At 43.5% G+C, this 60948-nt stretch overlaps 2 protein-coding genes across 2 annotated transcripts; both read left to right on the forward strand.

Moving 5' to 3' along the window:
* The first annotated feature begins 1380 nt into the window (after positions 1-1380).
* MEDAG (mesenteric estrogen dependent adipogenesis) lies at positions 1381-17114 on the forward strand. The gene is made up of 5 exons (XM_028103386.2): positions 1381-1658; positions 11475-11584; positions 14393-14505; positions 14932-15217; positions 16990-17114. Exons 1-5 carry the CDS (start codon positions 1381-1383, stop codon positions 17112-17114), a joined length of 912 nt encoding a protein of 303 aa, XP_027959187.1.
* Positions 17115-23844: 6730 nt separating this feature from the next.
* Positions 23845-53484, forward strand: TEX26 (testis expressed 26). Its single transcript, XM_088021974.1, has 8 exons — positions 23845-23995; positions 24611-24613; positions 29242-29323; positions 34088-34253; positions 38582-38735; positions 46136-46312; positions 48032-48193; positions 53393-53484. The coding sequence occupies exons 1-8, from the start codon at positions 23845-23847 to the stop codon at positions 53482-53484; spliced, it is 987 nt and encodes a 328-aa protein (XP_087878100.1).
* Positions 53485-60948: the final 7464 nt, after the last annotated feature.

The following is a 60948-nucleotide window of genomic DNA, read 5'->3' on the forward strand; positions in this document are numbered from 1 at the left end:
CCCATGTCTGGAGAAGGGAGTGGGAATGGAGTTCATTTATATTCTGGGATTGCAGGAAGATCTGACAGAAAGGCTCTTCACTCAACTCGATTAAACCTATGCGGGGGGTCCATGCTGGGTGCACGTGAAGACAAATTAAAAATATCCTCTACGTTCTAGTCAACTTTTAGGATCCAGTTCTGTGTCCTAATTACTGTACTTCAGGAAGCCTCCCCAGCTCCTCAAAACTGGGCTGAATTGTCCCCCCATAAATCCAGGTTTATCCTCAGCAGAGCTTTATATTCACTGCATGGCAGCTGCTGAAATGTTGTCTACCCTCTATAACCACACTGTAAGTTAGGCAAGGACAGGGCCTGTGCTTAATCATCCTAGTCTGCTCAGAATTTACCTATTGTCGGCTCCTAGTAGGTATTTCAGAAACAGCTGTTTAACTAAATTGAATGAAATAGCCCTTTCACACCTCAGGAGACCAAGCACATTCAGTATGATCACAGAATGAGTACATAGCCAGCACTCCAGCATCTATTGACTGACTCAACAAACAAACATATTCGGGGCACTGGGGAGCTCAGCCTAAGCGGTGGAGGGTGGAGGCGGGCGAGAGGCAGGAATGCCGGGTCCCTTCCGTGGTCCCCACTACTCTGTGCACTGAGGCCGGTGGTCCACGTGCAGGAGAAGCAAGCCGAGGCAAAGAGATGAAATCCACGGTGGATTCACCAGGGCTTTATTCAGTGGAATTTCCACATGGAAACGGATCCAGGGAGAGGAGCAAAAATGCAGGGTATGGTGTGGAGAAAAAAAAGAAAAGAAAGGAAAAGTTAAAACAAGCTGGGAGGCCGTGGTGGGTAACTGACTCCACATCGGGGTACAGAAGTCCGCACCACCCGCAGACCCCTGGGCCCCAGGCGGGGAGAGCGGGGGAGAGGGACGCGCCTCGCTCCCATCGGTCCGCAGAGGTGTGGGGTCTCGCGCGCGGGTGTTTGCTCCCCTCTCCCCCGAGGCCAGGCGCAGCAGTCCCCCCCCCCCCCGGCCGACCGTCCCCACCCCGGCCCCGGCGGTGTCGGCCAGGCGGGGGCGGGCCCGGGCGCGGGTGTGGAGCCGCGGACCCGAGGGGGATGAGTAACCCTCGGCGGCGAGCAGGCGCGGCCGGCCCGGAGCGTGCCAAGTTCCAGCCCGACGCGAGCTCGGCCCGGAGCGTCCCGGGTCGTGCCCGAGGCCCGGGTGGGGCGGGCGGCCGCACCCAGGGCGGATAAAAGGGCTGCGCGGCGCGGCGCGGCGCGGGACCCGCTTTCTCCACGCCGGGCCTGCGGCGCGGCTCGCGGGCGGGCACCTGACGCCGGAGGCAGGCGCGCGAGGCCCTGGGCAACCGCGGGCAGGGGCATGGCAGAGGTGGCGCGCGCGCCGGCCGCCCGGCCGAGCCTGACCTCCATCTCGTCGGGGGAGCTGCGCAGCCTGTGGACGTGCGACTGCGAGCTGGCCCTGCTGCCGCTGGCCCAGCTGCTGCGCCTGCAGCCCGGCGCCTTCCAGCTGCGCGGCGACCAGCTCGTGGTGTCCGGCCCCGGGGGACCCGCGGCGGCGCGCGGCGGCTTCAACGTCTTCGGCGACGGCCGCGTGCGCCTCGACGGGCAGCTCTACCGCCTCAGCAGCTACATCAAGAGGTGGGTGGCCTCGCCGGATCCCCTCAGAGGCCTCCACCCCGCTGTCGTCCCCGGGACCCCCGGGTGGCCCAGGCTTCCCGCCACCCCCTCACCTCCTCCTCATCCCCTTCCCGCCGGGATCCCCCCCCCCTTTCATGACACTTGTAGGTTTGCCTCATTGCTAACGTCACCTGGAGGTGCACAGCTCCCCCAGCCCTGGCCTTTTCTACCCTTTGCGCTGACATCTTGCGGCTGCCGCTTGAAGCCGCCCAGGAGGGCATCAGGGCAGACGCGTGGCGTAGGGCTGGGTGGGGAGCTCGTAACTGGCGGGTGATTTTCCCTTTCTGGCTCCTTAACTGGGTCAGATGAGCTCAAATGGAGACACACCCTTCAGGGGGTGTTTGCAGAGGAGAGACTCACGCCCTGGCTTTGGATTTGTGGGGAGGGGAGAGGCTGCTTAATTCTGTATATTACTGGCTTGATCCAGTGACGAGACCCAGTGGAAAAGCGTGCAAAAGTTCAAAGTTTCCCGTCTTTGGCGTGCCTTCGTTTTCAAAAAGTAATGAAATAAACCATGTCTGAGAAAGGAACAAAGCCTGGTATGAAGTCCAATCCAGGGCCATGTGGGCTGTGATGTGGGCAGGCGAGTTCTGGGAAAATAGGTGCAATGAGGGTGGCTTCCAGGATCCTGGCGCAGAGCTGGGCCCAAACTTAATTTGATGGCAGGTGCCCAGGAGGCTTAGCTGTTGTGGCCAAAGTGTCAGAAGCATTTCTTAGCAAACTTGCAGTCAGCAGGCTGTAGTCCATCTGAAGCAGGCTCTGATCATCATGGGATAAAGGAAGAGGGAGCTTCATGCCTGATTCTACATGGCCCCATGCCTTGCAGAGGTCATCCTGTACTTGTGTGTGTGTGTGTGGGTGTGTGAGGGGGGTGTCTTATACTTGTGCTGTGGAACTAACTGAGCTTCAGGAAGCGGGCAGCGCAGTCTAGAGTTTGAATCTGAGCTGCGTAAGCTGGCCAGCTGTGAAGATAACAAAGCCTTCGCTACTGGGAACGACAGCAGTGCCGTGGTACCCTGTAGGTGGGATGGAACCAAAAAGGGCAAGCAAACAAAATGAGGTATTTAAAATGCCTTCTTCAAGGCTGCTGGGAAAAACATTGCTTTTCCACACAAAGATAGTGAGGGCTTTGAATGCCTGAAAAACCATTCTGCAGCAAGAATTTCTCTCCCCTTTCTTAGTCAAGAAAGTGCCCCCCCATAAGCAGGGGACGATGGGAGGAACTCAGTTAGAAATCATATTTGCAAAGATTAAAAAAAAGTTAACCATTGTATTTGAAAACAGAGTATGAAAAATTAAAATGTCCAAAATTAATTGAAGCCATAGGTTAGGCTTTTGACAGAGCCAGCTCCCTCAATCTTAGCAAGCAGTGCGGCAAAATTGAAAATGATGTCGAAGTCTGGTTATTAAATTCTCACTTTGAACACCTCCTACACAAAAGACTATTAAACAGCAATGGTCCCCTGGCAGTTTAGAGTCCAAATAAACAATGACCAGACCAGAATGCAGTGAGGATGCAACAATAAGCTTCTCATTGTCGAAGCAGTTGAGTGAGGGCCTTTGGACCTTGGGACATAGCAAGGAGCATCTGAGATTAATCTGGGTGATAGAAGGAATGATCTTTCTCTCAGGGGACAATGCTGCAGCAGGGGAGGTAGGCTTTATAGGTGGGTGTACAGTCCTGAAGGGTGAACCTGATCTGGATGGAGAGAGCCTTCTAGAAGGGAGGAAGGACTAGGTTGAGGACAGCAGTGAGAGGGATCTGATCCTTCATGGATCAGAAAGTGGGCGCACAGTCAGAATGCAGACATCGAAGTTGCCTCCTTAGATCTGCCAAATTTACCCAGTTGTCTTTGGCTTTGGGGATAGCATACAGCTTCCTCTCTCAGAACATTGCTCCAAAGCAGTGATTCATTCCCTCCCTCTCTTCCTTCCTTCCTTCCTTCCTTCCTTCCTTCCTTCCTTCCTTCCTTCCTTCCTTCTTTCCTTCCTTCTTTCCTTCTGTAAGCTTTGGCCAGTTTTACTAAAGAAAAACTGCATAGTTTTCTTTTTACTAGTCTGTTCTGGCACAGTTCTAAAGATGACAGAATCACCTGGATCAATGATAGCCTAGCGTGCATTATTTATTTTCAGCATGCTATGCCCCATTCAACATTATTACCACTGCCATGCTGGACAGCGGTTTTGGCCAACAGGGCACAGTCCTATCTTTCAGACTTCCTCGAGGTTGGGCCATTGTTGTTGAGGATGACCAGTTTCGCTTTGCCTTGTCAGTCATCATAGCCGGCTTGTACCCCAGCACGCACTTCCCACTTTTCATGTCCGGTTAGGACCTAGAGTTGATGGACTCCAGCAACTTTTTCATCTTTTCTGCGGCTACCTTAGGTGTGGGATGGCCTCCAACCAGGAACAGCTGCCAAGATAGCCAGGGAATGAGAAAGGCAAGCAATGATTCTTAATCATTTCAGACTAATAGAGCTTTTGAGAATTTCTGTAGACCATCTCCCCAGATATATATATATATATCCAGGTTAAGGATCCTTGCTCTATTCATTAATTTAGTTCTTTTTTTTTTTTTTTTTGGTTCAACAACCATTTTTGGTGTGGGTAAGTTTACAGTGTAGGCAGGATTTCCTTTTTGAGGCCTCAGAAATGTGCGCTGTGACTTTTGTGAGGCCCTTTCCTCAGGAAGAGGCTTTGGGCTACTGACCCTGACATTCATGTGATTCACTCATTCAGACAATAAGAGGATGACAACAAGAGGATGGCTCAACTTACTCAGCTGTGTCGTCTGATACTTGACCGTTTTCGAAATTCGTGGTAAACCTGAGGGAACCTGGGATGGGGAGGGGAGGTTTAGGGATGGCCACCACGGCTCTAGAGCTCCTGAGAGCCTTCTCAAAAAATCTGTTCTAAATTTGGGGGAGTGAATGGTAAGATCTTCCTTGTTATTTTTTTCTTTCAAGCTCAGAATTTCCATCCGTGTTACGAACAAAACCTGCTCGGGATACCGGGGGTAAATAACCATTAACGCACACACGTTTTTTCCCTGTGACATGATGCAGCCTCTTAGGGAGCTGTAGTGGCACGTGTTGGGCACATGGGAACGCCATGCTTCTTTTCAGAGGTCTCCGAGCATGAAGGAGGCTGTTCGGGTGATAAACAGAAGTGCGTCATAATCATGGCAGCTGCTTAAGTTCACTCAAGTGGCAGGAATGGCACAAAGTAGTTCACAACTCTTACCTCACAAAAGCTTACAAAGTTGGCACGATTGGTGTTTCCCTTCTTTTTCCAGGTGAGGAAATTAGGACTCAGATTAAACAAGCTACCTTAGCGAGGAGCTGGTGAGTCGTAGAACGGGCCAGGCCTTCCGTGTCACCTTGGCTTATGGTAAGCCTCTGCTCTCAGCCTCAGAGCTGCAAGGATCGTGACTTCCTGTAGACAGTAGCCGCTTTCTCACAAGTCTCCTAAGCCGACAAATGACTGGGATTACAGCAGACATTACGCATCTCATATAATCAGGCCCACAGAGCAAGGAAATCCGGTGTCCGTGAGGAAGCCACTAAAAGCAGAGATGCGAGCTGCTCCTGCCCATAGGCGACCAGCTGTTAGATGATGACGGGGACACCTGCCTGGAGGTCAGCCACCTGGGGCAGGGGCTGCAGGGGGCTGTGGGGGGGACACGGGGCCCAGCTGAGGCGGAGTCAGGGCTGCAACCTGGGGAGATCTCGCCCGCACCTGCCCCAGCGAGTGTTGGGCTGTGTCTGCGGGCCCAGGCTCCCCTCCCTGAGGCAACCCGACTGGAGGCGGGAGGTGGGTGACTGGTCCTCTGCCTTGATCCCAGTGTCTGAGTCTCGGATTTGGTGACCTGCCCAGGACAGCAGCCCCTCGCTAGGACGTGTGATGCTAGTGATGAAGTAACCATCCTTTATGCGTTGAGCTATGATCCGCATGGGATGCAGTCTAGAATCAGTGCGGACAAGCATGGGGGCCAGGACCAGACTGCCTTGGTTTGAATCCTGGCTCTGCAGCTTAGTAGCTGAAGGACTTGGAAGATGTCTTAATCTCTGTGACTCAGTCTCCTCTGTGTATAATGGAAATAATAGTACCAACAGCCTTATAGGGTTGTTGTTCAGAATTTAAATTTATAAGGTCCTTAAAGCAGTTACTGGTACATATTGATCGCTGGACAAATGTTAGCCTATAATATCATTAAGCAGCCCCATAAGCGAAGTGCCCCACACACATTATCCTGTCTGTTAGCCACCTGATGGAGTACCGTTTGTTAGCCAGATTTTACAGGGGAGGAAATTAATCTCAGCAAAGCTAAAAAAAAAACTTGCTGAAGTCGCAGAGACAGAAATTGAACCCAGATCTGATGATTCAAAAGCCACGTGCCATTACTGCTTTCTTTCCTCAGGAGCCTTGCCCTGGACCTCCAGCCACACTCTGGTCCCCTTCTTACTCTCAGCTCACCTGGTGCCTGTCAGATGCCCGCCTGCAGGCCCCAGTGCAGCCACCCCACACTCCCCGAGGCTCGGCTAACCCGTGACTCCTGCTGGGGACGTCTCCCTCCTGCATTGGCCCACCCAATGGTGGGACCTTTGGCTGGACAGAACAATCCCCCTTGTCTAGCTCAGCTCAGGAAATGGTTCTAACTCCAGACCCCTCCTGCTTTGCTCTTTCTTATTTAAATAACCAGAACATAACACCTGAATGCAGAGAGCTCTGCATTTCTCTGGCATTTGTATGTTTGATCATTAACTCCTTTGTAAGCCTCTTAATGGCAGGGACCATGTCTTCGATCAAACTTGAAATAAGCATGCAGTTCTCCCGGGGATCTTATTAAATCACAATTTTTGGGTTGAATGAGACCGGGGAGGAGCCCAGGACTCTGCAGTTTTACCAGCTCCTCGGTGATGCCAGTGCTGATGGTCGAGTGATCATGCTTTCAGCAACAAGGTTTTACCAGTCTATCATTTTATATTGAAATGGTACATTTTCTTATGTCTTTCTAATAGACTAGATGCTCCTCGAAAGCAAGACTATTTCCTTTTGCTTTTTGTGTCCTCAGTGCCCGGCACACATGCTTCGTGTTTATTGCATGAAAAAGTGGATGCATGAATGCACCATTTCTGCCCCATGATGGGGGCGGGGGGCGGGTGCGTGCGGGGCAGGGGCATGTGCTGAGCATCAATAACGAATGAATGAATGAGTAGATGAACATGTGTGTCCTTGATTCGAATCACCAGACTGTAAAGTGATAAATCAAAAAATTTTGCTTAACTTCCCTAGAGTTGGGGCAGAAGGAGGGGAGGAAGTGAGAGAAAAGGAGCTATCTGACAGCTCAGGCTGAGGCCCCACATAAAGCTGTCACCTTAACACTGGAAACACAGCAGGGCCCTCCTGCTTGCCCCCAAGGGCAGAGTGCTTTTGCTTAGTGTCACAGCAAAGGATTATGAAAGCCTAAGCCATTTCTGGGCCTTCTACACAAGGACTGTTCCATATGTGTTCCTCTTTTTCTGGGCTCCCCGCTCCATATTTTTTTAAATGAACACACACATGCGCACACACCCCCTCAGATGGAAGCCATAGGTTTGAATTCTTATTGGCCTCTGAGCATTAAAGCACCAGAGCCAAGGGAAATTTAGGGCAGCTTTGCAGATCGTGCCAGAAATGATGTGAAACCTGAAGGAACCTCCAGAGAAAGGTAGGCATCTCATAGGGGAATGATCTCTCAGCCACTCCAGATTTGCTAGAAGCAAAAATACAGTGTTTTTGTCTTGGTCTCATCTTCCAGGCATTGCCTTCACTAAGCTTTGCATTAGCCTTCCGAACTGAAAAGCGGAGGAAAGAAATTGGAGCAAGGAAGGAGAAACTCTTGCTCATGTATTTTTCAGATGCTCCTGTTGTCCTTTTTCCTGGTCACTCAGATGAACACAGCCCTGGTTGTGTGTCACGAGTCTGTAGAACTTCACCCTACGGCAAGTACCGTTGCCCAGGATTAAAGATACTAACCATGTTTGTTAAGCAGCCACTATGGGGCCCCAGTACATATGTGTCTATTACTTGGGCTGCCTTGAATCCTCGCACAGAAGGAGATCCTGTTATATCACTTCTACAGATGAGGGCGTGGGTTCAGACAGGTGAAGTAACTCACTCAAGGTCACAGTGAGTTGTGGCTCTGCAGCTGAGTTCACACAGCCAGTCAATTAGGGCATGAATTAGATCTTCTTATTTCGAATCACTAAGCATTGCATCACATTGGTCGGCCTTTCAAACTTTGGACTGAAGCCAGGCATAGAAAGTTTCAGCCTAGAAGCATTTTGGGGCCAAGGTAAAAGCAATGAAGACATGAGAATTTAAAGGAGCTATCTTAAACCCTTTGCTCTTTATCCTTAATAACTTCGGCAAATATAATAAACATCCAGCACAGAAGAAACAGTATTTGCATTAGTAATTCAGAAATACGCATGATTAGAGATGAAATAACTAGTCCCTAAAGTAGTCTGGTAAGGCTCCTCTTAAAACCAGTGATCGAATGTCAGATACTTAAATACCTGTGAGACTTCACAACCAGGTCCTCAGTCTTTTTGTATTTTAGTGACTTACATATCCAAATTTTGTAAGAGTGAATTCCAAAGAAATGCTTGCATTTATTAATTTCACTGGAATTTGAAGGTGTTTAACAATTGTTCCATCACTGGTAGGCTGGGAATAATGAATTAAGAAGGCATTTCTTATTTGTGACCTGGTTTAAACAGAGAGTTCATTAAGTAGGGATCTTGCTACAATCTCTTGTCTGTAAATTCTGTTACAGAGCTCTCATATAAATAGCAGCATTTTCACACATCTGTGGCATCGTGATAACTGACATGCTCTGTGGTGATGTAGACAGCCCCGTTAAGATCCTAAAAGTGCCTCTAAATCATCAAAGGAAGATTAAATTATGTTGAGCATAGTTTTATTATCCAGGGCATCTTATTAAATTCGGACTCCAGAAAGGGTGACTCATGTATAGGTTATGCATTAAACTCAGTGTGTGGCTATCCAGAAGGCCCCCCCCATCTCCCCTGGCCCGGCCCCCCTTCTCTGATCATGAGAAACAACAACTCTTGGAGCCCCAAAGCATTCCACAAAACCTTCCACAGTATTTTGGGGAAAACTGATTACTTTCCCAACCAGTGGTCATTTCTAAATTGAGATTTTCATCCTTTTCCTATAAGCTGTGGATTCATGAGAATAAAGTCGATGGTCACTCAGACTGGATGTTGACTGGTCTCAAAGGCAGAGGCAGGTACTGTGCTGTCATTTGCAACATCAGAATAGTAATCGGGATGGCAGATTTTCCAGACGCGCTGTACATCAGTGCCGTGCGCATGCCCATGTGAATGACGTTCAGACCGTGGATACTGAGAGCAGGGGAGTCACCCTGAGGAAAATATGAAATGTTTAAGTGACTATAAATTAACTCCATGGCAAACAAGGCAGGAGAATATGAAAATCTGCCTTGGATGGGTCACACGTGGCCCCTGACTCTGCCCCAGCATCTCGCATCTATCTTGTTGATGTTTACTCCAATCGGACTTGTCCTTTTCTTCTTCCGTGGCTGCAAGGGTTTGCTTCCATTTCCCGTCCTCGGCACCTCTCCACACACCCCCTGTAGCCACAGACCTCACTGGCTCTCCGAAGCCTCTGCCAGGCCACTCTTGTCTGCCCGTGCCAGGTCCTGGATGGCAGAGGGGCTGGGAGGACACAGGGAGCCCCTGTATTGCCCCCCGCTACCCCAGCCCCACCTCGCAGGCCCTGAGCCCCTCCGGTGCGATAAAACACGTGCGATGCCTATCCGGTGCCCAGCGCATAACCGGTGCCCGATTATGAGTGAACGAATGAATGGGAGCAAATGAACTCCGCAAATGGCAATTCCCTTTCTCCCTCCTTCTCTTTTGTTTCCTTTCTTTAGTGCCTTTTGGCTGTTGGCCAACTGAGACGAAAAGGAACGGGAACACTCTCTCCCTGCTGGTGTGGAACACGGGGGCCACTCGCCTCTGGGTGCCCCACCTCTCCCCCCTTCTCACTGGGCACTGTGCCGCTCAGGTGAGGATGAGGGCTGGACCGGGGCGATGGAGGAGCCGTATAAAACTTCCTGGTCTGCCTCATCTTCCTCAGTCCATTCCCTTGTTATTCCCGCTGGTGTCCCACCCCTTCTCCCCGACTCCTGCCCTCCTCACCCCGCTCCTGAGGGTCAGCACCTGTACCCCCTTCCCTCCCCTGGAACACACCCGCCCTGTATCCCCTTCCCCACCCCAGGACAAGCCCCCCGACCACCCCCAGTGCCCCTGGCATGGGAAGCCGAGACTACGTTAAAAGCCTGGTGAAATACAAGGCAGGAAGCCTTTTAGAGGCTCCATCAGGGGTCAGGTTTTAAAAGCTCTCAAAATCAGGTCTGACAATCACAGGAAAAAGATAATGATACAGATTTCTAAGAAACCAAGCTGGGAGACAGACAAGCCGAAGCTGTGTTTTTCTGCCTTGGGGGTAGATATTCTCCCACGTGCTCACAAACCGTGCCTCGGTCCCGGTCTTGTGTGCCGGCCCCTCTGAGCAGGTGGTGGGAAGTGGGATGGGGCGGGAGGCCGAGAGGACTGTGTGGTCGCAGCTCCCTGCCGCGGAGATCCCTCCAAGGCTGTGATTTTCATGTCAGGCACTGGACAGACAACAAGCCAGAGAGAAACACCCATGCTGTCTCTGCCCGTGACTAGATGTAAGAAGCAAACACACCTCAGCACAGCAAAAGTAGCCCGTGCTGTCAGCCAGGGCAGCCATTCACTCCATGCAGATGCGCACAGCGGCGCCTGCCAATGGGGACCCAGGTCTGTGTTGGCGAGGGATTGTGGCAGGTGCCTCCTCCAGCCTGCTGGACGCCATTCTGCCTGTCTGCGTCCACGTGGTCTCTGAGCTTGGGGGTGGATAGGAAATTAGCCATCTTCTTGAGGGAAGCCGATTTGCACTTCGATCTGTCTTTTTCTCACGAATGCAGGTAGAAAGACTACTTGGAAAATTCATAGACTAGGGGGAGAAAGCTGGCATGCTGGATGACAGAGTCAAAATGCAAAAAAGAACTCCCCAGGCTGGAATAATGCATGAAAACCAAGGAGGCTAAGTTGAATAGGGTCATGGGCAAAAGTCCAACATTAGTGTGGTCTTTTTTTTTTTTTTTTCATTGCACAAAGCTCAGGAGCAGGGAGATATGAATTAGTTCATATGACTATTGGTTGATTGTGTTATCTATGGAGGGGCTGGGATCTCATCTTGGGATTAGAGAAGGGAGGAGGGGAGGAGAAGAAAAGGAAAATTTCAGACCCGCCAGTTTGGCAGGATGACTGGAGAAGACCCAGCTTATATCCCACTCGTTGAGTGTTAATTCCTTCTCAATCTGGACAGACACAGAGCTCTTATTGCTCCAAATTAACTCTTACAGCCCAAAAGATAGATGGTACTGGCTATCATCCTCTGAGGGCTGCCCCTGAGAGCCAAGCATTGGTGCCAGGCCACCCCAAAGACCACAGCCACCTTAGGGTTGTGTCCCGATCTCTCATCTGACTAGGGAGGGGACTTATTTATATGTTATAAAATATGACTCCCTCCATAGGACACATTTTAGGGGACTTCCCTCACGAGATCTGTGGATGTGGCAGGCACCTATCCAGGACATCCTCCTCCTGACCTAGATAGGTGAGTATATTACATTTACAATTATCTCTGCTTTTTCCATAGATATGTGGAACTGACCAACTACTGCGATTATAAAGACTACAGGGAAACTATACTGAGCAAACCAATGCTGTTCTTTGTTAATGTACAGACCAAAAAAGACACCTCCAAAGGTAGGTATCTAAATATTTTTGGTTGGATCCTGCCTCCTGAGGCTGTGGGCTGTGGCACTCTAATGAGGTAGAAATTGTGCATGGGGTAAGCAGGGTGGGTGTCAGCTGTGACGAGGCCAGGAGCAAGGAGGAGCCTGGAGTGTTAGACCACCTGAAGCACAGCACAAGCCTGCAGAACCTCTCAGTGATCTGAGGGCAGAAGCCCTCTGTTTCAGGGTTTTGTCTTAACTTCCTGTCTAGGCAGGAAGTGCTATTGTGTTCCGGGTTGGCGGGGCTTGAAAAAATGGCTGGAATGATGGTGATGATCTGTAATACTGTCTACCACATACCAATTGCTTACATATGTGAGGCATACTCCTGTGTCATTAATTGACACAGCAGCCCTGTAGGGCTTTCATCCGAATGGGAAGATTTTTGAGTATGAAAGTAGGGACTATTAATAATTATGCTGGGACTGAGGTATAAATGGGCACTGACCCAGGGGAAATAGGATACAGAGTCATGCTACCTATGAGGTGCTTATACCCATTTTATAGATAAGGAAACTAAGGTAAAGAAATACTAACAGTGGTAGATGCTTTTATGTTTCATGCTATGGCCTTCAAATCTCAATTTTAGGGGTATCTCTTTATTGCTTCTTCCAAGAAATCAGATTAACTGCTAACAACTCTATTAACTCCAGTTCTGATATGAAAATATCTCCATTTTCCCTTCTTCCTGCTCCATGTTATGTGGGGAAAGTCACGGGCATCATGCTCTGTGATAGAGGCAGAATTTCTTAATTCTCCTTCTAAATAGCATTCTTAAAATGAGTCCAAGGTAATAAGAAACGACCTACAAATTCCAAATAGACTTTCTCAAACATTCATTCTCATTCAGATTCGTGGAGCTGATTCTCTGTTCATTTCATTCAGAATCATTCAGATTCTCTGCTCACTTGATAATTCAGTCAACAGTGCTCTCTCGGCAGGAAGGGCTGGGAACAGAATACAAGGCAACAAGCCGTGCTTGTTAGAGCATCTGAGCCCCTGATGTTATTTGGCTTGATGATGACCGGAAAGCCGGAGAGTTCTCCAGCAATGTAATTCACAGACATATCAAGTACACCTCCTGCGTCGATCCCTCAGGAGGAAATCTTAACAAAGAATAAGAGACCTCTCCATTTTAGCATTTTAATGAAGGTGCAGGGAATGGTACAGGAGGTATTTGTGGATTTGCAGGTGGCCTACAGAAGGTACACAGTTGTATGACAGCTATCATGGAAGGAGGTACAGAAACCCAGTGCTGTGTAATTGTGAGGAAAACCAGGAACTAAAGAGCTTCTATGATACAGAAGCTTAAGATGGTCAAGTTTAAATTATGAAAATTATAAGTAAGGTAACACCTTACTTATAAGTAAGGTCCAACCTTGCTGCCAAACGGCACTTTTGTGCAAATTAGAAAATAGCCACCAGTGACTCAACACAATTTACTAATCCTTTGCTGAAGTTTGTTGTAACAACTGTACAAATAGACGATGTCTATGAATGTCAATGGCATCCTCTAGAGTTGTGCAGTGCATAACCCGCCCAACCAGCACAACTGTAGAGTGTGGTAGCCCTTAGTATCTAATGAACCTAAAGATCTTAGTTTTGTTTGTGTGAAAGTTAATTCAAGGTATCAAATAGCTTGCTTGCTTTACCTCTTACCTCAAAGAGCATATAAGGTAATTTATATTTAAAGTGCCCCCCAAAAATGGTAATTTGGGAGAAAGGAAACAGGGGTAGAAAAAATAAGATGAATAAGGTTAGTGCAAAAGTTAGCTCAATATTTATTCCTCAGGGATGTAAGACTCATTACTGGTAGACCACAGGTTTGTCTCTCAAAGCCAATGCAAAATGCTCAGTTCTCAAAATCACATAATGGCTGGTCCATGGCCTTTAAACAGAGAGTGACCATCTATGTTACGTGTCTGTCTAGAAAAAAATGCTTGACTAATTAAGGCTATGGAGCTTGATTCTGGGGCCTGGAAAAGTTAAGAAACTCTTGGTTTATAATATTTCAAATTTCCTAATGAACAAACAACCTTCTCTTTGCTTAGATTGTATAGAATCAGACAGAATTGGACATAAGGAATTAAAAGAAACAAAGAAAGAAAAAAAAAAAACCAAATCAAACCACCACCACCGTCAACAGAACAACTCTCTGCCAGGGCAGAGACGTGGTATTATTTAAACAATGGGAAGGACTTCTCCTGCTGGGGACAGTGATGGGGTGCGGTGTGGAGGAGACTCAGTCTCAAATTGTCTTGATCCTTAGAATCCTGGACTAGCCCTTTGGTAGAATGCATGCCAGGTCTTTGGGGAAGGATGAGAAGATATGGGTGATGGGGGGAGAGGGATGGGGCAGGCTCCCTCCCTGGACTTGGCTGATGTCCTGCTTTGCAAATGAGGAAATGTTGGTGAGAGCCAAGTCGCTGTTTAACTATCCAGCAAGGTTGTTTCGACTTTAGCTCCCCCATGCTGGATGCATGCCCTGGGACTCAGTTCTCATCTGTGATGATTAGGGTGACAGAGTGCACTTAGGGGAGCTGATTTTCTAACCGGCTGTTACAGTATCCCAGAGCTTCCTTCATGTCTACAAAATTCTCAGGAACATTTCTAGAAATCTGGTTAGGCTTTGCAGTGAGGGTCTGAGGGAGCCTTGAGGGACATTACAAATGAATAAAATCTCCCAGTACGGTGGGAATCACTGCTTTGTCAAATGCTAAGACGTATGTTTATGTCACACATGCACACTTCTATTTGAATTCTGCTTCCTAATTTCTAGAAAGAACATACGCATTTCTTGTGAACACAAGGCACCCCAAAATAAGAAGACAGATAGAGCAAGGGATGGACATGGTCATCTCCTCGGTGATTGGAGAAAGCTACCAGCTTCAGGTAAGCTTTGGTCAATATGAATCCAGGGCTGCCAACCACATAGAAAGGGGTCTGTGCATTTCATGCAAAGCCGAGTCCCTAGAGCTTAATTATAACCAGACACATAGATTTTCTATTGTTTCATTATTACTACCAATAAAATGAACTTGGTTCCTAGCAACTGATCTAGAAACAATAGATGTCAATTTGACCACGCAGTTCAAAGGCTTTGGATGGCTAGGAGGCAAATGCAAAGGTCTGTTTTAAAAAACGAAAGCCAAGTGTTTAAAAATATCTGTCAGAGGGAAAAAGAAATAAGGGGTGTGGCATCTTGGATATTCGGGCTGTTGTTAATTCAGTGGTATAATTCTATAGGAATATATAATTCTGTAATATAACGTTATAGTTATATCCATGACATTAATAAAATACTTCTCTCTCTTTCAGTTTGACTTTCAAGAAGCAGTAAAAAATTTTTTCCCTCCAGGAAATGAGGTGGTTAACAGAGAAAATTTGAGCTTTGTGTATGAATTCAAAGCTGATGCATTATTTGATTTCTTCTATTGGTTTGGGCTCAGCAATTCCACTGTAAAGGTGAAAGGAAAAGTTCTGAATTTGTCAAGTACAAGTCCAGAAAAGAAGGAGACAATTAAATTATTTCTGGAAAAAATGAGTGAACCTTTAATCCGAAGGAGCAGTTTCTCTGACCGAAAATTCAGTGTAACTTCCAGAGGTATGTTAAAAATTCCCAAGTACCTGAGGAAGGTAGTTAAATAAAAGGGTAGAATAATATCACGGGAATGGAGAGTCAGTAAACTGAAAAAGAAAGGCCTCTTGATAAAGGGGAAATATAATGTCACATAATTCAGAAAGTAAGAAGCAAGAAATGTTTACTACTAAGAAGAAATACGGTGACTTTTGTTTTTAGGTTCCTTAAAGTTTTCTGACACCGCGGTTATAGTGTGCAGCAAACCCAGAATATAATTTTAAAATATATTATTCATTTAAATACATATTACTACTCATTTAAATATTAACAATAATTTATATATTAGGAAAGAATGATGCTTTCCTGATGGGCACATTCAAGGCAACAGAACGTTAACAGTTGTCAGCTGGGGGACGACTGTACATGGTCAAGATATCTATCTTTAAAAATATGTGGAAGGGTTCTGCAGAGTTCATAAGACCACAAAAGAACAAATCTGGAGAACGCTTTACCTAACAGATTTTAATCTAGATTTGAATATCCAGTGCCTCCTCCCCAGGAGCTGGGGAGACTTTTCAGTCGGCTTGTGGCTAAGGCAGATGACATCCATCAGGTCTTGTCTGGATTTGCCTTCTGCTGAGCCATTCTCCTGTCCCATGCTAGTCTGGGCTGGAAAGAAACTTCCCTGAACCAGGACTCTTGCTGCCAATTGCAAGAAGAAAAGACACAAACAAAGACAAACAGAATCACACCAGTCTCTATGAACCTGCAGTTTAAAAAAATGTTCCGATGTAAAAAACAGAGTCTTCATTAATTCTATTTAATGAAAGTTGCTTTCTTCCAATGTTTAGAGCAAAAGTGCTTATTCCCAAGGATTTCTTATCCTGGAAGGAGCCCCTGCGCATGCGCATGCGCATGCTCTCCCTCACCCTCCTTCCGCCCACCCCTCGGTCTTTCCCTCCCTTGCTCCTCTGCCAGCCACCCTTTCTGTCTTTCCCTCTCTGTCTCCTCCTTTCCAACTCCCTCCCTCCCCCTCTCCCTCCCTATCTCTTTAGCTTTCTCTGACTGGGTGTTCCTTACAAAGATGCTTTGTGCTTTGCCCCATTGCAGGCACGTGGGCCGTTGCTGCAGTCCCGGGAGCCTGGTCCCTCCTGTGACTCCCCTCCAGCCCCACCCACTGGCCTTGGCAGCCTGTAGGGGGTGGGGGTTTCTGTTGCACATCCGTCCCCCTTTCCCTCTGTGTGTGGCTCCCCGGGATGTCCACTGCCATCCCGGGGGACACCGAGGGGCGTGGGAAGTTGGGCAGCGCTTCCTTGCAAGTTTGCTGGGAGCCAGGCCTGGGGCCGCTTGCCCTCCGGAGCAGCGGGGAGGGGGGGAGGGATTCTTCGAGACCTCCTGAGCCTTCATTATGCACCACAGGTAGCACAGCCAGGATGCATCCTCTGCCCTGGCCTCCACTGGCTCTGCCCTGGTGAATCGGCCCGGCTCTGTCCACTTCGCCGAACCGGCTTCTGGCCTAGGCCCCTGGGCGCCAGCCGTGGGCCTTTTGTCACAAGTGGGAAAACTCTGCACATCTACTGCGGCCCGTGGAAAAGCACATGGTCCCTGTCCTGCTGGTAGACAAACAGCCAGAAGAAACTCTTCAGCTTTCTGAGTTTTTTTCTGAGCAAGTCAGGAGTCTCCACTAATTATCGAAATGGTTACGTTGTATGTTGTAGGAGTTTTAAGCCACTGTTGTTTGTTTTGTTCTTGTTTTTCCAGTGATGATAATAATGTGCCTTTGTTACTTTCCTCAGGTTCGTTAGATGAAGTTTTCAACTGCAATCGGTCACCCAGATCGTCTCTGACTGAGGTTCTTTTGGCAGAATTGCCGTTTCCAAGCGTTCTGGAATCCGAAGAGACACCCGACCAATTTATCTGATTGGATTGAACATGTTATGGTCACTGCTATCTGCCAGGCGGGCCTGTTGGAGGACAGAAGGCTGAGGGGAGGCGAGAGGCTGTGGGAGGCAGGCACTTCCACCTGCTTGTCAACCCCTCTGCTCCCACAGAGGGCTCCTGTCTTCCATTTCCTGGGCCACGCCCTGGCAGGCCCGATGCAGCTGACCAGACAGGGAGGGCTTTGGCCCGATGGCCTCTCCTTGTAACACTTCTCCAGAGAGGCCGAGGGAGCAGCAGAGTCCTGCCAGGCTGAACGCTTTGCTTAGTATCCTGGGGTCCTGGGAGCTCACCTGGCAGCCTTTGAGCGTTCACGGTCCATACTGCATAAGTCAGCGGCCCTCTGCTTGGGACCTCCTTGTCTGAACCCAAATCCAGCAAGCAGGTGGTTAGCAGTGCTGTTTTCTTGCAAACGTGGCTTACGAAAAGCCTAGGACATTTTTCACTGCAAGACAGGTAGGTTTCTCATCCTTAGGAGGAACATTCTTGTAAGGGGTGCCAGAGGATTGGCCAGGTTGAGAGGCCAGTGACCTTGCCACCCACTGCCTGAAATTTGAGCTGCCTTGCTGATCTCTCTCATCAAAGTGGCCTGCGTGGGAAGTGGCCAGGTGATGTGGTACCAAACAGTGACAGGGGAAGGATAATGTACAGGGCAGGATCCTCTATTTGGAAACACATTAAGTCAGTTGGGTACTTTAAATAAGCTTTAAGCCATCCTAACACTAAAAGCAAAATAGAAGAAAGCTATAACATCACCATAATACACTGTTACATCAATACATTTTTCATCTCATAGCTACAATGGAATTCTTCAAAAAGAAAAAAATTCTATTTATATATAAAAACCTGCATGAACGAGTCACTACATATGCTTATAATGAGGAAGATTTATGGGTCCTGAGTATAATTTTTCTATCCTTTTTAAACAATTTCCTGTATTATACATTTTGAGAGCACTACTGATTGTCCCTTCATTTATATTGATATGTTGGGTACTCTACTTGCGCAATTAAAACTTCTTAACATTCAACATGGAATCAATTAAATTTGTGACCAAGCATGTATGTGTGATCTTTCCACTGTGCTTTGCAGGTGGTATATTTGCCTTGTAACTTACTAAATGACAGTTAGAATTCTGGTTTTCTCAGCTACTTTCTCAAGAAGAGCTTTTTGAAGAACGGGTCTCCAAAGCATTTGGAGAACAGAAAAAGAATTTGATACTGATCTTTCACAAAAGGAAAAGAAGTTCCTTAATAACAGAAGAGGCTACACATTTGTTATTCAACTCAGTGCAAAGTGAAGAGTGTTCGCAATAAAATAAGTTTTATACCAGTGCAAACAAACCTTAGGTGGATATCAAATATTACATTCTTCCCAAAAGAAATAGGGACTCCGTTCACGAAAGTTGACAAAGAAGAATTTTTTAAAAGTAGCTGAACTGAGAAAAACCATCAGTAATCACTCCAAGAGTGGACTAAAGATCTGGAAGTTTTCTTTTATAATTAAAACCTTTTTTTTTCGTTGAACTAAAAGCAATTTTCATTGAGTACATTCACTCAGTATTCACTCAGCAAAGTTTTATGAACTGCTTCTAAGGGAATATACACTGTGCTAATATATTTATTAACATGTGTCACAAAGGAGTGCTATTGGGTGATCTTTAAATTGGTGAAAAGTATATTGGGACAGATCTTTCTGGGTAAAGGAGGCTTCAATCTGGGTATAAATGCAGCCTAATTCAGGTATTTTAACAGTTCAAGATCAATAAATCTATAGGCCAATAATGATCTAAGCAATTCATCCATTCATTCAATTCAACCATTCATTCAAGTCATCCATTCATTCAAGTCATTCATTCAACACATATGATTGAGTGCCTACTCTGTGTAGTGCACTCAGGTGGGTGCTGGTATGTAAAGTGTCTAAAGCACAGCCCTTGCTTTCAAGGAGCGTCCAGAAAAATGAAATGAGCGCTATGAGAGATGTTCAAAAAAGAGAACATCTAAAACACTTAGGGATCCAGTTTTGGAGGTAAAATTATGACATAAAACTATAAAACTTAGTTTTAAACAAATATGTGAGGACTGATTTATCCAAGAGATTGATTTATTGAAGCTCTCAGTACAAGAGTCACCTTGAAGGCTATTAATTTATTCCAACAAGAATGCAAATCCAGACATTATCTACAGAGTGAGGGAGGTTTTTTTCTCATTACCTCATGGTTAGAGTTTGATTTTCGGCTGAAGGATAACATTGCCCAACTTGATTGCCTACCTTAATTATCAGCTCGAATGTGAATGTCTTTTTACTGTTTCAAATCCCCAATCTATCTTCAAAGAGCCAAGTTATGCCCCTATTTAAGAAATTCAAAAGAATATGCATCTAGTTCTGAAGGGAGTTTCTAAAGAATTTCAAAAATGCTTTAAGCAATGGCAGTGTCATTAGAATAAATTATTACTTTGAAGAAGAGAACATTCATTTGGATGGGTAAATGCTGGTATAACAGATTTAAAAGGAATGTTCACACTTGATATTCAATACTTGAATACACTTGAAAGAACCAACAGTGTAAAGCATTAGTAATTACCCAATGGCTGGCCTGGCCCACTTAACCTCTCAAGAGTTCAGAGAAGAGGAACACACAAGAACCAGGGAGGGCAGAGCTGGCCCAGGAGGGAGGTGACGTTTATACTGGATTGACAAGGTTTTGATAGAATCAACAGTCTGAACTTGCTGCTATGGCTTTATTTGGATTAAATGTGAGTAAGTTTGGCAAGTGGCACATTGGAAGCAGGGCTTAGAATCTGCCCCATTAGATTGGACTGTCCTAACAAAATAGAGAACACTGTAGAACTTTCTTTTCTGGATCTCTCAGTAAAAGGATGTCAATCATTCTTGGCTACTTAACAACCTCTCCGAGTGGTAGATATGAATTAGGTGACTTCAGAAAGATCTGGACCTGTGATGGCTAATTTTATCTGTCATTTTGGCTGGGCCATGGTGTCCAAACATTATTCTGGATATTTCTAGGAGAGTATTTTTGGATGAGACTAATATTTAAATTGGCGAACTTTAAGTAAAGCAGAATTGCCCCCTACAATGTCAGTGCACCTCTCCCATCAACTGAAGGCCTGAATAGAACAAAAGCCTGACCTCCCCTGAGCAAGAGAAGATTCTGCACAGGTGGCCTTCAAACTTGAACTGCAACATCCACTCTGCCCTGGGCCCCCCAACTGCTGGCCTTCTTTGCAGATTTTGGGCTTGTCAGGCTGCACAACTGTGTGAGCCAATTCTTTAAAGTGAAATAAGTCTCTCTCTCTCCACACAAACACACACACACACTCTCTCTCTCTATTGTTTTGTTTCTCTAGAAAACCCTGAATAATACAGACTCCATCACAGAAATTGAGAACATGTTTTACGAATTAATCAATCAGCTAAAACAAAGGAGAAAAAGCAATAGGCTTTTTTTTTTTTTTAACATGAAGACACTTGAATAAAAGCATTGCATATTACTTAGTAATAGAAAGACTTTTGCCCAGATGTACTAAGCTGGAGAAACTTCACTCAGTATATCCATATCCAAAGTACTTGGGCAACACTGGAGATCGTTTGTGACCTCTGCCAGGCTTTTGGGAGCAGTCCGCTGCCAAATCTTTTACACATCCTTTGTTGGCTTGCTCTTTGAATCCTCCCATCAACTGATTTCCCGTTCGCTTTCTCATTCAGGAGACACCCTTGCCTGTCATATTTCCTGGAGCAGAACTTCTCCAATTTGAATGTGCCTAGGAATCCCTTGGAGGTCTTGCTAAGCTGCAGGCTCTCATTCAGTAGGTCTGCGTTCTAGCAAGCTCCTGGGTGATGCAGAGGCTGCTCATCCTAGGACCAGGCTCTGGAACTGTCCATTTCAAACTTAATGATCTTAATCATCTGGGGATCTTGTTAGAAAAACAGAATCTCAGGCCCTACCTGACTTACTGAGTCAGAATCCCTGTTCTCAAGATGCCCAGGTATTGGTAGGCACGCTCGGTTTGAGGAAGAGCACATCCGTCTTCTCCAGGTCTGGGCCCCATCTGCTCTTTCCACACGGCAGGCAAGCTCCATCTCTCTCCCTGCTTCTTACCCACAGCCTAAGAACTTGGTTCTTCCTCTCTCGTTTGGGTACTAACTCTCTACCTGACCCACTCCCTCTCCTCCAGCTGGAGTCTTCCTTCTCCTTCACAGCCAAAACCTGGGTGTTCTACCCTTGCTGTTCCCTCCCTCTACCATCCACCTGTCGCTACTCCTTCATGTCATGTTCCTTCTGTGTGTGTGTGTGTGTGTGTGTGTGTGTGTGCGTGTGTGTGTATGTGGTACATACGGGAGAAGAAATTTATTATAACAATTTAAATTGGAAAAAACCATTTAACATTTAGCCTCTTCAATACAACTACTCTCCAATTGTTGCTCAATTTGAAACTCTGTAAAAGGCATATTAGTAAGCTGCACGTCTTAATTTCTCAATGGTTAACTCTTTCTGATAGGTGATATGGATGATGTTGCTTCTCTTTCCCCTGGAAGAAGAGGACAAGATTTATGCAAGGTTCTGACCTGATCGCTTTGCTCTGTTGCTGTAACCCACTCCAGTGAATAACTCTCCTGCTCAGGGGAAGCCCAATTTCTCAGCACGGTGGCCCGCAGGCCCTTTGGCTCAGTGTTCCCCAGCTCCCCCTTCACTCTTTCCAGCATGGCAATCCCATGCTGTGCTGTCCCTGCCTCCTGGGCCTTTGCTCCGCCTGGTGGCAGCTCTCCGTCTCCCCTTGATTGCCTCCTAGGCATCCTTGAGAACTCAGCTCAGGCATTTCCTGTTCTAGGACCAGCTCCCCAAGCTCCCATAATATCCAGGGCATTGCCCTTACTGTCATCATGCAGCTCATTTTCAGTACATAGGCAGTGTTTGTTGAGGGAAAGTAGAGGGGGAAAAAAATCATCTTAATCATTGAAAGGGGTTGCCTCAAGCAACCCAAATTCAGAGGCAGGAACAGTACTATACCGGTCGTGATAAAATGGACTTGTACCAAAAATCCATTTTGAAGCAGGAATGAAAGACTATAAAAAGAATGAAGCTCAGAATAGCAATAAGACAAAAGAGCAATACCTTAGGTTTATGCGGCTTTATAATTTATAAATTATTGTTAGGATTATTCATCTTTACAGTCCGGCAAGGCAGGCACTGGTATACTCAGTTTACAGATAAATTGGGGCTCCGAGAACTATCTGCTTGATCCCAAGGGCCCCAAGTAGAAAGTACAAAGAGATTTCCCAGCTCCCGATCTGGTGCGTAGGCCACAATTCACAGCTTGCCTAAGAGGAGACAAATGTAAGATATTAATAAGAATTCACTTTCGGGGGCACCTGGGTGGCTCAGTCATTAAGCGGCTGCCTTCGGCTCAGGTCATGATCCCAGGGCCCTGGGATCGAGCCCCGCGTCGAGCTCCCTGCTCCGCGGGAAGCCTGCTTCTCCCTCTCCCACTCCCCCCTGCTTGTGTTCCCTCTCTCACTGTGTCTCTCTCTGTGAAATAAATAAATAAAATCTTAAAAAAAAAAAGATTTCACTTTTGAAATTCTATAGACTCCCTGCTCTGTTTAAAAAAAAATACTTTTCTTAAATTATGCTATGCTAATTAGCTCTGTCATTTTCAGACAGTAATCTGTTATTGGGTGTTATTTTCCTCATTTAGATGCCACTACTAAATCCTAATTTAGACTCATTCCTTTTAATAACACCGACAGAACGCTATACCTTCTATGTGCTCCACCACCATTCACAGCTATAAAATTTGAGAGTCTAGAATGTGTCATATGTGTTCCATTATATGGATAGGACTCCTCTGAGAAAATTCTACTTTAGTTCTTAATTTTTAAGCAATACCTTGCATATGCACTTGGGATGCTTACTTTGATGCCTATTCTGTGTCCTTTGATAAACTCCTTTTTTTAAACGTCACCTTCACCTAAGGTCCTACTTTTTCAAATAACCTCTTGGCACAGAAGGAATGGTTGTAACTTGCTTTCTAAATACGTTGCCAGCAGTCTCTAATGAGTATTTCCTCTCTTTTCCTTGCACCCAGGTGGCTAATAGCTGTGTTCTAGCCTGGAAGCATTCAATTTTACTAAGCGCCTACTATGTGTCGAACTACCAAGCTAGTTGCCAAGAATATGAAGATAAAAGACCCTCCACACTCTTGGAAAACTGCAACACACACACGGGGGCGGGGAGAGACACAGTTGAGTCTGTGGGGATAGAACAATTAAAGTGACAATCACAAAACTCAATGGTTCATGCCAGAAACCTCCCCTGGTGAGGAGAAAGGTGTCACACACATCCCTGCCCACTCTTGTTTCCTTCGTAATGCAAAGATCTATGACAACTTTGCCTACAGTCACTGAAGTTGAAAGATACCAAGAGATGAAAATTTGCAATTGCAAATCTGACAATAGGACTTTCTCTTCGACAACTCATCTTTTTGCTTCTTTCCCCACATGTGCAAGACAATGCTCAGGAAAGCTCACTGCCAGAACTATACGAATACACGGAAGTAAGCAGCCGTATTGCTGGAAACACATCTGTGCTTTCCGCACCCCGTCCCCCAGCCTGCCTGATGAAGCGCTCGCCCTACACCTCCCGCACCTGTCGGCCCCCAGCTGAGCTGCGGAAAGTGACCCGCGTCTCCATGGCGACGCGTCACAAAGCAGCCCTGCGCAGCCCACAGCACCCAGTCCAGCAGGAGCAGAGGGCACCGCCACGGCCTCTTTTGAGCAGAATGGCACAGACTGGGCTCGAGGCCGCGTGCCCCTCTCAAAGCGGCCACAAGATTCAGCCAAGTAAGGCTGCGGACCCTGCCGGCGGGGGGGGGGGGGGGGGGAGGGAGGGGAGGGGGCGGAGGGAGGGGGTAGCGGAAGGGGGGCAGGCTTTTTCCTGGGAATGGGGTACCCTAGAGCAAAGGCTGCTTCTGTCTGCAAGGGTGTTTGCCTCCCTCTTATGGGTGGGACTCAATTCATGGAGAGTCTGGGAGTCAGACCTCTACAGCCCTTCGCCATATTTCTGCAGATCCTCTCCCTAAACCGCTCAGGTGTTTTTAAACAACCCCCACGAAGTGCCTAGGAGGGTTCAGGAGAAGGGAGAGAATAGTGCCTTTCCAGGAGAACGAGGTCAAAGACAAAGAAGGTACAGAAGTCAGAGGCTCTGAAGACAGCAGACCCAGCAGAGACCCATCCCCACGCAGGATCTAGGGAAGAGCACAGAAGGCTGGGAAGTGCAGAATGCAGGACCCCTAAGTGGATCTGCAGAGGCAGCCTCCCCCCACGTGGCTGTAGCAGAGACTGGGAACCTGGCATTCAGCTGCCACTTCTATCTAACCTTTGCTGATTTCTCTTTCAATGAGATTTTGCATTTAACAGAGGTAGAGCTTTTGATGCTAATTTTGCATGCAAATGCAGCAGGTTTACAAAGTCCTCTTTTTGTGTCAGCGGAGGGAGAGCGTTCTAGCTGTGATGCTAGTGGCGTGATTACTGTGTAGTCAGCTCCATCCTGGCCTTTCTCAGGGCAATAATAACCCACCGCAGCCCTCTAGCTGGGTAATTGCGGTTCCATGGTGGCTACAGAGCTGTGGGAAGTGTTCAGTTGCAAATACCCTAGAATTGTAGACCTGCCAGAAAGAACGAAATGCATATTTTCATTCCATTCATCCCTTTGTAAAATTAAGGGTAGAAAATGAAAATACTTAATTCGTACAAAATATATTGAAAACACTCTGTTTCTATATGATAACAAGGCAAAAAAAAAAAAAGAGGCGGGGAGAGAACCTCCTTCCCAGGATTCCCCCACTACATTCCTTTTCAATCTCCTCCGCTCTTTCCAGTCACCTGTCTTGGTTTCTTTCACTGCCTCCTCTCCCCCTTCTTGTCTGGGGAATGTGAGAGTCCTCCAAGATCTATCCTTCTTGGTTCTCTGTGTAGTGGCCATGTTCTACCAAGGACTTCAAGTCTACTGAAATGTGCCGGTCGCTTTCTAATCTTCTCTCTCACTCCTAATTTTCAAACTAAAGTATCCGACTGCCTACCAAATAGTTCCATGTGGATGTCATAGAAGGGCCTCGAACTACTATGTACAAAATTACACTCCTTGTCCTCCTAGACTTTGTAGGCTCAGTTAGGGGGGTGCTTCACTGACACCTCACTTTGATCAGCAAGGCTCATTGGTTCTGCCCCCAAAGTTTCCCTTCCTGTGGGTGAGTTTGACTCTTTGTGCCCAATCTTGGGGCTCTCTCTGCCACTCTATCTTCCACTGCTAGAAGTGTCACGTTCCAAAAGGTGGGACTGAGGTGTCACTGCCTAGCTTTGATCCAGAAATAAGATGAGGTTGACAATGACTACCATGGGCTGCTTGCTATTGAACTATTACTAGATATGGGCTTGTAATTGCTGTATCAGTTTGAAGGACTGCCATTAATAACCGTGAACTGGTGGCTTGGAACAAAGGAAATTTATCGTCTCACATTCTGGAGGCCAGAAGCCCAAAATCAAGGTGCTGGCATGGCTGCACTCCCAGGGTAGCTTGGGGGCCAAATTCTTTCTTGCCTCTTGCAGCTTCTGGGGGCTGTCAACCTTCCTGTGGAGTCTGCACCTCCAGGGTCACATCGCCTACTCTTCCGTGTGGCATCTCCCTCTGCCTCTCATGAGGGCGATGAAATGGCATTTGGGGCCCACCGATAATCCAGCATGATCTCATCTCATCATCCTTAACTGCATCTGCAGTTTTTCCTTACTTGGTACCATTCGCAGGTTCTGGGGTTTGGATGTGGATGTATCTTTTGGGTCCCCGTTCAGCCTACTCCAAATGCTTGAATCTACCGTCCCCTTCAATCCTCCCGACAGCAAGGCGAACTTAGAATTCTCAGGTACTGTTCATACCTGCCCATCTGTTGGGCTATTGTGGAGGATAAAGCAAGATTCCATACGTGGAAATGCTTTGCAAAGTGTAATATAATATGCACCTGCTAATTACTATTTTATAATATTTTCAAAACCTCATAATAAATTTTCATAACAGTGAATACCTCCAGGGGTGATAAAGCGCCAGGGTAGAGCAGGGCAAACCAGGCCTCGCTGACCCGTCACTGGCCACTTCTTCCCTTGCCTCGCTCACATTGGGCCATTTGCCGGGTCTCAGACTTTCATATCTCATGCTCCTTCCTCTGAAAAATGCTTCACTCCATGTCCTCCCGTGGTCCCTGTCCAAGTCCCACTTTAATCCTGGCTGAGATGCTACCTACTCTATGAAGTAACTCCTGGACCCACCCTCAGTGCCCCTTCTCTCATCCACCCAGAAAGAATTGCACCTTCCTTGGGAGCTCTCATGGCACACAGCCCAGCAGCGCATCTATAAGCTTGTACTCACGGGAGATTTGCTGCTTCTCTACTCACCTGGGAGTTCCCCAAGGGCAGGACAAGATCTCTATGTCGTAGGGCCCAGCAGGAGGCTTGGTCTATAGGAGGGGCTCAGACTTCACTGTAGAAATGAGACAAGGTAGAAACAGGAAGACAGAATCCTGAGAGAGGTAGGTGGACACAGGTTACAGGGAAAAACACTGAGATACTCACCGAGAATGAATACAAAAACAGGCAGTGGCATATTCTGGAAACAGGTGTTTAGAATATTAAGATCATAGATTTTTAAGTTACTATTTCTGTTAATGAAGAGGATTAATTCTAATCACATTGTATTCTCAGAAGCTGTGTCAATGGAAATAGGAAGCATAGACACAGACCTGATGTAAAGACTTTTAGTAAGAAAAGTCATTAAAGAAAAAATTGTAGAAAGATGTACTGGAAATTGCACATCTCGTCATTTTCGTCATCCAAGTGGGTTAGAATTAGGGAGAGGGAGGTCCATTTGGTCTCAGGTCCTAGAGGCAGCTGCGCATGGCCTCTCCTGCACCTGATACCTTCTGGAATAGGATCTTAGCAATAGGAGGCTGCCAGCCCCCAGCCTGTCCTCAGGAAGGGGAAAGGCCACAGACAGGGATACCCAGAGGTGTATCTGGCTTGCCCGTGTGATTGATGGGGAGATGCTGCCTGGATGCTGTGTTGCCAGGGTTTTTGAGGCCTATGTGGGCCTGGAAGGAAATTGGCCTGGTCTGGGTTAGTATTGTTTGCTTTAGGAAAAAAAAGGGTGAAATGTTGTGTAGTCTCTGTGCAGAGGATCTTTCCTGAGCCTTGCAAGAATCACACTCCGAGGTTCAAATCAGGTTAAGAGAAGGTTCCTTTTAAGAGCAACTCTGCCTCCCAATTTCTTCCCACTTACTTGTCCATACTTGGAATTCTCTGAACAAGGAACATTTAATTCTACCGTTGAAACAAAATGCTTGAAGGCACGAAGTGACTCCCACAAACCAGCAGCATCAGAGAAGAACGTCATTTCTCGTCGAGTGGGACCTGGGCGGGGACATCCGGAGTGTGTGTGAGCAGAGGCATAGGGTGGAGCATGCAGGGGCTAGACTTTTGTTAGACTAGGGAAGCTGGTGGAGGTGAATCCCAACCAGAGAGAAGGTGGTGGGGAAACTGTCACGGAGGAGAAGGTCCAGCTGCCCAGCTGCACCCAAGGGCCTGTTAAATCAGAAACAAGAACTGGCTGGGAGATGGGGAGATGACACAGGAAGAAGTACACAGACAGCAAAAACTAAGTGTTTGGTCAGAGCCCTATACGCTAGACAGTGCATATAGATTTTAGGACTGTTTGGAAACTGAAGAAGTATTCGAGAAGAATGCTTTATAGCAATTGTATTTAGGATGCGCGAGTGGGAACATCACAGGCCATGAGGTGGCTACGAGGGTCTAGCAGTGAGGCGCTGGATCCCACACAGCAGGGTATTCAGACATTAAAGGGGACCATTTCAACCCAGGTTCCAGTGAAATGTAAACAGGTGAATTGCCCAGGTAGGAAGAATGAGAGAACGACTGAATTAAATTTAAAATCTTTACTCCCAAGAAGTGTGGTGGTACTTTGTGGACAATGAGAGGTTGGGGCAGATAAATTTTGTTGTTGTGAGCGCATGCCCCATGGTTAATTCTCTGTCTTTGTCCTCCTGGACCCAGCCAGCAGCATTTCCCATAGGCGATCCCTCCCCGCTGCCTCCTGGAAACTCCTCCTTCCTGTGGCCGTCGGGACACCACATGCCCTGGTGTTCCTCTGTCCTTACAGACCGCTCTCCTCCACCCCCTCCTCTGATTCCTTCAGCCCTTGGACTGGTCTCCGCCATTTATCTCCCCTCTCTTGTTGGTGCCACCCGCGCTCACCGCTTTAATTCTCACCTGTGCTGCGGAATCCTGCTCAGTCCCGACAAAGAACGCCTTAGAGCTGCTCCGGATGAGTTGGAGGGCTATTCCCATGGGGATAGGACACTGTTCAGGGACAGAGAGAAGAAAAAGACACTTTGTGAATTATGAGCCCACTTTTGTGAAACGAGATGGTGAAAACTAAAACCCAATGTCAAAGTAGTTATATACGTATATGTAAATCTCTAGATAATTCTATCAGCAGATGTTAAAGCATGGAAAGAAACCAGCACAGTTGTTGACATGGGGTGGGAGGAAGGCTGAGGAGGAGGGTCATAAGGAGCAGAGGAAGGAAGGAGGGAGGAGAAGTTGCCCGGGATAAAACGGGACATGTAAACTTTGTGTAAAATCATGGCATGTGTGTATAGGTTTATCTACTACGATGCATGAGAAGTTGGTCACTGAAGTCAAAGCGGACGTCTTAAAGTGATAGCACCTCGAACAAACTTTCTGTTTTATATTTTTAATGTGTTGCTTGAACTCTTCAAAATAGCATGTACGAGTTCTCAGGAAAAACAATGGACTTATTTTTATTTAGGGAGGAACTCAGTTCATTCAATTGAGCTTTCCTCTTTCCTATACGAGGCGGCAAGTTGGACTTTGTTCCTTTAGACTTTAAATCACTATCCAAAAAACTTTTTTCTCTTGCAAAATTATTTTAATTATTAAAACAACATACGACGGAAATATTCTGGTTTGCCACATTTCAAACTGTTTTGTTGTACTTTTGACAGGCCATACCACCTGGGATTCCTATGCCACCACCATGAGGACTGCGTACACGCCCAAGACTGGAGCCATGCCTCCTTTAATTCGGTAGATCCCGATTTGTGTCGGGTTGATGTACATACCTTAAACTGCTCACCTGTATTCTATTATTCAGAGTCCAAAACCAAGTGAAAGAGTAATCAGAGAAGGCTTACAAAAATGTACGCATGGAGAACCTACTGCATGCACGGTGCTCCTCCAAGCACCAGATAACCTTCCCCCCTTTAGACAGTATCCAGATAGGAGAACTAAGAAAAGGAACATATGAATCGTTCATAAAGGACCCTTCACTGCGGGTCCTGCTTTACAACAGAGCCGGTATATAAGTTAACAGAATTGTGATACCTGAACACAGAGTATGAATCGAATCCATTACCTGGTACATAGTAGGCAGGCAATGACAACTGAATGAATGGCTGAATGCAGAATTGTTAGCACTTCCAACACCAACATTGGTCTTGGAAGCTGGATGGCCACCACGCACTCACCCTTACCTTCACTCCACCACTTACTGCTTCCTCAAATGGCTTGCAACTTCTCCATTTCCACCTGAATTGTGAATGGTGGGAATGTCTATCAGCTGCTTCTTTAAGCTCATTGCGGGGTGAGTGAGAGTGGGATCAGAAAAGCCCTGTCATCATTCATTGCATCCATGGTGGGTGGGAAACCAGCATGGAGAACCTTCACCTGCCTGTGTGAATTGTTTCCAATAAAGAGGACCTTTTCACCCCCAAAGTTCAAGTTGTTGAGAAGTCACATGGAGTATGGGCAAGACCATGACTGAAGAGTCAGGCAGAAATGGGTTTTAACCTCTGCTCCCTGCTCTGACCCTTATTATCTCTGCTACCTTTGGCAGGTAACAAGCCATCTATGGCTCAGTTTTATGGTTGGTGAAGTGGGAATGATGATCCCTGCCTCAGGTGGTTGTTCAGAGAATGGAGTGAAAGCACTAGAATAGTGACGAGCACCAAGAAGTTATTTGAAATTTTTCATTAATTTTTTCCCCAGCATAATAGCTGATAGACTTTCAAACACTGTAGGCCTGCAAGACTCTTGCTATCTGAGTTGCTGTCTGTCCCACTGAGTTACATTATGTCCCCTAACTGGGAGATTTATCATCTGACGGCAATGATCATGCCAGCTTCCCGGTCAGTAACAGTTGTCTCAAGAAGAAACATTTGGGATGAAAGCCAAAAACAAGTGGGTACTAATGGGGTCTAGGTCAGTGGTCTTCAAATTCGCATATTTTTTAAGTTCACAGAAAAGTTTTCATTGTAAATTAAAATAATTGTGAAAGATAAAGTGCATAGCCCATCCTAAACATTGACATTTTAAAATAAAACTATTAAGTCACTTAAAAATATATAGCCAATGGGTAACCCAAACACCTTAACAAATCGATACTTGCTTTGATCTTTTAAAAAAATACATAAACTCTTCTCTAATAGACCATTTATTTCATTCCTTTTGCTTCTTGAACTCTTATTCCACTCCACTTCCGCCATAGAATCTTACCCTGCTGTAATGTATTTTGTGTTTGAAAGCAACTTATTGATCACTTCATTATACCTTGTTGAAACTCTTTTAGTATATTAATTGAAATTAATTTTTAAACATGTTATGTGACCCTAAGTGTTGAGTTATCGCAATTATTTTTAGTACACAATTGCTCAAAGCAATAAATACATTACAAATGTTAATAATTACTTAACACAAAAAGTAAATTCTTTGGAATTGTAACTTAATGAGATAAATGTGACTGTTCTGTTTGCAATTAATTTATGTATTCAGTTTTAAGTGTTATTATTTTTGGAACGGGACTGCATTCAGCATCAATTTTTTTTCTGTTTCTCATGTTTATTTTTCAATTTATAGATGCTAATGTTAAGCAAACTTGTTCACATAAATAAGTAGATGTGAATGAAAGGAGTTAAGCGTGGCGTTGTCATTCAAGACTTTGAACTCTTCCTGAGTTATACGCCAAAAATTACAAGGTGATTTTTATGATTGAGCAGCTGACAGCTTGGCTGGGTTAGTCTTTTGATTTTATTGAAAGGAAATAATTAGATGATACGTCATCCAGTTATTGAGTTATTCCCTAACTCATTTTTGGAAGAGTATACTGACAAGCTACATCTTAACAAATGACTATTAAATTACATCAGTTGCTCTTTTACTTGGAAGAAACTTGTTTGATATTTTTTCCAGTTTTATTGAGGAATAATTGACATGCATCACTGTATAAGTTGAAGACATACGGCATGATGGTTTGATTTACATACATTGTGAAAGATTGCCACAATAGATTCAGCTAACATCCATCTTCTCTCATAGATACAAATCAAACGTTTACTATGCATTTAATGAGAGAGAAAGTTCTATGTGCTGAAAATTAATTGGTCTGGCAAGCCAGCATATACTGCCACGTATCGTTACATATTTTACAATATAGATAAAATGAGGACTGGCTGTATTGGATTAAATATTTCATAATATGTTGGTGTTAAAAAAATAAGACTTAAGTACCTGATTGATGAATACAAAATCCGAAGGAAAAAAATAACAAAATTTTTATGTACCAGTTTTACCCAGTGAATCTTTCAAATTTGCTAGTCTCAGAAAAGATTCCGGTTCTATTCAAAAGAATCAGCATTGCTGCCCTGTACTTGTTCAGAGATGCTTTTCTTTCTAGCTAATGACATGTCTTAGGGATTTTTTTTTTTTAAGCTGAAAGAAATGTTTAACTTTAAATATGTGGTGGAGTCATTTGAAGCACTCTATATTCTCTGCTCTCTTCTCAGAGGCTTCCCCCCCTAAAAGGGGCTGAACATTCTGTAATTGTTAGGAAATGAAAAACTAAACATTACTCTTAGCCACAGCACTCTACAATGTACTGAAATTCAGGACATCCCCACACAGACCACATGCCCTGGTTAGATCAATGCACTCCCTCCGCCATCCCCCTTCCCTACCCCCTCCTCACCCTCTCAGACCTGCAAAGGCAAGTCCAAGGTAAGGGTATGGAATTTGGATTACAAGGTGCCTTCCCTGAAACCACGTAACAAAGTTTCCCTTCATGAAGCACCCCTCTCACCGTCGGAGGCTTATACCCAGAGGTGTACTGGCACCTATGTAGCCTCTGACCATGACATGAGGATGAGAGAAAGATGGGGGACAGAAAGTACCTGCGTAGGTATGGAGGTTTGTTCTCAGACAGAGGCATGTTAAGAAAGAGTACACTGAGAGATGGAGATCTGAAAATCAGCTCCTTTAAAGCTATCTGTGCTGTGTTGCCTTTGGAAAATCTTCACGTGCCTTTGATTACTTCAGTTTCATTCAGGACCACAGTCCTACCTGAGCCTACACATCGGAATGACAAGTCAAATAGTCCATCATCCAGATGTATCCCACTTTCCAGATGTTTGGTTTCTTATAGACAGTACCTAGGCTGTCTTTAAAGAAACCCAGGCTTCTTTAAGTCCAACCCAGTCTTCTTTAAAGAAAAAGCCAATGTGAAATATTTTAGACGTTACACAAAAGAATATACAATGAATCCCTAGCCATTATCCAAATACAATAATCAACACATGGACACTCTTTATGTATACCTTCTACCCAGCCTTCCCGCTGGATAATGCTGAAGCAAATTCCAGGCATTTTATCATTTTAATTCCAAATATTGTTTTTATGTATCTTTAAAAGATAAGGACTCCTTGGGCGCCTGGGTGGCTCAGATGGTTAAGCGTCTGCCTTCGGCTCAGGTCATGATCCCAGGGTCCTGGGATCGAGTCCCGCATTGGGCTCCCTGCTCCTTGGGAGCCTGCTTCTCCCTCTGCTTCTCCCTCTGCTTCTCTCTCTCTCTCTCTGTCTGTCATGAATAAATAAATAAAATCTTTTAAAAAAGAGTTTAAAAAAAAGATAAGGACTCCTTAAAAATATGCAATACCATTGTCTCAGCTTAAAAAGAAATAATTCCTTAGTATCAAATGGCCAATCAGCAATCAAATTTTCCCTAATGTCTCATAATTAAAAAACAACAACAACAACAACCAGTCTGTTAGAAATTAAATCCAAATATGTTCTGCACGTTGCTCTTGGTTATTGTTTTTTAACCTCATTTAATCTATAAGTTCCCCTTCTTTTTCTTTTCTAAGAATTTCTTTGTTGAAGAAACAGATTGTTGTTCTGGATTTTTCTGATTTCACCCCCATTGTGTTGTTTAAAATATTCCTCTTTTCATGTATTTCCTGTAATCTACTATTTCAAAGGCTTCATCTGGTTCAAGCTGGGTGTTTTGACAAAAATATTCAATAGGTGTTGTGTATGTCTATCCAGGGCACATGATAGCTGATGAACGCTATTCTTGAACTGTGAGTAGGATCATTGCCTGGATGCATGGTTTCATTAGGGCCTTGAAAACTAGTGATATCCCAGTTCTTCTGTATCTTCCTTTTATTAACTGGAACACTTCCACAGAGAAACATTTCTTCACCAGGTGTTTGGTTACATTGAGTGCTGTGTATAGAGGAGAGTACCAGCTCTTTAAAAAAATTAATTACAAAAATTATTGAATTTCAGATGGCTATTCTTTTAAATTCCATTTTAGGCTTCCCATACTTTTGTGAAGAGCCATTCTAAGATACAGGATTGTTTCTTTTCAAGGGAATCTGGAAATTAAATTATTTCTGGCACCAAGTCTTGAACCAGCCAATCTTTAAAAAAAAAGTAATAAGCAAAATTATTTGACGTGTGTCCTGCTGTGAGATTTGGTATTTAATCCCTTATTCTGATTTCCACTATCTTTTCTCATAGCCAAAAAAGTATCAGAAGACTAGGATATACATATTCACTTAGTGACCCTATTCCCAATCAGACACAGTACAATGATGAGTATGTCTGGAAAACATATTCTAAAGAAGATTGGATCAAAAATGGGACTTCAGGAGGAATCAGGAGACACAAATCTCACCCCAGTCAAGTAAGATAATATCTACATATCTATTGAATTTAATACTGTACCAGTAATCCATAAGAATGAGAGTTTGAGTATATCCCAAAAATCCTTCATCTGTAGTTATGGTCCTTCTTATACTATGTTTTGTCTACTTTCTCACATTTATTTCTAACCACTTCTCCCTTATCCTCCAAATTTTTAAAAAGATTTTAAAAAATTGAAATGAAATTCACAGGGCATAACATTAGCCATTTTTTTTAAAGATTTTATTTATTTATTTCACAGAGAGAGACACAGCAAGAGAGGGAACACAGGAAGGGGGAGTGGGAGAGGGAGAAGCAGGCTTCCCGCGGAGCAGGGAGCCCGATGCAGGGCTCCATCCCAGGACCCTGGGATCATGACCTGAGCCCAGGGCAGATGCTTAACAACTGAGCCACCCAGGCGCCCCAACATCAACCATTTTAACATGAAGAATTCACTGACAATTAGTACATTCATAATGTTCTGGAACTACCACCTTTATCTCATCCCAAAACGTTTCCATCATACCAAAAGGAAACCCCACATCCATTAAGAAATTACTTCCTGGGGCGCCTGAGTGGCTCGGTCGTTGGGTGTCTGCCTTCGGCTCAGGTCATGGTCCCTGGGTCCTGGGATCGAGCCCCACATCGGGCTCCTCGCTCAGTGGAGAGCCTGGTTCTCCTTCTCCCACTGCCCCTGCTTGTGTTGCCTCTCTTGCTGTCTCTCTCTGTGTCAAATGAATTAAAAAAAATCTTAAAAAAAAAAAAGAAATTACTTCTTGCTTCCCTCTTCCCTAGCCTCTGGCAATTACCAATCTGCTCTCTGTCTCTGTGAATGTCCATGTGGATGTCTATGTGGATATTTTTTTATGGGCAATCATACAATATTGACCTTTCGTGTCTGGTTTCTTCACTTAGTATAGTGCTTCCAGTGTTCATCCACACTGTAGTTTCTATCAGTACTTCATTCTTTTTATGGTTCCCATTTAGGGTTGAATAATATTCTGTTGTACGTGTATACCGCAGTTTGTTCATTCGTTTATTCAGTGGTGGACATCGGAGTTGTTTCCACCTTTTGGCTATTGTCAGTAATGCTGGCACTCACGAGTATTTATGTTTGGCAGTATGCATTCTCAAACTCCCAGATCTTTTGTCATTTCGTTTACTTTATCTAGAATCCCTCTCCTGTCCACCAAGGAAATTTATACATTCTTTAAGACGCAGCTTAAAGAGAGCTATCTCTAATTTTGCTTCTCCTCTAGATGGAAGTAACTGATATTCCCTCTGTGTCCTTGGCACTGTATAGCCTTCTCCCACCATAGAAAGCAATGCTCAATTGTAGTAAAGGATTTCATTTACTTGGCTTTGCCCTGGGATGGTGCCACGTGGGGTGGAGCCACCTGGATGCATTCAATAGATCATAAGGTGGTAGAATGGGCAGGAATTGGCGACTGAAAAAATATAAAGGACAAGGGAGAGGAAAGAATGAAGGATGATGTTTCCGTTTTTGACTTGGACATCTGGGTGTATGCTGCTGCTGTTTCCTGAGCTGGAACGTGAGAAGGACCAGGTTTGGTGGGAAAGGGCGTGGGAGAAATATGAGTTCAGCTGAAGACATATTGGTTGAAAATATGTCCAACAAGCAGTTACATATACAGGTCTGGAGTTTGTGTGGAAGAGGAGAGCTGTAGATGTAGACTTGGGAATCATTAGAACATACATACCCCATTTAACTTGGTTCCTCATGGCACCCATTTATTTTAATGAATTTACCCCTTAAATATTTGCCTTAAGATTTTAAATTAATGAAAAGCAGTTAGTTACAGTATTATACTGTGCATGTATACATACACACACGCATATACACACAAAGCATTTATTTTCCCTTTAGGTGTGTTGAAGGTTCCCAGCCAATGAAAGCTAGGGTGGTAGGGTGTCCTGTGCATTCTCAGCCGATGAGCGGTAGTGAGGCAGACTGCCCTGTGTGCTTTCAACCAAAGGGTTCCACACCAGGCTGAAGCCGCTCCAGCATGTGAATGCTCTTCCCCTCGACCTGAGTTGAGGGTGTGCTGCATTGTTTACTCTGCTGACCCCTCTTGCTCTGCCATTTATTGTTTCTGTTGAATGGTTTTGACTATGGCACAGGGCCTGAACTAGGATGAGACTAGCAAGATGCTCCTTCTCTGCTAACAGAGAGGATCTGCTGCTAAAGAACAGTTGCCCTGGGAGTTAAAATGTAGAGCTAGTGGTTTCCTTCAAGGAAAGGGTGGTGGGAAACAAGGGCCGGCTGATATTTGGTGACAATTATGATGCATCCAGGTGTGGGCAGTCAGGTAGAAAATGAGACTGGATGAGATCATCAAGCTAGAAAAGAGGTTCAAGGACTGAACCTTGAGGCACTTCACCATTAAAAGGCCAGAGGAAGAAGCAGTAAAAGGGACTGAAAAGGGGCAGCCAGTTGTGAAGGATAAAACCCAACATAGTGTGTTGTACTGGAAGCCAAGTGAAGAAAATGAAGAAAAAGGACTGACCACTGGGTGAAACGCTGCTGGCAGGTCAAAGAAGATGAGGATAGGGTTGGCCATTGACTTTAGCAGAATAGAGTTCCTTGGTTGCCTTGACAAGAGCAGTTGTGGTGAAAGAAAGCTTGATTAGTGCGAGATGGAGGGCTTCTTGGAGAACTGGCTGAGTCCAGATCTGGGGTGGGAAATGTGCAAGATGAATCTGGAAACATCATGTCATGCCACATAGGGAAAAATCCCATAAAAAACTACTAGAGTTATATTAAAATTAAAGAGGTGCCCACAGGCTAAAAATGATTTGAGCTTCTATATGGATAATGTATGCAATAGATTGAAACACACCAAATATGCTTAGATCTGTGAGTTCTGTAAAAAAAAAAAAAATTGGGGACACTTTGAGAGGATAAGAAACCAATTCATTATCTTAAAAACTGACAAAGGGGGGAAAATCAAGCTTTTTTTTCTGCCTTATCTATATGAACTATGCCACTGGTAAGCTAATGGTAGATGAGGGAAGTGTCTCTTTATAAACATATTTTAGCTAACAAATGAAAAAGAAATGATGGAATGTCACCCCTTTGCATCCATTAATCTAGGCATTAAGCATCGACAGCTGCTAACATCACACAAAGAGAAAAAGCTGTATGTTATGATCCTCCTTGCCAAACACAGTCTTGCCAAAGGGATCTATTCTGAGTGTAAGTCAGTCTCTGGATCTAGCTGCCAACTGCAGGAAATACAGGGAACAGGGGAACTTGTTAACCTGCACAATGAGTATGCATTCCACACAATCTGGAGTGTGGGAACCTCTACACGCCAAATGGCTTGGTTTCTTCAATAGATTATAAGGGAAAGAAGGGGATGGAGAGGGGCCCTGAAGATTAAAAGACACTTAAAAGACACATTTTGGGAACAGGGAATATGTGTAACTATTTTGGGGAATTTTAATATAAAGGCAGACTGAGAAATATCTTAATAACTAGAGGGGAAAGTAGAATAAAGAGAGAGTTTTCTCTTCTAAGAGAAATGGAGGCAAGCTTGGATATTGACGACCATGACCCCAAAGAGAGGGAGAAATGGAAGTTGCAAGAGAGAAGTGAGAATTTTGGGGGTCATGGGCCAGAGTAGACTAAAGGCAGGGGGCTGTGGCGTACCAGATGTGGTGGGCCCTGCTAGGAGCCCCTGCCACTCCATTCCCATCACAGCATAAGTGAGTGCAGATGTGGTGGCTGGGTGGCAGTGTGGTAGGCTATGTATGGAGGTTCTCATCAGATGGCTTCAGTTTTCTCAGGGAAATAGGAAGCAAGGTTATGAGAGAGTGGGAAGGTGGAAAGAGGTCCTGAAGGTTTCAAGTTTCATAATCATAAAATTCCTTTGCAGGCAAAGAGGAGAAAGGGCCTGCCCTCCCCCTCCTACAGGCTGATTCTGAGGCCTCTCCATGGGAGGCAGGGTATCTCTCAAAGCTTGGGGCTCTGAGTGGAAGCAGCAGCTGTCTGCTTGGGCACTTAGAGCCAGAGTTAGCATGGGTCTTCTCCTCTGGTCTTGGCTGGAGATTTTTGGTTGCAGGTACAACTCTGGATTTTGCAGTCACATTTTCTTGTCTCAATATGAAAAGTCAAAGAAATTACAAAGTACCTGTGTTACAGCCGGGTAAACTGATGGTTCCTGTTGACAGGCTCCTGCATACATTGCAGTGTGGTAGCTGGGTGTAAAGGACCCAGAAGAATATGTACACGCAGACACAGAGAGTCTTCCTTCCATTAGGGGAACCCCATGTGGATTTTCTTAAAAATTGTGTTTGTATTGATAGGACTTCTTTCTCTGGACACTACCTCAAGGTCAACCAGCAGCATCAATTAAGAGCTACCTCCCTTGGAAAATCGCTACAGAGGAAAAGGTTAGGAAGGCAATATCAAATCAGTTTATTTCCAATACTAGAAGAGACTTTGTGGACAGAGCAAAAGGTAAGCATGTTCATTTTTCTCCTTTTCCTGGTTATGTGTTGTACACTGGAGTTGCAATGGTAAACAGCACAGATGTAGTCTCTTCTCTCAAGGAACTCACAGTATAGACACAGGAAAAGGCAATTTGGCAAACAAAGACAGTCAAGGATGAAAAGGTGGACCATGTGGGAAATGCTGTGGGTGCATGCTGTAGGACATGTAGCCTAAAGGAAAGGCCTTCCCGGCCTGAAAAATGAGGATGGAAGAACATGACAAAGATGAAGGGGTCAAGTTAAACATGCTGTTTCCAATTATTGCTATATTTATTTATTTTTAAATTTTATTATGTTATGTTAGTCACCATACAATACATCACTAGTTTTTGATGTAGTGTTCCACGATTCATTGTTTTCGTATAACACCCAGTGCTCCATGCAGTACACGCCCTCTTTAATACCCATCCCCCCACCCCCTGCCCTCTAAAACTCTCAGTTTGTTTCTCAGAGTCCATAGTCTCTCATGGTTCATCTCTATTGCTATTTTTAAAAATTAAAACTTACTTTTATTAAACTAATGCATGCATACAGCGAAATCAAATAGTAACATAAGGGCTTATTACAAAATAACAGCAGTTCTTTGACCCCATTGGTAATCAACTCAATCCTTTCAACTGTTTCTTATGTAATCCTCCATATTTTAAAATAATATGCATATACTGCTATTTTTGATTCATCAATTTTAGACATTATTATTGACTTCCTGTTATGGTGGTTGAGGATTTGGCTCTCTTGTAACTCTTTCTCACACCCCTTCCATCCATTTTCTCAATAATTATATTACAAATTCTTGTTTAATTCAATTGCTAATGTTTATATTGTGATGATATGATGATATGATTATGTGAACATTCACTGCTGAGCCAGGTGGTGTGGTGATTTTATGATTGTTTCCTTTCCTTTTTGTTTTTTTGTTTTGTTTTGTTTTGTTTTTTACCAGAGTTAATAATTGAAATTTTTTTTCATATGCTTAATCTTATATGTTCCTGTCACTAATCTTCTCCAAATACTTTGTCACATACTTACCAGGATTTTTTCCAAACACGGTTTCAAACACTCTACCACTTCCAGTATTTTTCCCAGAGATGATCTTTCTGACTCCCTTCATCATTCTCCTCTAATCTAGACTGGTTTTTCTGTGGATTTGCTGCCCAACAGTGCCGTGGGACTTCCTTTTTCATCATTCTGGGAATTGCTTTGGCCTCTGCCTGCCTGCGTTGGATCTTGTTTCCTCTTCCTCTTTCTTGTCCTTCTTCCCTGGTTTTGCTGAAGCACATCTTCCAGTAGTTTCCTAAGAAAGAGTACATGGGAGGAACTTTTTTGAATGTGTTCTTTCCTATTTGGAAATGTCCTTTTTTTCTTCCTTGTTCTTGTCTGATAGTTTGGCTGGATATAAAATTCTAGGATTGATAATCACTTTCCCTTAGAATCCATTCCTCCAAATGTCTTCTAACATCCAGAATTTATTTGTCGAAGACTGATGCCATTTTGGTTCCTGACCCTGTTGTATTTTTTTTTTCCTGGAAGCGTTTAAGATCCTTTCTTTATTCCTGACATCCTAAATTTCACAGCTGTATGCATTAGTAAGAACCTTTTGTCATTGATTATGTTGGACATTCAGGGGCTCTAGAAGCTAGAGTCATGTCCTTCAATTCTGGGCATTGTTTCCTGCATAGTTCCTTCCTACTTTTTTCCCATCTCTTTTCTCTGTTCTCTTCTGGGACTCCTATTAGTTGGATTGATCCTCCAATTTTCTTACCTTTTCTCTCCTAGTATCTTTCTCTTTGTATTTTTCTTTTGCTAACTTGAAAAATTCTTTACCTTTTAATGTAGCTCTTCTATTGAATTTTTAATGTCCAAGCTCTTGTTCTTCCTCTTGCTAATTTTTTTTTGTTTGAAGAATAAAATTAATAAGCATATTTACTGCAATATATAGACCCCTGCCCTCAACATGATTTTTTTTAAACAGCATTCTGTTCTTGCTTTATACATGTAGTAATTCTCTTACAAATTTTAGGATATTTATGATATATTTAATTTTCAACATTTTCATCTATTCCTTGCTTTGTCTCTATTTTCTCTGAGCATTTTAATGGTCTAATGAAAATTTGGTCTTTTCATATTTACAAGAGAGCAGAGGCAGATTTACTATCACGCTAATAAAACTTGTCTCAATTCTGTGGACACTTCTTTTTCTTGAAGTGAGAGTATGCAAAATATTAATCTCTAAGGTTCACAAGACCTACAAGGGAGATACTCAAATCTGATTGGAAGCTACATACAGAGATGGGGTTTGTTAGCTGGTGCTTGATTTAGGTGGTTAGTTGATAAGCTCTCTTTTTGTTGGGAAACCCCCAAATGCCTGTATTTAAAGGTCAGTTTCTTCAGGGAGATAAACACTTGGCTGTTGGCATTCTGAGAGCAGGATTGGGGACGTAACTGGGATCTTCCTGCATGCTGTGCAGATTCTCACTGAACCCTTCTTTTTCCTGTTCAGCATCCCACTACACCTACCTTCCACTGTGCCTGACATCCTGGCATCCAGAGCTTCTTTGGTTCAGTTTTGCACCTAATAAACTTCTGGTTAGGAAAGGATGGCCAAATGACTGCATGAAGTTAAGAGGATGGTGCAGGAACTCTATTCACTCTGTATATAAGCTTTCACCCAAGCCTCTTGTTTTCAGCCTGAGCTGCAGTACCTGCCTTCCCCTGTACCTGTTACAGAAGCCTGTTGGCATTCTATAGTATAGATTAGCTCACTGTTTTGTTATCCCCTTCGGCAGTCACTTAGTTTTAGCTTCCTCTACTTTGTTAATTCATTTGGCACATTTGTGTTTGATTTCCATCTTCTAAAAATGTGTTAACCTCTAATATACTATCATTCTGGTGAAATTTGGGGAAGGAGGAGCCAAATACGGTATAGATGATCTTTTATGAATCTAAACTGGATCATATTATTTTATTGTTTTATTTCACTGGCTTTGCATTGCACTTTGCATAAAATCCAAGTTTCAGTTCCTTCTCTCTGTTCATAATGTCCTGCAAGGCTGGTCTAGACTTTGCTTCCCTCCTCACCGTTCCTTCACGCTCCATCCCCCTCATTCACCAGGCTCTGGCCACATGGGCCTTTTTTAAAATCCTATAGGATGCCATTTTTCCCCCCACCTTCAGCCAGTGTGCAGGCTGTCCCTTTTGCCTGCATTGTTCTTCTCCCAGCTCCTTCTGTGATTTTACTGTGTCATTTTATAGACTCCAGCTTAAATGTCACCTTGCCTATGAGAGCTTTCCTTACTATTTTATCTGAAGAGGTGTGCCACCACCTCATTTGTTACCTTCTAGGGCCTTGCATTTTCAGTTGTTTGTTTACTGATTCTTGTTTGTTGTTTTTGTTTTGCTCTTTCCTTCACTATTCAGTGGGTGCCCCAAAGGCCTTTATTCACTCAGAATCTAGTGCAAAATATATAATCTAGTCCTGGTGTAGAGGAGATGCTCTGTAAATATTTGCTGAATGATGGAAAAAATATATGGGAAGTACACTTTTTGAAGTTAGGCGAGTACAGAATCAAAGACCTCCATACTTCAGATAAACATTAAGGGTGATGGGAAGACATTTGAAATGTCAGCATTCCTAAAAGATGTCTTCGAGCTTCTAATCAAAGTCCTTTCAGTGTGCACAAATTACCATTTCCCCATGTGTAGATAAATACCCAAGACCTGCCAAGAGTCTCTCCTAAATCTCTTAGCTCCATCTGCTTCTCTTCCTCCCCAAAGCCACTGCTACCCGTGTCTCCACCTTGGATGACCTCTAATCCAGCTCCCTTTTCCAGTTTTGTCACCTCCAATCCACAGCCCATCCTATAGTCATAGCGAGTTTCCAGGCGTGCAAATTGATATCACCTTCCAGCTGAAAACCCTTCAGTGACTCCCCATTGTCCTCAGGATAAAAGCTAAATGACTTAATGTGAGTCTGTGCAATCTGGTTCCTGCCTGCCATGCCAGCATTCTCCCTTGCCACCCCCCACACGCTCCATGAGACCCACTGCCCTCCTTCCTCCGGACTCACCATGCCTCTGGCAGCCTTGTGCCTTTTGCACACACTGCCTTCCTATGGAACACCTGTCCCTCCCTTCTTTTAGCCTATGTCTACCCATAAGTTACGTCTAAATATAGGCTTCATTTCTCTCCTGGGAATCTTCTCTGATCCTCTGATCCTCCAAGACCTTATTCTAATCTCTTTTACAGCGTTTATCATCTAATATTGTAATTCTCTTTTTATTGCACCTGTTTCTCTAATGCTTTAAGCTTCTGAAACACAGGGACCGTATCTTATCTTTGTATCCTTATTATGGTATTAAGGCAATTGAGTGAGAAGCACTGAAGGGTGCTCGTTTCACATTCAGACTTGGAGAACTTGGCTTTGATGAACTGGGACAGCAGAACTAGTTCTCACTTGACTGTAGATTATGGGGTCCCGGTGGTTTGGAACATTCCTTGCTGTAGATGTACTTTTGAACTGGGCCTTTCTACAAATGCCACACTAATCTTTAATGGGCCAGTTTCTCTCTCTGGGTTATAGCTACTTTAGTGTAGTATCACTGTTATCAAGAGGAAAAGAAACAGTGGGAGGTGAGCTCCTGAGGAACAGGGATGGCTCCCTGGGAGGAGTCCAGGCCTTGGAGGTGCTGTTAGCATTGGGTCTCTTTAGCTCTGAGTCATTGTTATCCTGTCTGTCCAAACTTCAGTACCACTATGGGGACTTCAGGAGTTGGTTGGATCCTTTGTATCAAGAACTTCTCTTCTTAATAATGCTGAAGAAACTCATTAACATGAAATTTTATAAAGGCAATAAAAGCATTAGTTGAGAAGAGCTAAAGATTACTGTAAACATATATCACATAGTCACTAGGGTGTGGTTCAGATTATTCCTGATTTTTTCTTTCACTCCCTCCTTAATTTGATAAACATTTAATGAGGTCTGTTACTGTAATAAGTGCTAAGGTAACAATGAAGAGTAAGACAATATTTATCTTCAAAGGAACTCAGCAAGTCTAGGCCCTGATTTTTGTCTTTTCTGGGTCTTCAGCTCCAGTTGCTCCACTATGCTGGTTCATCATGCTCTGCGTGGACCAGCCCCTCAAGACGCTTTGCAAACTGGTTCCTCACCTCTCCTGCTTCACCCTCAGCTACTTCTCCCTGCCCTGCATATCTCATACTCCTGCCAGCCAGACCATACTTCAAAAACACACTGCGCACCTTTTGCTTCAGTGTTGACACATCATCAAAGCACATCCTTTGCTATGTCTGCCTTTTAATTCTTGTCTTCCTTTCCTCCCCTAACAGAGCTCATTGTATGCTCTCTGGCCTTCTGTAGCACCTATTGAAGGCTCTGAGGGAGTGATTCTTAAGCCTATGGGAAGCTTGTTCTCAGTGTAAGTGCCTGGGCCCCACTTCTAGAGCTTCTCAATGTCTGGGATGAGGTTCAGCAAATATGTTTTGTAAAAACCTTCCTTGGTAAGTCTGATGCATTATGGTTTCAAGTGTTAGGGTTACAAGACATCACATTCCATATCTGTTTGTCCTGTACGTATCTTTCTCATCACACTAGGGTGGGGTTGTATCAAGGTAGAACAATGACTACATTATATTTAATTTTGGCACAGAACACATATAGGAACTGAAAACATTTGTTGAGTGGTAGCTCTAGGGAAGAAGGATAAGCATACATATCAAGTACTTCAACAGGAATTTGTTTTTCTCCTGTAAAGCTATTAGCAATTTACACAAACCAAGTTATAGACGGTGCTTACCAGGAACAATACCAGATGATTTTCCAAAGTATCTTAAGGGATGTCCCGATATTAAGCCCTAGAGTTGCCTCTTCTCTATAACCTTGTCTTCTCCTTGGGCAGTGTATGAGGTCATTATGAGGCCCATTGAATATCACGTCCTCTTTTCCTGAGTCATCTAAATGAAGAGGCAGCATGTAGGGCGCCTGGGTGGCTCAGTTGGTTAAGCAACTGCCTTCAGCTCAGGTCATGATCCTAGAGTCCCAGGATCGAGTCCCACATCGGGCTCCCCACTCAGTGGGGAGTCTTCTTCTCCCTCTGACCCTCTCCCCTCTCATGCTCTCTCTCAGTCTCTCTCTCTCAAATAAATAAATAAAATCTTAAAAAAAAAAAGAGGCAGCATGTAGTGAAACTTTCTCTCACTCTTCTGGTCTAGACAGAAATCTTTTTTTAAAAAATCAATATTAAAATGCTCTTGGATGTCAGTAGATAACATGATATATTGTTTGATGTACATTTGAATTTATTTTGAAAAGACCTATTGAAAAATGAATTCAGAACAAGATTCAAGTTTAGTTTCAACAGTAATTGGCACTGTTTGGATATAGTGCATGATATCCATGTCTTTAACACTTTTGTCCTGAATAAAGTTGGTGTTATATGATGTGCCTCTGAACCAACACTTGATGGCAACGATTAAGGATGAACTCATTCTGAGGGAGATGGCTTGCAAGTCCTCTATTATCTGGTAGTGCTTGTGGAAACTGGCATTCAGTCAGTGCTTCATAGATATTCAATGATTATATATTTAATGACTAGTTGTTAGCAGAGTGATTTCAAGGAAATAATAGTGCTATTGTCCACCAATGACAACAATGTTACACAAAACTATGGGATTTCTTTGAGGGAATGTTTATCTTCTTGTGAACATTTAACTCCAGTGGCTAAATGTGGGGATTATTTCTATTTGGCATAAAAAGCAATGTGTTACTTTGCTTCAAGTGGTTCTTTGCCAGGTAACGGAAAATTAATGATATGCACTGTCCCATCTAGGGCTGCCAGATTTAACAAATAAAAATATAGGATGGCCTGTTAAATTTGAATAATTATATATAGTAGATAAACAATGAGCACTTATATACACTTATACCAAGAAATTATTCATTATTTATCTGAAATTCAAATTTAACTGGCATCTTATGTTTTATATGTCAACCCTAGCCTTATCTAAAATCTCTCACTCTGCTCCCCACCCCTGCCCCAGGGACTAGGCAGGCCTACTGGAAAGAGGAATGCCTTCTGTGTCACCCAGCAGAGCAAAAGAGCCCCCCTAACTGATATAGGATATCTTCGTTAGAAGCTGCTTCTATCATTGGAGCGTATACTTCCTGTGTCTGATAAAGCAGAAAGTTATTTCTTGGTTGAAATGTCCATAAAAACTACATTGATTGTACCTCTAAATACAAGAAGAGCAGGTTTAGTGTGATCAATTGGAAGGTACTGCCAGAAGCAAAATGGGAAAATAGGATGTTATTTTAAATAGCTTACAAGGACTTCTGCATTTGTAACCCCACCCCAGCTCAGAAGATTAAGGAAAGTTCTCCCATGTCTCTGGAATGGAAAAAGTTACTTCCCCGACCTGCAGACACTGAATTTCGACGGAATTACCAAGTTCCAGCTAAAATTCCTGAGTTGCAGGATTTTAGTTTCAAATATGGATGCTACTCAAGCCTACCAGTTGCTTCTCAGGGTCTAGGTAAGTACACCTGTAGCTTTTAAAGCAACTTCATAGATTCTGTCCTTGTTCCAAGATTCTTCGGCACACGGGGCCCTGGCAGGTAATCTTGGTAACGGTTATGAAGAATGCCAGCGATCCCTGCATCCCTGCAAGGAATCAAAACTATGCCTAGCTTCAAACCAGGGAATGAGTAAGCCTTGGAAAAGAACTGATTGCTTATGCTATGAAATGAGTACCTGCTCTGCCTGGCGGAGGGGGAGGGGAAGGTGGGGTACTGGGCGAGGGTGGAAGCAGTTGTTGGGATTGGTAGACACTTCCCCTTTATAAAACAAAAGGAAGGACTTAGTTGCTATCAAATGACCAAAAAAGAGACTGGGTAAGACTCACATTAGATTTGTCAATTATCCACTGGAAGCTTAACCACATGGTATATCCCTCAAGCATCTTCAAATTTGACAACCATTCTATTCAAGTGATCTTTTATGATCCTGATTTCTATTGTTTTCAACAAAAAAGTTTTTAGAGGTTCCATGGCCAAGCCACCTCGACGCTACTGGTTAAGAGTATAATTTGGTGTCAGTCTGAGATAGTGATCTATTCCTGGCACGGAGTTGGAATCAAGTAGCGCTGCAGACAAAAATCACGGGATGGAAACTTAGCATCTCGAGGTTAGAAGACAGCCTAGAAGTCACCTCGTCTAGATCCTCACACCATGTGGGAATCCCCTCTATCCCATCCTTGGCAAGGGGTGATGTCGTCACTCTTTGGGGGAGTGCCCCCCCAAGGCGACTCTTTCATTTTTGGATACTGTTGGAAAGTTCTCAACATCTGGAAACTCTCTTGCATAAACTTTGGCTTTGGTTCTTCTACTTCTTACAGAGGTTAACTGGTATAAATTATCCTATGAAAATCTTACTACATATCTTCCATATTCTCTTCTTAAAACCTTTCCAGACCTTATAAGCACTCTTCTCGGGATGTAGCATCAAAGTGCCCTCACCAGTCTCTTCCTCCCACCGGCTGGTGGTCCCTGTAAAGGGGACACCTGGAACCAAAAGCAGTATTTAAGGTGTCCTTAAGATTTACAAAGATTGGGCGTGTTGTAGAAATTAGGTCCTCACATCATGTTTTCATTGCTTTTTTTTTTGTCACGATAATTCCATGACTATCAGAACCCACATTAAATGAGCAATACTCAGAATCAAACATAAATGATTTAGGTTTTGCTTGCACCTGCTACCCTTATTAGTCTGGACGTGCAATGAGTGCTGGATGGACATACCATCACTGCTCATCTGCACTCACCTGGGTCCCTGAGGGACTCCTCAGTGTGTCAGCCCAGGTCTGCACAGGAGATGGTATGAAAGGGAAAGAAGCTTCTATGAAGGCATTTGTTTACTAAGGAGGTAGTGAGTGCTACTATCCCAACACGCTGACCTGCAGAAGAGTCAATTTCAGGGAGAACTTTTCTGAGCATGGTAGTCACACTTGAGTTTCTGGCCATCAGCCCCAGTCACCCCCACTGCTAGCAGCAACCATCCTGAGTCACAGCAGCTCTGCATAGCCTGGATCGTGGGAGGAGTTACTCCTACTGTGCCTCGCTTTCCAGTACCTCAAGGATGCTCATTAAGCTCCAAGTGGGGCTCATGGCTATTGGGAGCGCATTTGGCAAATAAGGGCAGGAATTCTTTGCTCAGTGACAGCCTCCATGTCTCTCCTTCCCCTGTGTTGCTCTAGTCCCTGCTGTGCTATACAGCCACATGAGGATTCAAGAACGCAAAAGGAAGCAGACTACATACCAAAGCGATTACGGAAAAGCCTATCTGGATTTCTTAACGATTTTAAACTCATTTACTCCCTCTCAAGTCACAGAGTACCTTCAGAGTGTTTCCTACAAAGGTAGGAGGAGGTCTTGAGTTACTATTGAATGAATTTACAGATCGTAACACATTGCTTTTTATGCCGAATAGAAATAATCCCCACATTTAGCCACTGGAGTTAAATGTTCACAAGAAGATAAACATTCCCTCAAAGAAATCCCATAGTTTTGTGTAAGCCTCAACCCACTGAAAAGAAATTTTTCTTAAAAGAGGCCCCAGTGACAGTAGCCCTGCTTATTAAAAAAGAAACATCTAGCCTTTCACTCCTTTCTGATCTCACTCATTTCGCTCCTTCAACCCGTGGTTGCATTTCTCCAGGATGATTTCTGGTTTTATTACAGTTAAGTGATTTCTTCTGTGGGTGTTTATGCTGTCTCACAGTTTTGTTTTATGCATAATCTTTATTTCCTGTCTGATGGTTCTTTTGGTGACAGGCTTTTTAGGGTACATGAGAATCTCTGTGTAGAACATCCGCCAAAAGAGCAAAGGCCTTTCTCAGGATGGTGTTAGTTCATTCTGTGTAACAAAGACTTATCCCGGCTCCGGGCCTGGGCACTGGAATCTGCTTGGGAGCATTTCAGGGGCAACTGGTCAGTCTGTGCATTTGTAAGAGTCAACTCAGAGACTAGGAGGTGGAGGAGAGGAAATTCTGCCGCCCTCAGCATCCACTGCTAGTGATCACACACCCTGTTACTCCCCATTTTTGAGCACATGCCCCAATGCAGACGTATTTATTTCTATAAAGTGTATTCATACACCACTAAACTAGTGTATTATGTAAGTTATAAAACATACTAAATGCTGAAGACAGAAGTAAAAAGCGATACAATATAATGTTATAAGAACATAAATATGTAGACTATAAATATAGGTTCTAATATTTCTTCCCGCACACCATGGACCATCTTATACCTGCCACTTGGTGCTTCAGGCTCTGTGGCAGTCACTGCCTTGTTTTGTGCCCTGTGGTCAGGCTTAACTTGGAACTTCCACCGGCTCCTCAGTAACCCTCCAACTGCTCCCTGCCTCCTGCCTGCCTTGGGTCCCCAGTCTCTGTCCTTTGCCTGTCCCCAGCTACAGTCAGAAGAACTAGGTCCTCTGAAATCCTCACCAAAACCCTGTTATGCTAGGATCTTGTGCCCCACATGAAACCGAAACCCTGCTGTAGGCAAGACCGGCGAGGGGGTGTGCACGTGTGTGTATGCGTGTGTAAGGAGGGAAAGAGGGTATTTTCCATGATGGCAGACTGAGGGTTGATGACCCAAAGGCCCTTAAAAGAGCTCGAACGTTGGGTTTCAAGAAGCACCAGAAGCAGGTGTTTTGCCTCACTCTAAGGCACAGGCAGAAGCCTGTGTTTGCCACTGGGAGCCTCGTTCCTCTGAACAGCAGCTTCTGGGCCAGTGTGACACTTCAGAAGGAAACCAAGAGGCTCCTTGAGGTCGGCTGCTACTCAAATCTTCCCAGAAGGCAGAGCAGAAGCTACCCATCAAGCTCCAGCCTGCTTTCCATTCTTTTTCCCAGCTCAGGTTCATATATATAAAACTGTAGTCTGCATTTTGTAATGTGTTCTTTTCACCTTTGGAGCCACATCTGTTTGACCCTACAGAGTGCGCCCAAAGCAGATGCTCCCATCTGCCCAGGGACTTGCAATACAGGTGGAGTTGTCGCTTCTCAGCCTGCATGGACAAACCACGGTGGCTGCCGGCACCTCTGTCCTTGGTTGTGTGTGTGTGATCTGTAATCGAGCATTAGTGGTGCCCCCCAAGGGTGAACTGAGGACTCGGCAGGTGCTTTGACATCCTCTGCTCTACTCAGAGCTACCTTCTCCAAGATTCCTAAGCCTAAGCTGATTCAGTTGGGCTTTTTCAGTTGAGTTTCCTCCCCAAACAAGTGACACATGATCTATTACCTAACAAGGTAGCTTTAGGGCCAATCTAGACCTTGGTTGCTTTTCAGGTATCCTGCTTCCTAGTGCCTTAGGACGGCACTGCGGGCAGGTACCCAGATGCTCAGGCCCCAGAGCCTTGACATTCTGCACTGACTTGGACGTTTGTAGGATCTGCTTGCTATGGATTTTAGTTTCTCTTTCCTAGTTTTGCTTGCGAATGACCTACTCATCAGCCAGCTATGCCAGAGGCTGACAAGCAAGTAGGAGGTTCCCTCTGAATTCTTATGCCCCAAAACTCTTGTCATTTTCTTGTCATTTAGTTGTCATTAATGTCTGGGATGACGCTAATGCTTTTCGGATGGTGAGTGTCTCAGCAGAGTTCATGTGTGGTAGGGCTGAGCCAGTATGCAAGAGAATAAAAAACTTGGCAGATATACTAGGCTGAATGAATTATTACTACCTTGCTTAAAGTATTTTACTGGATTATCCCTCTTTGGCAGTATTGGTACCTGTTCTGGTACATTTTGAAAAAGAGAGGGGAACATCATGGCCTAAATCAGAGGGCTAGGGAGATGGTGGGGTGAGGTTGGACGGAGCAGATTCCAGGAAGACACGAAATGAAGCTAGGGAAATAAGGAGGAGCAGCTTAAGACAAACCATTTGTTTCCAATAATTCTATGTTTTGCTATTTGGTATTGAGTTTCTCTATTATAACTTGAGAGATTTGAACTAATGAATTTAGTGGCCATTTTGTTTTCAAAATTGTTTTAATCTCGAGTGACTCAGACCACCCAACAGCTTACTCTTTGGGCCTCTGTTATCTCTTGGTAAAGACTGTCATCTCCCTACTTATCGCCCCCCCCCTTAAAAGACAAAATTATCTGAACTCTGGTTTTCAGAATCTTTCAGCTATCACTTCCTCCCCATCTCTTCCAATCCAAACTCCCACGCATATGGCTATCCAAAGGGTATTTCTTCCTAGGCTGTGATTCGGTATTGTTAAGAATATATTCAGTGACTCAAGGAACTTCATTGACTGAATACCTGTAATGCTCACTTGATACAAAGATAAATAAAAAACAAATCCTCTTTTTCAAAGAACTTGTCATCAGGTGTGGGAGACAGACACATAGGTAGAATGTGATAAACTCTGTAATTGAAATAGTCTTTGGGTATATTAGAAGCCTGCTCTAAGAGGTACTCCCAACCCCCTGGATTAAAAGGGCATTAGGGAAGGCTGCTCCAAAACCTCTTTTAAAGGTCAAGGATGAATCAACATGATAAGCAGAAGCAGGGACATTCAGAGGGAGCAGAGGGAACAGCATAAGCAAAAACATGGGGACATGAATCTGCATCTATGCATAATAAATACAGGTAGCATTTGAATTACAACTGGTAGCCTTCTTGAACAGTTGTTTAAGTTGATATTAAATTTGATACCATCTCATCTTTTTTATTCATTCATGCTGAACTTGATTCATCTTATATGCTTATCTTTGGCATAAGGAGTCCTTTTTTTATTCGTTTGCTTGCTTATTTAAAATTAATTCTTTGGTGTAAGACTTAAAATAGAGATATTTTAGGCTTAAAATGACAAGGACTAAAACTAGCAAATGTTGAGAATACAGAGCAATCCATTGCTGATAGGCATATCAAATAATAGCATCACTGTAACATTTGTAACAGATCTGGCAGTTTCCCATAAAGTTAAACCTATATTTACCCCCAAGACCCAGAAATTCTATTTTTGGGTATTTACCCAAGAGAAAAGAAAACATGTGTCCCCTGAAGGACTTATACAAAAATGTCCACAGCCGCTGTTTTCTTAATAGTCCCAAACTGGATACAACCCAAATTTCCACCAACAGCAAAATGTAAACAACCTGGCATACTCACAGAATGAAATGATGCTAGGTAATAAAAAAGAATCAGTTACCGTTGTAGTCAACAACATGAACTTCAAAAACATGATGCTGAGTGAAAGAAGCCAGACACAAAATCTTACATTTTGTGTGATTACGTTAATTCAAAGAGTTCCAACAGGGTACACTTCTCTGTGATGAAAGAAATCAGGACAGTGACTGTCTTGGGGTAGGAGTGGTGTTGACTGGAAAGGAGCTTGACAGGTCTTTGTGCAGTGGTGGCAGTGATCTTATTATATGGGTACAGGTTACATGCACACAAGTATCAACCCATCGAACTGCTCATGAAAGACCAGGGTGTTTCACTGGTGAAAAGTATACCTCAATTTAAAACAATGTTAAGGTCAAAAAAGATATGGAGTAGGGTAGGGATGTTAGGTCACAAAAACAAAGAACCATGAATAACTGGAGAGTAAGCCAGGACCACACACACACATACACACACATACACACACACACACTCCTGATCTTTACATCTCAGCTGACATTTCTAACACTGAGCATGGTAACAGGGACATTGAACATGATAGCATGTACCACTTGCATTCTTCTTTTCTTTTTTTTTTTTGCTGCACGGATGACAATTGCTAGGAGTGAGAAAAAGTATACAGCTCTACTCTGTAATATTAAAAATATTATATTTTTATAATATGATATTTATTTATAATATATAATATAATATTTAAAATATAATATTAAAATATTATATATATGTAATGAGAATTAGGGAACGGTAGCTGTTCAGAACCAGACAAGATTCCTTTACTTTCCAGATGAGGAAATGGAGGCCAGGGAGCTGAAGGGCCCTCTGGTGGTCAGTTGTCAGTCAAAGATAGCAAAGCACACCAACAGTTGGTGGGCAGAAAAACAGCCCCCCACTTCGAAGAAACTCTGGGAACCCATAGCCTATATTGTTTTTTTGTCATCGCTATTTCTTACTGTGTTCTCAGGAATAAAGGGTAAGGCTGTCCCATTTATTGTCTTTTATGGACCAGGCCCTGTCTAGGTGCTTCACACACAGCATTCCTAATCCAGTCCAACAACTGTGTAAGGTTAAGTCCTATTGTATGTATTCAAAGATGAGGAAATGAAGAATGGAGAGGTCACATGACTTACTAATGTTCACCAGGGCAGGACGGAAACCGAGGTCAGTTTCGTTCAAAACGACATGCTCTTTCCAGGAAGCCGTGCTGATCCTTTGAATATTAAGTTTACTCTTTTTTAATCAATAATTATACAATTGTGCCTTTTTTAAGTGTTAGACATATACCCTTTGATTATTTTGGTCTCATCAAATTTGTATATAGATTACTATTATCTGATACTTGCCTCCCTCCTAGAATTTCTCTATTTAGCACTTAAATAGTTAAATGGAAAATTTCATCCTGTTTTTCTTTGTAATTTTCAGACAGACAAATTCTCAATCGCTTTATCCGTTCTCACTGTGACTCTGGCATGGGACAGAAAAATAAAGGAAACAGTTCAAATGAAAAATATTGAAAATCAAAAAAAGCACTGGATCATTTCCTCAATAATGAAAAAAAATAAGATCCAAATTGTTCCAAATAATATATTCATGGCTCTGTGTAATTTTGTTTTGTCTTATTTTGTTTTTAAACGATAAAATCATTTAAGGCCATAAATCCTCCCCTCCCCCACCAATGTATCCCATAGGTCTTGCTATAATGTTTTTTTCCTATTCTCTACTGGATACTTAATTTGTGGTTTCAATTTTGATTTCCTCTTTGACCCAGAAATTATGTGGAAGAGGCTTCTTAATTTTCCAATAATTAGAGGATTTTTAAAAAAACTTTTCATTGTTCACTTTCTGTTCAAAGATTTTTTTAAAAAAATCTTTGTTTTGGGAAATTTAGCAAGGTTTTCTTTTATGCCAAGTATGTGATTAATTTGTATATTACATGAATATAAGAAGAGAAAAAATGTATAGTTTATTGTATTTCTCAAATCCCTTATATCTTTGCTATAATTGCATACTTGAACGGTCAAATTCTGAAAGAATAATATTAAAAACATCCCACAGTAAAAATGTGTTCATCTGTGTTTTCTTGTATTTCTAGGGTTTCATATATATTTATATAATATATATTATGTATATATTTGTATATGTAAATATATAATATATATAGCTGCTATGTTGTTTATCAGTGTTTATGACTCATACAAAGCTTTTTCAGTGATTAATTTTTTTCCCCCACTACATGCTATTCCTCTTTGACTTCATTAATAATTCTGGCCATGAATTGCATTTTAACTGATAATTAAGGTTGCCATTCATGCTGGGTTTGTTTTTCTTTACCTTTTCTTGGTATATATTTGCCTTCCCTTAATTTCCAATCGTTCTTTGTAAATTTCTTTCAGTATGCTGCTAGAAATACCTTATGTTTGGGTTTTATATTATTACTAATACGAAAATTTAATTCATACACAATAATTATGAGGCTTGACATACTCGTTTATGATTTCCATATTATTTTTGTTATTCTTTGTTGTTCTTTTTAGTCTTACTTTCCCTACTTTTCTTTATTTTTTTCTTGCGCTGTTAATTTTTTTGTTTGTTTGTTTTGAGAGAGAGAGTGCGCATTGAGAGCGTGAGTGGGGAAGGAGAAGAGGGAGAGAGAAACTCAAGCAAACTCCCTGTTGAGTGCAGAGCCTGACTTGGGGCTCGACTCACAACCCTGAGTTCATGACCCGAGCCGAAAATGAAGAGTTGGATGCTTAACCAACAAGCCACCTAGGCTCCCCATACACAGTTAATTTTTAAATTATACTATTTTTCTCTATACAAGCAGTTTTTAAAAAATCACACATGACCATTGTTACATACGGATTTCTCTATTAATATATAAAAATTACACATTCCTATGCCTCCTGTACCTTTTCCTTCATAATTCCTCCCTTCTCCACTAACTGAGAGATCTTTAATTTCCCATCCCATATTGTACTCCGTACTCCATCTCTGCATGCACATGGACACACACACTCACACGCACTTCCTTGCTCAGATAGTTTGGAATTTTTCCTTCAAGATTTTCTTAGGGCTTTCCTTATAATTTCCTGTCCTATTTAAAGAAGACCTAAGGCATATAAATTTTCAGCCACATCATCAGTATCATCCATTTATGTTTAACTATCACTTGTTCATGCATTCTCTTGTTTTCCCAAATGCTCAAATCCATGCTCTGACTTTTATTCAGTTAGAATAGTTTCTATGTATTTCCTCCCATGGGTTACAAGGGTGGGGACACGTTGAACCCTTACTTGTCCTAAAATATCATTCTTTTGCATTAAATGATATCTTGCCTGCGTGGAGAATTCTTGGAACTTCAATTTTCTCAATAGTCCACAGTCATTCCATTGTCTTTTGCTTGAGAGTATAGTTTGTAACTCAGATACTGGTCTGGCTCAATTACTGTCATAAGTGATCTGGGGTTTTTGGTTTTGTTTTTCTGGAAGTTTGTAAGATTGCCTCTTTACCTTTGTAGTATTTCAATAACTTTTTAAGGCTATATTCAGTTTCATTTGGAATTTTTCTTTAACTTCAGGTAATTTCTTTCATTTCATACTTTATTATGGCCTTTCTTCTCTATGTTACTCTCTATGATACTTTCTCTCCTTCTAAATATAATAATATTTGCAGCAGAGGCCTCCTGGATCTGTCCTTTGAGTCTTTTTGACTTTTTGTTTATAGTTTCCATTTTGTTCTTTTGGGTAATTAATTAATTACTTTATTTATTTATTATGTTCAGTTAGCCAGCATATAGTACATCATAAGTTTTTGTTGTAGTGTTCAACAATTCATTAGTTGCGTGTAACACCCAGGACCCATCCCACAGTTTCCATTTTGAAAAATGTTTTTGACTTCTGTTGAATATTTCTTCCTTTTGCCCACTCAGAACATCAGTTTGGTTCTTAGTAATGAATGTTCTGTTTATCCTATTTTAAAATCCAGGCATCAAATTTTATTTTACCATTAATTTTTGAAAGTCTTTTTTTTTTCCTCTATGATTGAATCTCCTTGAGAGTTTACTTCTGTTTTTGTTAAACGTATCCTTACCTTCTCCATTGACTCTGTCTTCACTGGAACCACCTTTTCTAATTACTGGGCTGGTCTCCTCCCTCAACATATGGAGAGCTCAAAGAGGATATCATGGGTTGTCTGTACCCTCAGCTAGGCTAGTCCTTTGGGGCCTCTGAGCCAAGAAAAATGAGCCTTAGGGGAAGGCTGGCCAGTGTTTGTTTCCTGGATGAGCAGCGAAGGGGCTGGGCTAATACAGAAGGGGTTCACTTGCTGCTGAAGTACATGCAAGAGTCCCATGCTCCCTCTGGACTCCTCCAAGAAGGGGATGGACAAATCCTCCTCAGCTGCACAGACTAGGAAAAGTTTATCCCACTGCTACAAACCCCTCCAGGTTGTATATGGTTATCAGGCTTGGGCAGCTTGTCTAACGAGAGGACAGGAATGGCCATTCTGGAAGGCATATTCCCACATCTGCCCATCTGGACCTATCAGAGAAGCCTGAAATCTGAGATTCTTGCCGCGGGCTCCAGCGGAGTGCCGTCTCCCGTGGCTCTGTGCCTACTGCTCTATCATGGCACAGGGTCCAAGGAAAAGAAGATTTGTACCTACTCCAAATCTCTGAAGAATTTGTGGCTTCACACACAGCCCAGGCCGCTCTCAATAGTGTGCAGTTTGGTTGTTGTGAGGCACTGGAATGTGTCTGAAGCTCTAGAGATTTGGAGTAGCTTCAAGGTTTCTCTGTCTCACTCCCTTCTCTGCTTCCCCGGAAGTCCTGTGCAGCATCTCGCCTCTGCTCCCTGCCCTGACTGGCAACTGCCCGCAAGATTTGTATGGGGGTGGGGGGGGGGGTGCGCAGCTTGACCACTAAGGTTTGTTTGGATCTCTTATTTGGATCTGTTCCACTTTCCACTTTAATTTCGTATCGAAGCAGTAATGTCCCAGTGGTGTCTCTTTCTTTCGGATGGGTGATTTTCTACCTATGAGCTGATGTTTGCCCCACTTGAGCAGTTGTAGGCCAGCACCTGAGCATCAAGCTGCTATTGATGCCTTTCTTGGAGGACTAGGGATTTAGCTGTGGCCAGCCAGTTATTTCACATGGATTCTTTCTTAGTTTAGTGTGTGTGGTGTGGGACTTCCTGACTATCCTCATGACACCCACTCCAAGGCATGGTCCACACTCCACTGGGATCTTGAGCCAAATATTAAACAAAGAATAGCCACTTCAGTCAATATTTATTGAACATCTACTATATGCCAAGCAGTGTTTTAGGTAATAGAAATACATTAGTAGTGAAAAGAAAGATATGGAGCATACATTCTAGAGAGAGGGACAGGTCATAAACAAGTAAAAATGAACAGTATTATTACAGAATATAAGCGCTACACAAAATATGAATGGTGCTGTGATAGAGAACAGTGAGAGGCTTCTATGGGGAAGGATAATTTAAACTGAGCCTTTAAGGGGAGAAAGAGCAGGGCGCCTGGGTGCCTCAGTTGGTTAAGTGTCTGATTCTTGATTTCTGCTCCAGTCATGATCTCAGGGTCGTGAGATCGAGCCCTGCGTTGGGCTCTGTGCTCAGCGGGGAGTGTGCTTGAGATTCTCTCTCCCTCTCCCTCTGTCCCTCCCCCAATCTATCTATCTCTCTAAAATAATAAATAAATCTTAAAGAAAAAAAAAAAAAAGGAGGAGCAAGAGCAAGCCAGGTGAAGAGATGAGGCAATAGCTTTCCAGGCTTGGGAAATAGCTAAGCAAGGTCATTAAGGTGGGAAAAATCTTGAAGTGTTCTAGAAACTAGCAGAAAGCAGAGTGACTGACAAATGGGGAGTTGGCTGGGCACAGGGTGCAGAGGGACAGTCATAGAAAAGGAGGCCAAGGAGGCAAGGCTCAGATCATGCATGGCCTGAATGCCACTGATTCCAGGTAGCATGGACTCTGTTCTTGTTTCTGTGCTCCAGATTACTTAATACATTTCTATTGACTCAAGTTGTGGATCACTCATGAACATGGCTTGGTTGAATGCTAATCCTCCTCTTCAAACTTCGCTGGAAAGCTTTGTCTAGGACTGGATTTCTTAGCCACTGCACACCACATTGTAGATGCATCTTAAGGAGAAGGCTCCACACTCTGGGAGTCCCAAATTGGATCACTGACCTCCCTCCTAAATGATTTTTTCTTTTTTAATGTTTACAAAGTTTACTCTTTGTTCTGTGAAGTTCTATGGGTTTTGACACAAGCACAGAGTCATTATAGTATTGTGCAGAATAGTTTTACCACCCTAAAATATCACCTGGCCTTCACCTATTCCACCTTCCCTTGCTCTGCCCAAACCTCTCATTACTTCTTTTGGAAATGGTTTTGGCATTCTAAGGGCAGGAGGGCCAAGAAAAGCCAACACCAAATCTATTGCCTCGTGGGAGACAGCCTATAGCTGAGTCTTAACATCCATCTGCCTGCACAAAAAGGCATGCTACATAGAGAGTTGTAGGACAGATAAGTGACTACCACTCTAGAACCAGAAATTCTACCTGTAAATACAGTATTGTGATGTGCTATTTAACTGACTTCTTCTTGAGGCACTGTGGTAACTGTGGTATTGTCTCTAATTCTTCAACTCTTTCTGTATATAATCCACACCCTTAGCTATGCAACTTTGTAGTCTCTCCTACCAAGGATGGAATGTAGGTACACCTTTGATGGGGATCCTGGCCATGTGACTTGCTTCAGCCAATAGGATGATAGCAGACATAAGCCTGGACTGCCCACTGGTCCCAGGAGAAGGATGAGAGACTTGTGGAGGAGATCTACTGCTATGGTCTGAATGTTTGTGTGTCCCCAGATTCATATGTTGAGATCCTAATCCTTGAAGTGGTTATTAGCAGATGGGGACTTTGAAAGGCAAAGCCCTCATGATTGGGATTAGTGTTCTTATAAAACAGGACCCACAGAGCCCCCTGGCCCCTTCTGCTTTTGAGGACCCTAAGGCAGCCATGTGAACCAGGAAGCTAGCTCCAGACACCTAACCTGCTGGCTCCATGATGTTGGAATTCTAGCCTCCAGAATTGTGAGAAATAAATGATTCTTGTTTATGCACTACCTAGTTTATGATATTTTGTTATAGCAGCCCAAATGTACTCATACAGCTACCCCAGCCGACCTACCCTAGTGACCCACAAACGGTGAGTGAAAAATAAATGGTTTTTGTTGCATGCCACTGAGATTAATGTAGCATAGCTAAGTGATCCAGGCACAGTATTTATTTAGATGAGACATCTCGGGAAACCTCAAAATGAAATGAAAGGCTTGGTAGAATCAGTTCACCCTCTTAAAAATATTAAGTCTGATCACCACTAAAAAAGGATAGTGTTTAAAAAGTAGATGTCTTTTAACATAGGAGAGTGTGGTTGTGGTTCCTTTGTATTTTAAAGCCTGCCAAATGGTGAAGGCATTTTATTTTATTTTATTTTATTTTTTTAGTAAATCTCACAAAATACTGGGAGTGAGTCCCCCTTGAAGGTTTATTTTTTTTAAAGACTTTTTTAGAGCAATTTCAGTTACACAACAAAATTGAGAGGGGGGTACAGAGATTTCCTGTATATTTCTCTGCCCCCACACATGCATAACTTTCCCCATTATCAACATCACTCAGCAGAGTGGTACATTTATTATCAAGGATGAATCTACACTAATACATTATAATCATCCAAAGTCCATAGTTTGCCTTAGAGTTCGCTCTTGGTGTTGGATGTTTATGGGTTTGTACAAATGTGTAATGACATATATCCATCATTATAATATATAGAGTATTTTTATCACCCTAAAAATCCTCTGTGTTCTCTCTGTTCATGGTGAAGGCATTTTAAACACTGAAAACTTCAAAGGTTCTCATGAGGCCAGTAGCCACTGCTTATTTTAATGTGCCAAAGGATGTGAATGATTGCTTTAATATGGTTCCTTCTCAGAGTGGATTGTCGAGACCAGATCAGTCAATGCATCTGACATGAGTTAATTATGTAGTACTAGTACCTCTATTATTGTATTTCAAAGACAGTAGTGTCTCAACACAGATAATGATTCTGAAATTGTTTCTCTTGTGGAATCCCCTGATGGCTTTTTTGATTCCCTTTCTAGTCTCTTGCAAAACTCACCCCTTACACACATCCAATCAAAAAAATGTACATATAACAGATTTCTATGCTCTCCAGAAACATCTGTTCTTTGTTTTAACCTCCTGAGGAAACTGTGATATAAATATGTTTAAATTTGTTCTATTTTGTTTAAAAAGTGCTTTCACGAATGGAAGAGTAGAAAAATAACATCACTTGAAATTAAAGACTGCAATAATTTATTAAAAAATGAAAGAAAAAGAAAAAGAGAAAAATCACAACGGGGCATTTGAAGTTGAATTTTCATTCTGGGCTAAAAGTCTCTCTGTATAGGAAGTGTATGAACCAGAGCAATGCTTCTCAACCTTGGCTGCACAACAGAATGGTCTGGAGAGATTTTTTAAAATCCTGATGCCCTGGCCACTCCCTGGATGAGTTACTTCAGAAATTCTGGGGGTGGAACTCAGCAGCGCTCGGTTCTAAATTTCCCCAGTGATTCTAATGTTCAGCAAAGATGAAGAGCCACTGACCTAAAGAAGCGACCTAGCTGGCAAGGTGTACCTGTTAAGTTTAAGCTGCTAGTTCCATCAAGGTCTGAGCAGGAAAGAGAATCCACCCCATTTGTTTCATATGATAAAGCTTAAATGGAGTTCTACTTAAATGGACTAGCAATGGAAGGAAGCTATTACCTAGCTATTAGCTCTAGGGCTGATGGACAATGTGACTGGAGCCCAGTGAGACCCAGATGCATGGAGAAGCCCCTGTCCCGTGGGAGTTGTAGTTATGGAGGGATAGAGCCACTGCCAAAGACATGCAACAGG

The sequence above is a fragment of the Eumetopias jubatus genome, unplaced genomic scaffold (genome assembly GCF_037043125.1).
Source record: "Eumetopias jubatus isolate StellerSeaLion01/CBP00866 unplaced genomic scaffold, mEumJub1_p1.0 scaffold_3, whole genome shotgun sequence".
NCBI lineage: Eukaryota > Metazoa > Chordata > Mammalia > Carnivora > Otariidae > Eumetopias > Eumetopias jubatus.

Excerpts from the sequence above, each read along its gene's own strand:
- MEDAG (XM_028103386.2), top strand. The coding sequence starts at position 1,381 with ATGGCAGAGGTGGCGCGCGCGCCGGCCGCCCGGCCGAGCCTGACCTCC. Across the intron at positions 1,659-11,474 it reads CTCAGCAGCTACATCAAGAG|ATATGTGGAACTGACCAACT; the intron begins GTGGGTGGCCTC and ends CTTTTTCCATAG. Across the intron at positions 11,585-14,392 it reads CAAAAAAGACACCTCCAAAG|AAAGAACATACGCATTTCTT; the intron begins GTAGGTATCTAA and ends CCTAATTTCTAG.
- TEX26 (XM_088021974.1), top strand. The coding sequence starts at position 23,845 with ATGGCGACGCGTCACAAAGCAGCCCTGCGCAGCCCACAGCACCCAGTC. Across the intron at positions 38,736-46,135 it reads CTTTGTGGACAGAGCAAAAG|CTCAGAAGATTAAGGAAAGT; the intron begins GTAAGCATGTTC and ends ACCCCACCCCAG. Across the intron at positions 46,313-48,031 it reads AGTTGCTTCTCAGGGTCTAG|TCCCTGCTGTGCTATACAGC; the intron begins GTAAGTACACCT and ends GTGTTGCTCTAG.